The sequence below is a fragment of the Terrapene carolina genome, unplaced genomic scaffold, assembly GCF_002925995.2.
Source record: "Terrapene carolina triunguis isolate 2854851 unplaced genomic scaffold, T_m_triunguis-2.0 Scaffold136, whole genome shotgun sequence".
Taxonomy (NCBI): Eukaryota; Metazoa; Chordata; order Testudines; family Emydidae; genus Terrapene; species Terrapene triunguis.
Genome location: NW_020664487.1, coordinates 5,745,349 through 5,816,910, shown reverse-complemented (window position 1 = coordinate 5,816,910; position 71,562 = coordinate 5,745,349). Strand labels below are relative to the sequence as shown.

The following is a 71,562-nucleotide window of genomic DNA, read 5'->3' as shown; positions in this document are numbered from 1 at the left end:
GTTGGAGAGCCAGCACTCATCTTACCTACCGCAGGGACTTCTTCTAAGACCTCTTGCAGTCAGGTGCTAACTTCTCTGCTTCACCTTTCCTCTGTGTAAAATGATGAGAATAATACTGGCTTTTTACAGGTCCTACCTCACACGAGATTTTAGGTCCAGATTCTGAAACCGTTATGCATGGTGAATAGCACCTTATTCTGAGAATAGACCAAGATCTGTGGAACTGCCTGAAGAGTAGGGTACTAAATATGAGTTAGGAGACCAGAATCTGTCCCTTAATGTTTATAATCTACTTTGAAGATTAAATTTCCTTGTGATTTAAGCTTTCCGCCAACAAGCTGGTGGTCTTAGACTAAAAATACTCCTCCTTTCTCCTCACAGGTCTGGCCATGTGCTCTCGGGTTCTAGTCAACGTTATCAAAAACATCACCAAAGGAAATGTTACTTGCTGTGTGAGGTCATCCCAGCCAACCAGTAGTGAGGGGGTTGGGGGAGGCATTGTTGGACTTCTGTTTTTTGACAGGAAAGGCATTTTTGTTTACTGCTTGAATGTCTGAGGGACAGACCGATGTCAATAGTGAATAATTAAAACAAGTTCTGCAGTTTCCCAACAAGATGTTAATCTTCATGTTAAAGCCTAAGAATTATGCATGCAGTGTAGCTGAATGGACTCTATTGTGCTGAAGGGAGGTACACCTTTCCTATGTGCAGGCTGTAGGGCTGTGCCCATGGGAGTGGCATGCGAAGAAAGGAAGTAACCACCCCATTGAAGAAATGCCACCCTAGGTGAAACAATGTAATGTAGCAAAGGCAGTTCTCCAGAGACAACAGAGACCAAGGGTGCTGCACCTGTTTGAAATAATAGGGCAATGTGGCAAGAGGATGGTGCCCTGGCATGCACCAAACTGAGTATTTAGGCCAATAGTTTCAAAAGCAGCCACTGACTTTTGTGAGGTTGGCAGCTGTTTCTGCATCTCCCACTAGACATGCATTCGTGTTTCAGAAAGATGTCTCAAACTGAGCAGCCAGAACTGAGGAACAAAAAGCCAGTGGCCATTCTTGGCATGTTTTGTGTTAGTGCTTTCTAGTAAGACAGGTGTGACCAGGTGACGCCGCTACAGCCTTGCAAATGCTTTTTCTTAGGTCAGTGAGCAGTGTACTGTATACCTGGGTGCTCTGAGCATCCACATCCGCAATGGGGTGCTCTCTGTCCAGCTGTTGTTTCCACCAGAAATAACTGGATAGAAAGATCCACTGAACTTGCACGATCATCATGCGCTTTCTGGCTGCGAGTGCATGTCTCCTGCTTCATGCGCCCTCAGGAATGGCATGGTACTAACTGCTCTACTGTTCATGTTCCCCTGTCTGCAATACCACTGGGACCTGATTTCAAGCCTGGGGTTGCTTTAGTTCATGCACCTGTTAGAACCTGTGCTGTGTGCGTGGACCTGAGGGAATGTAACATGGCGCTCGCGATCCTGTAGACACTCCCATTTCCCTCCCACCATCTGGCTGTCCTGTGGAACTTGCCTTCTGTGCACGGCAGTTGTGCTAACCTGAACAGTACTGGCTGCGTAGACAGGGAGCACTCTGGATATGTCCCACCAGAGTTTACTAAGGTCGGGATTAGTTTCTGTGACCTGGGTGCACTTCCCCTCCACAGCCTGCTCTGCAGGAGCCAGGATGATAGGAGCCCTTTGTGGGCTGTGGCTGAACTTTCTCTCATTAGCAGCAGGCAACTTGTTGAAATTCTTCACTTGCAGGGGCATGTCCGTTGGCAGGAATCAAAGGTATCACCTGGAGGGCTGAGAACAACAGAGGTAGGTGGATAGAATTCCAGACCGAGCCACACCCTGTAAACAACCAGGAAGAAAGAGTCTTCCTGTAATTCTTGCACCCTTCTGACTCCTATCACTTACTGGTTTACCCTTCTTTCCAGAGAGTCCATGTCCCAAGACAGACAGTGATTCTGCGTGCTACCCTAAAATGAGGTTTCATAATTGCTTCTCTCTTTGCCTTAGCTATGTTTATATAACACGCTTAAACCAGAAGGATCCCAAAGCACTTTATAGCCATGAGGCCTAGTTTTGCCATCAGCAACACCCATGAAATCCCATGGCAGTTGTGTGAGTGAGACTGAGCACTGTGGGAAGAATTTATCCCTGTAGCATTTAGAGAGAGAGCATTTAATCTAATGCCACTGAAATGCATCCATCTCTGCAATGGAGCTGTCCACTCACTGCTATCCATAGCACGTGGCATTCACTAGATTGGCAACATTGCTCAGCAGGGTGTGAGGGGTTTATAACTTATCTAAATGACACGAACATCAGAAGAATGTAATTGCTCTTTAGAAACCTTTCCATCTGCATTGTAGTTTGGGTAAACATGAAAAATTCTGAAGATATGATGATGCAATGCAGTATGTATCTGAATGGGACAACAAAAGTAGCTAGCTTGTGATGTATTTAGTACTATGGTGTTTATTGTTTGTAAGGGGAGAGGGCTGAAATTCCCTATTAATGCCTTGTTATAAGGACAGCACCAAATCAGGGAAAGGGAATTTGAGAACAGACAGCTACAGGCTTCCCTTTACTAAGAGATGGTTCACAGGCTGGAGAATGAATACTCCTGAGCATTTCCCCCTGAAATACCCGAGGGTGGGTGAAAATGCTAAGAAAGGAGCGGTACTTACAGTTACAGCCAGACATGAGGCAGAGCCACTCCGAACCAGCCAACCTCTGATTTGCATTCTCCCCTTTGGATTTCCCTGTCTCTGTTCAAGTGCACCCAGTGGGTGGGATTTTCAAAAGTGCCTGAGTGAGTTAGGAGCACAGATCCCACTTGGACATGTTTGAAAATCCAACTCTAAATATCTGCCTAGCTATATAATTCAACATTAACAGTATCCATTTCCTTAACTCTGTCCATACAGTTTTGTCACAAACACAAGAGTGTTGTACTGCTTAATTAAATGGGGGTCCATATGCAAAGGATTATGTGTCAATTCTCCTCTTTCTGACTTCATTTTCACAGCAGCGTGACTCTACTGATATCAGCACAGTTACTTCTGAGAAGTACAGTACATATGTGCTGAATATAGTACAGAAATTCCAAGAGAAGATCTGTAGAACAACAGAACTGTGGACTAGGCAAGATGAATGTGACCTAGTCCAAGGAGACATACGTCCTATCTTTAGAGCCCTGCAAATCTGAGGATATCCGCTTTATATCCTTGGATAACCACAGCCGCAGATGCGGATATCCACAGACCACATTTGCAGATTGCGGATCAAATGCAGATACAAATTTTGTATCCGCTCAGAACTCTACCCATCTTTACAATTGGAATGTACTTGCCTCTTATGCTGCACCCAAACAGGAACAGTGTGAAAACCACAGAGCACAGCAATTTGCATTTGCTGCCACTCCTTCTCAGTCTAAAATTATTTAACGAAGAGCATCAGACTACAGGCGAGCCTTATCTTACGCTGGGGTTACGTTCCACTGCCAGCGCCTAAAGCGAAAATCGTGTATAGTCAAAATTCCATTGAGTGGAATGGCGGGCGGAATCGCCCGCACTACAGGTACAGTATTTAAATTGTTATTTTTCTCTCTTTTTGTGTGTGTGTGTGTGTTTGCTGACCGCGCAAAGCTGAATTCGCGCATGTTAAATGCGCGTAAGATGAGACTCGTCTGTATCTGCGAACAGTTACGGCACCCTCTGCTGCAGCTACAGAGTAGAGAACGGTGGTTACAATGACCACTGAAACCTTTGTGTATGGTAGACACTTAAGAAAGCCGGATTCTCCTTTCATTGAGCATGGTGTAAATCAAGAATAACGCCACTGAAGTAAATGGTCCAAGTTCTCCGCTGCATAGGCAGGCATGTCATTCTTACAATTTATTTGAGTACTTATATGGCCTAAATCATCTACTGTCTGAGCTCTTTCAATTTGTTCATGGATTTTTCTCCCTCATAAAACTCCTGTGTGGTAGGGAAGTGCTCACTCCTTTTAACAGATGGAGCACGGAGACACACTAGATTAAGTGACTTTGCCCAGAGTCACTCAGAAAAGTTTGTGGGTGAGTTGGGAATTGAACCTAGATCTCTGAAGTCTCAGTCACTTGACTCAGTCAGATCTTAGCCATTAGACCATCATTCCCCCCCCCCGCTTTCATCGGAGTTTCATCTATTTACACCGTCAGAATTTGGCCCAAATATGTTACAATGGTATAAAAATATCCAAAAAACAGAGTGAAGATAAAGAGTGCATTCTTTTTTTTAATCAAAATCTTCTCAATCAGTTAAATCTCTGCTTAAACTGGACTTGTCCCCCTTGAAACTTTGACACTTTATAGCACAGCGTCCCAGTGTATATTACAGTTGTACCCATTCAGTGCACTGGAGCACTCTGAAAGCCCTCATGGTGTGAAGAGCTGTATTTACCATCAGCGATATGAAATTCAATAAAAACAAGTGATATTTCCTTCACATAGGAAGGAAATATCAAATGCACCACTACAAAAGGGGGAATAACTGGTGGTAGTACTGCTAAAGAAGATGTGGAGGTTACAGTGGGTCACAAATTGAATATGAGCCAACAATGTGACCATTGTGGGGTGCATTACAGGAATGTCACATAAGACATGGGTAGTAATTGTCCTGTTCTACTCAGCACTGGTGAGGCCTCAGCTTTAGGAAAGATGTGGGTGAACTAGACAGAATTCAGAGGAGACGAATAAAAATGATAAAAGGTTTGAAAACCTGACCTATGAGGCAAGGTTTAAAAAAGAAAAACCTGGACATGTTTAGTCTTGAGAAAAGAGTGAGGGGGGACCTGATAAGTCTTCAAATATGTTCAGGGCTGCTATAAAGAGAACTGTGATCAATTGTTAACTGTAAGTAGGATAAGAAGTAATGGGCTTACTCTGCAGCAAGGGAGATTTAGAGTAGATATTAGGGAAAACTTTCTAACTGTAAGGGTCGTTAGTCTCCGGAGTAGGCCCCCACGAAGGTTCTGGAATCCCCATCATGGTAGGTTTTTAAAAACAGGTTGGATAAACAGCTGTCAGGGATGGTCTACATTTGCTTGGCCCTGCCTCAGCACAAGGGGCTGGACTGGCAGACTTCTCAAGGTCCCTTCCAGCCCTATATTTCTATGATTCTATGTACCAGCTGGATTCTATGTGCAAACAGAGACCAAGGAGCAGGCTTCTCAGCACAGGTCGATGTGCTAACACACTGAAAATAGCAGTGTGCCCTTGCAGTTCAGGCTCTCAAGCCCACTCACTCCCTAGGCTTGCCATCAGGGCCGGCTCTGACTTTTTTGCTGCCCCAACCAAAAAAAAAAAAATGGGGCGGCCAGAACGGCAAAGCAACAAAAAAAAACCTGCGGGGTGGCCGGAGCCAGGGTGCAGGGGGACTCCCTGCACTGCAGATGTGCCCCGGCTAATGGGGGGAGGGGGCGAGAGAGAGAAGGGGAGTGGCCAGGGCTTCAGCGGGGTGCTCGCCACGCAGCCCCGACCGCCGCGCCGCCCCAACCACCGCGCCGCCTGCCGGGAGGGCTCCGCGCCGCTCCGGTTGGCAGGCAGGGAAGGATGCGGGCTGCCCTGCCGGGCTTGCTACAGACCTGGCACCGGCTGGGGCAGACGGAGTGCGCAGCCCGCTCCCAGCAGGGCGCTCCCCTCCTCCGCGCCGCCGCCCCCTACAGGGCGGCCGGATCAGCAAACAACAACAACAACAAAAGCGGCCGTGCTGCCCTAGGATTGGGCGGAATGCCGCTCCGTAGAATCTGCCGCCCCAAGCATGAGCTTGCTCGCCTGCTGCCTGCAGCCGGCCCTGCCTGCCATCCTGAGCTCCAGCCCAAGCTGCAATGTCTACACAGGCTGGAAGGCTCATTCCCAGCTGCTGTGAAGACACCCACAAGAAGGGCCGTAGGGTGAGAGGTCATCAACTCATCCCACATCCTGCCATAAAGCAGTTTAACAACCAGAAGGACTTTGCTACATAACTGTGAGTCAGTGTGAATAGCCATGAAAGAGCAACATGCTTCTGACTGTTCCTGCCGCGCTGTAAGAAGAATGGAGCCTGGCTGCGGTGTCCCATTTCGTTACGGGGGTGGGAAAGCGTGCCTAGGTGATACTCCAAAAGGACAATTAAATTTTGTAAATACATTTGTTAAACCCGCTCCACAGCGCATACGCAACAGGAAGTGCGGCTGATTGGGCAGACTTGCAGGGCTGTCAGTACCTTTCGGGAGCAGGATCTGTGAAATTTCAGGAGCTGGTTCGGAGCAAGATGTGGGCTGTTTCCTTTGAGAGTCTGATTCTCTATGGTGCTGAACACCAACTGGTAGGTGTTAAGTACCCACTCCATTCCCATCGACTTCAGTAGGAGATAACAGCACTCACCAGCTCACAGGGTAGGGTTCTAGTTTGTATATCAGAGCTATTTTGCCGTTCAGCAGCTACCACCACTTGCTGCAGCAAATAGAGCTGTGCAAAATATTTGCCTCTCCCACACCCAGGAGAAAATCTCCTGATATGGGGTTTTATTCATTACCAACTCAACACTCACCCAGGTTCCCTTTTTTTCAAACTTATTTGTTAAGATGCACAAATCTGACACGTGAATCCAGGCCCAGTTTTGAGTGAACTTCAAATAGTTCATGTTTTTGCACTGGGACGCCGGGAAATTTGCAGTTCCTCATGGGCTTGATTCAAAATGAGGTGAAAGACTATGGTTACAACTGAAGTTTGCTTTATGATTTTCCTAGTGCAGAAAGAACCATTCAAATCCGGCTGTGAGGTAGCCAGGCTTTAAAAAGAAAAGAGATGGGATGAAGCCAAAGATATGGATCCAGTATTCCCTAGTGGGCTTGTAACAGGGTAGGCTGTCCCCTTCAGAAACAGTGGAAGCCTGGGACCAGCCCACCCTGTTCCAAGGCATGGCCCCTTTAAGAACAAGTAGTTCAGAGAAGGCTCACCAGAGCTGGGAATGGCAGCCAGGTGTCTAAATGGTGTGCTCAGCAGATGAGGGTTATAAAGGAGTACTCTTAGGGGGGAGGGGAGCCTAGAGTCAGGAAAGATTTTCAGGGAGGTGTCTTCTGTGGTGAACCAGGATGAACTGGGCTGGGGAAGCCTGCAGGGCTTCAGGCACAGCCCTAGGAAGGGGAGCTGTGGAGCCCTGCCCCAAAGACAGAAGGAGTTTGAGCCCAGGAGCCAGGACTAGGAAGAGACCTGGGGGGAAGTATTTCAAGAGAGTTCCAGGGGCTGCAGTGAGACTGGCATAGGGGGAACTGGGGACCCGAGAGAGAAGTGCAGTCTGAAGTCCTGAGAAAGGAGGGGTTTCAACCTGGAAGGACCACAGGAACTGTGTGGTGTGAGGCATTGAAAAATTAAACCATCTTTGAGCAAGATCATTGGAGACTCCAGAGCAGTGGTTCTCAACCTGCAGCCCAGTCAGCACACAACTGTGGCCCATATGACATCCTTAGGGCCATACAGGTAGTGTGTGTGTGTGTGTGTGTGTGTGTGTGTGTGTATATATATATATTGTGTAGATGTGACCCACATAACGAGCTGCATATGTAGCCCACAAGGGTAAATAGGTTGAGAACCACTGGTCCAGAGGCATGTGGAGGTGGGGTGAATACAGTGCCATGTTGTGGGGTGCTCTGGGACTGTACCTACAACAGGGCTCATCTCTTGCCAATGGAGAGGGCACTTGTGTGACTTCACAAGTATTCTTTCAATGTCCCCATCAGGATGACTCTGCTGGAAGTGGTCCGTGACAAGCCGTCTAAAGCATGAGCCTGATGGCATTTGAGAACAGCCGTGTCTCTGAGCTGACGATGATCTGTAACTGCAAAGGGACTGATTCTGTAAGTCTGCATGCAGGTCAGGGGTCTTGCATCCCAGGGATTTGGTTAGGGTCCATTTCCTATCTGAGCCTGAAGTTTGTTTACCCCTCTCCCCTTCTCTTCCCACAGCTCCCTGCAAGCAGGTTAATGATGGTGAAGGGGGGGAAAGCCCCTTTTTAATGGGAGAAGAAGGTGTTCTATCAAATGGAATTAATCCATGAGCTTGGTCACCTCTCCTGTGTCTGCTGTTAAACTGCTGCTGCCCTTAATGTTCGCCATAGAGAGTCTGATTGTGTCTGGGCCTTACACAGATGCACAGTGAGTATGGAAGGAGTCTCTCCACCTTTATAAAAGGACCTTGTGGTCTAGGGACACTCCCTTACTCTTCCTCATAATGTCCCAAAGAGGACTGGGAAGGAGGTGGGGCCATGCCCCAAAGAGGACAGGGAGGGATGGGAAGGAGGTGGGGCCATGATCCCGGGACACAAGTCAGAACAGATGGACACCAGTACATGGGCAAGTGAGAGGATGGTTACTGGATGTGCACACAGAGCGTGCACAGCAGTCAGGGCCACATTCTGCCTCCTTGTTCTCCCCCTGGGCCAGTGCAGCTCAGCACCTTCCTGTACCGAGGGCTGTGGCTACAGCGCAGACTCTACCCCATTGCTGCTGTCTATGAAAATGAGGCGCTGCAGAGCAACTGCAAAAATCCAGTTAAAGGTTGAGATTTATTTCATGGTCAAACCAGTTGTTTTTAATTCCTTGTCTTCTTGCTATTGTCAACAGAAGACCCTCATGGTGCCCCCAAGGGGAAAAAAATCATGGACTGATCCTCGGTTAATGTAAATTAACTTCAGAGGAGCTATACCACTTACCATCAGGTGAGGATCTGGTTCTATAACTTAGTGTCTTTCTTAGATTTGGATCTGGACCTGATCTGGATACTGCAGGTATCTGGGAGTCTCCAAATAGCTGTTTAATAAATGTAGTTCTTTGGGTATTTCCCTTCTCAGCAGAAATCTTGGAGGGAAAAATCTGTCTTAAGGTGATGCTATATGTACATAATGCAGCATATCTTTGAAAACAAGCTACACCAAATTCCAGGTTGCCTGCTTCATCTTCCTAAGGCACGTTCGCTCATTCGTTCTGGCTTCCCTGTCCAGTATTTGAGTGAGAATCTCTCTTGTTTCTTCCAATTCTCCCAAATTTCAGTCACAGCTCTAGGGATCTATTTGCCAGTGACACTGGGCCAGATCCTTAGCTGGTTAAATTGATGTAGCTCCACTGACGTAAGCTAAGCGAGGCATATTTAGACCAAATAAGGATTTGGTCCTTTATTTTTTTAAGTAATCGCTATGTAGCTTAGTGACTGTACATATATACGCCCTGCACCTTCCACAATAACTCCTGTCTTGTAGTAACAAAAGAATGATGCTGCATAACTAAGCTCCTTCTTTTTCTTTGATATAACTATAAAGCAGGCTTGGGGGGGGGGGCATGCAGATCCACGCATATTATCTTTCCTCATCTCTCCCCTTTTCCATCCACAACTTATGATCAAAGGTATGGAACGGCTTCCATACGTGGAGAGACTCAAAAGATTAGGGCTGTTCAGCTTAGAAAGGAGATAATTAAGGGGGCAGATATGATACAGAGTTCTATGAAGTCATGAATGGTGAGGAAAAAGTGAATAAAGAAATGTTGTTTACTCTTTCCCACAATACAAAAACCAGGGGGCTCCCACAATACAAACAATAGGAAGTACTTTTGCACGCAACACATAATTAACCCGTGGAACTCATTGCCATGGTATGTTGTGCTGACCAAAAGAATAACTGAGTTTAAAGAAAGAACTAGGTACGTTCATGGAGGACAGGTCCATCAATGGCAATCAGCCAAAATGGACAGGGATACAACCCCCTGCTTGGGGTGACCCTCTACCTCTGACTGCCAGAAGCGGGGAGGGGAAGAAAGGGGTGGATCTCTCCAAAAACTGCCCTGTTCTGTATGCTCCCCCTGAAGCTCTGGGACTGGCCGCCGTAGGAGGCAGGATAGTGGGCTCGATGGACCCCTAGTCTGACCCAGTATGGCTGTTTTTATGTTCCTATGTGTTCTAATTTAAAGCTGTTCCCTCCCCCCCCCCCCCCCGGATGTTGCCTATTTCTGATATTCAATGTTATTTCAGTGGCATTATTCATGTTTGGCTTTAAAGCAAGTGAGATCAGAACTAGGCCACAGCTAGGAGTGGAGGTTCCACAGTAGACACAAAGGATACAAACAAACCTGAGCCAAGATCAGGTCAATCAGGAAACAGAACGTTTGTTTCTTTCTAGTTAGAACAATTTTGCATGTACCTGAACCACCAAAATGGTTAAAACACAAGATTTTCCAGGTGACCTGTGTATATTAAGTGATTTGAGGATTTATTATTATTATTTATTTTATTTTATTTTATGGGCATTTGTGATGGGTCCAAAACCGTCTACCTCAGCTGGTGTATACTGATGTAACTCCATTGATGACAGTGAAACTATGCTGATTTAGGACCTGGCCCTAAATTTTAAATATTCTTTTTCCAGAATCAGCCCCCTGACCCCCCAAAAAAGGTCCAGGCAAAAACTGGACTGTAAAAATGATAAGTGTGGTTCAGGTTTTCAACTGGGTGACCCACTTAGAATCATTGGTTGCTTGTATCTTCACTTCAGTTCACAGGCATGAGTGTGAATCTTATCCCTTTCCTCAGCTCTGTCTTGCAGAGCATTGAAATGTTCATGAGTCCTAAGCTGTAGTGTAGACCTGCACCAAAACTCTGGATCTAAGCACACGTGACTTTTGAGTAGCTTGAAATCTAAACCCATATGTTTTTTGATACTGTCTATATCTTGACTTTAGTAAGGCTTTTGATACTGTCTTGCATGACCGCCTCATAAACAAACTAGGGAAATACAACCTAGATGGAGATACTACAAGGTGGGTGCATAACTGGTTGGAAAATCGTTCCCAGAGAGTAGTTATCAGTGGCTCACAGTCATGCTGGAAGGGTATAACGAGTGGGGTCCTGCAGGGTTCGGTTCTGGGTCCGGTTCTGTTCAATATCTTCGTCAATGACGTTTGCGGACGATATCCAGCTGGGAGGGGTTGCAAGTGCTTTGGACGATAGGATTAAAATTAAAAATGATCTGGACAAACTGGAGAAATGGTCTGAAGTAAATAGGATGAAATTCAATAAGGACTAATGCAAAGTACTCCACTTAGGAAGGAATAATCAGTTGCACGCATACAAAATGGGAAATGGCTGTCTAGGAAGGAGTACTGCGGAAAGGGATCTGAGGGTCATAGTGGATCACAAGCTAAATATGAGTCAAGAGTGTAACACTGTTGCAAAAAAAGCGAACATCGTTCTGGGATGTATTAGCAGGAGTATTGTAAGCAAGACATGAGAAGTAATTCTTCCACTCTACTCTGCACTGATTAGGCCTGAACTGGAGTACTGTGTCGGGTTCTGGGCACCACATTTCAGGAAAAATGTGGACAAATTGGAGAAAGTCCAGAGAAGAGCAACAAAAATGATTAAAGGTCTAGAAAACATGACCTATGAGGGAAGATTGAAAAAATTGGGTTTGTTTAGTCTGGAGAAGAGAAGATTGAGAGGGGACTTGATAACGGTTTTCAAGTACATAAAAGGTTGTTACAAGGAGGAGGGAGAAAAATTGTTCTTAACCTCTGAGGATAGGACAAGAAGCAATGGGCTTAAATTGCAGCAAGGGCAGTTCAGGTTGGACATGAGGAAAAACTTCCTAACTGTCAGGGTGGTTAAGCACTGGAATAAATTGCCTAGGGAGGTTGTGGAATCTCCATCATTGGGGATTTTTAAGAGCAGGTTGGACAAACACCTGTCAGGGATGGTCTAGATAATACTTAATCCTGCCTTGAGTGCAGGGGACTGGACTAGATAACCTCTCGAGGTCCCTTCTAGTTCTACAATACTGTGATTTTGTGCCTCAGACCCATCACTAGCCTTAAGATGAGATGCTTGTACTGTAAACTTAATGATATGCTCTGCTCCTAGTACCCAGCAAGATAATTGGAGTAATAGTTCAACACCATGCACACTGTCATCATGTACCTATGAACAGGATGAAAGCTAATATGCTTCTCTAGCCATTACAGAGCCTCTTTCAAGACATCTCAATATTATATATGCCTCTGCAATTGCAAAATACACATCTATGAAATACATGTTATCTGTGCATTTTGCAAATTCAGTGCATGGGGTGCTAATGTGAAACAATTACTGCTAGCACAAGCTATAGAATCAATCTATCGCATAAGCATAGTTTCCGAACCCAAATACACAATTCTGTGCAGCCAGCAGATCACCCAGTGTGCAGAGATGTACGTGAAAACTGAGTGACCCGAAGTTAAATATTTAGAGGATAAGCAATAATACTGTTTATATTTAGTGGCGAGTATCTGATTCTCCTCTTATCTACCCTGGTTTAAAGTGGGAGTAACTTGATGAAAGTCTCTGGCGGTACAACAAGTAAAATTGGTTTGAGAAGAAATTCAGGCCCAGTATTTTACACCTTCTTCTTTTTCATCACAACTTCTCTTTATGTGCCCCAATGACTTTCCTCCGTCTTACCTATCTACTAGCAGCCATCTAAGAGAAATGAATTTCCAAAATCTTGTGACATAGTGTCTGTACAGTATAGAGCAGCATTTCAACTGCAACTTATGCAAATAGCTGAATTAGGCAATTAGCTGGTATGCAATTAACAGTGACATATGCTGCCTATTTGGGACAGATCTTGACCAATGAGTCTTAAATAAATATTGCTTAACTGCATAATATCCTACTATAACTGCACAACATCCTTATGTATGTAGGTCTCATTGATCAAGATCTGTTCCCATTAGGGGGCATATATTGCACTCTGATAATTTACTTAGCCGCTAATTGCATACATCAGCTGTTGTACTGAACCCTTACAAAGACTGAGAGTAGACTGGAGTCTAGGGACCAGGAAACCAGTATGGAAAAGAATTACTTTCAGCAAACAGGTGGTGAATGTTTTTAGGACGCATCTGGCCAGTAAATAGCTATTTAGCATCAACAGTCTGCCTTCCACTATAAAATCAGCTATTAAAGTGTTAACAAGAATAGTCAACCCACTTCCCTTAGGTGTGTAACCCGGAGTAGGGAGTGCTCCTATCAGCTGCTGGGAGAAAGGAAAGTAAACATTCCCAACAGGCACCAAGGTACAGGGAGTGTCTCATGTTTCCAACACTTCCCTGCTTGTTGAGCAAAGTAACAATTAACAGCTCCCTGGACTCTTGCATAAAACTATTGGAGGCATCTGTCAGGTAGAGTGCAGTGCTGTCATGTGTTGTCAGGGGCTCAATAAAAAGGCATGTGAAACGCCTCTGTTACTTTTCAGCTGGTTTTGATCGCACATACAGGTAAGTGAATTTAGCTGGAGCTGCACCTCTGCTTTCTGTTTAATGTGCAGTGTCAGTAAGTGATTGGTATGGCGGCATTGTAGAGACCTCACGTCAAATTCCTTTCCGCTAGTTAGTGTACTAGAGCAAAGGAGACATGTTAGCGCTCCCCTTCGGAAATGATCTCTTATAAGATGACTCTCATACTTAAAGGTAGTCCCTGCAATTCAGGATGGGGGTAAGATAGGTAGAGGAAAGTGTTTTGTACCTGTCTTGTAGCTAAACAGAAGCCATAAGTCTCTGGTGAGGTCACTCTGCTGTTCTTCATTAATTCTATTACAACTATATTTTCAAAGGTCACTTTGACCTTACTTTTTCCTGGTAGCAGGAATTTCAGGTAGCAGGAATCCATAAAAAAATGCTACCTCTTCATAAATATCAGTCATCCATTATTAGAACAGACTAGCTCACGTAAGCCTTTTATTAAAGCCCCTTGTATAATGTTTACCGAGGCAAATAGGACAAGGCATGCTTATGGTTCTCTCCCTTTGTGTCTAACGTTAGAGCTACTGGGCCACATTCATCAGTAAACTCGAGGTGCTTTGCACTGCTGCAGTGATCCAAGCTACTGTAAAATCTGACTTATTCAGCCAGTTAAGCTGTGTTTATCATACTGGTGAGTCTGGCCCTGTGTTATGCATTGAAACAGTTTTATGTTGGGTTTTTTATCATCTTTCTGGTTGTCCAAACTTATGCAAAATTAACTTATTATATGAATAAATTATGTTTTCCATGAGAGCTATTGAGGCACTGGGAAGAAATAAGGTCCTTTAAAACAAAATCTGTGTTGGGTGCTCAGGACGCTACAGCTAACTTACAGCATCACAGAACAGTATAAAAGCAGATAAAATCCATTTTATGCTGATGAAAAGTGGATTGCTTTTTACATAACACGTTTACATCCACAAAAATTAAATAAAACCAAATCAACAAAAACAAATACCAGGATACAAACAAACAAGAAATAATCAAAGTACCAGACGTCACGGAACCTAAGAAAGAAAGGATTTAAGGTCACTCCTACACCCTTGTATTTATAATGTAAATACCTGCATCCTATGAGGTATATATTTTGTTGAATGGTCCTTCTAATATAGATAGCTAAACTGCACTAGAATCTGAGGCAAACAGATGTGTGACTTAAGGATATCTTGGTTTGGTGACAGTTCCAAAAAATTGTGGTGGGGGGGAGGGGAATAATTTTGGTTGACCTGGTTTTTTATTTATTTATTTATTTTATTTTTTGAGATTTTTGGTGAATCAGAAGATCAAATTCAGTTTGGTTTGAAAGAAAACATTTGAAAATGAAAGTTTCACTTCACTTTTGAAATTTCTTGGGTTTTCTGCTTTTAATAAAGTTGAAGGAAATATTGAAAGTCATTCTGAATTGAAAAATTAAAACATTTTTCATTTAAAAATGTCAGTGAAACATTTTGATTTTTATTGGAATTTTTTTGGCAAACAATTTGTAACTTTGACATGAATTTGACATATTTCAGTTGACTTGAATTTGCATTTTTTTTTTTTTTCCCCTTTCCCTCCCCCCCCCCCAAAAAAAAGTTTCCAGTTAGTGTAGGGAAGAGTATCTGATTCTACTCTGACCTACACTGGTATAAATTGGGAGTAACGGCATGTAAGTCAGTGGAAATATACCAAAGTATAATTGGTTTGAGAGAAGAGACTCAGGCCCAGTATTTAACCCATTCTTCTTCATTACAACCTCTTTATATGTCAGGAGATTAAGGTACAGCTAGATAGCAGGAGAAGCTGTAAAAAGATAATAGTCTGAGGTATGTCTTCGGCGGGCAGCGATTGATCCAGCTGGGGTCGATTTATTGCCTCTAGTCTAGACGCAATAAATCAACCCCGAGCGCTCTCCCGTCGACTCCTGTACTCCACCGCCATGAGAGGCACAGGCGGAGTCGACAGGGGAGCGGCAGCAGTCGTCTCACCACAGTGAAGACACCTCGGTAAGTCGATCTAAGTACATCGACTTCAGCTATGTTATTCATGTAGCTGAAGTTGCGTAACTTAGACTGATTTCCCCCCCCCCCCCCACCCACCCCAGTGTAGACCAGGCCTGAGTCTGGTAATATTAGGTAATGTAACAAGAGCGGGCAACTTAGTATTGTCCTTCCTGTAGAGAACAGTCTCATCTCACTGCTTCCCACTCAATCCTCTTAAGGGCAGTATTATGCGAATGGTGCAGGAAACTCCCGTTGCTCCCCTTGTGGGAAGGAGACAAACATGGAGAAGGGAGGTGATATGGAAAGCAGACAAACCAAGGTGCTGGAATATGGCAGGACAATGGCTGCTTTTGTAGAATTATGCAGTACTAAGGCTTATGCAAGGGTAAATACTGTCGTCATTTGTGCAACTGCATAATGCATATGTTTTGTGAGGTGCTGAATGCCCTCAACTCTCATTGATTTCAGTGCAATCTAAGAGTAAACAGCATAAGACAATATTGTGTTCCACCTATAGGCATAAAGAAGGAACTGAAAAAACGGTTAGCTAACATCCATATGCAAGTCACTCAAGAAGCTGCTGTGTTTGGTGGCTGTAGTGTTGGGTTTGAGTAACATTGGTCACAAGAATGTTATTTTTGTTTCAGCTGAGCTGGGCTACATGTGGGGAAGAGGGTAGGGTGTTTCCTAGATCAGTCACCCTAACTGAATTGGGAGAGGCTAGAGCCCTCCCTGGAGTAAGGCAACAAGGGAGGCTGTGATATGAGGTGGGCCGGTTTTGGCTGCCTAATATGTGACAGCACTTGTGTCCTGAGAGAGCTGAGCCAGACCAGATGAAAGCTGGGTCTGGCCTAGATAGATCCAGGCCAGACCTGCCTTAGGAATGTGCAGAGCCTAGAGATGAGGACCTGGGCAACTGAGTTGCTATGGAAACCAGTCAACAACCCAACTGTCCTGTCCTGTTGGAGGCAGAGAAGAGAACAGGAACCAGTATGAACTGTGTGGGTTTGAGACTTGAAGTCTTGCGGGTTCCAGGTCTGAGTGTAAATGTGTGTATCAAAAGGGGTACAAGGGCTGCCAGGTTTATTTCGCCATGTAGCTATAGCACAACAGATTGACTTCTAATGCTCTTCTGAAATAGGTGTTTAAGCAGCACTGGCAAGATCAGAGGGATAAAAGTAATGAAAATGTTGTAAAATTGTCTCACCACACCTTCCCCCCGCCCTTTGAAATTTTGACCGTTTCATCCATGTGGGGGAAATTTGTGAAAATGTCACTGGTTGGTTGGTTGTCATGTGTTTGGCCTTCATCAAAATTTGAAATTTGAATGGAAAGTTTTATCAACATTGAGACAAAATTCAGCTCTATTATGAGTCCCCCTGGGCATATCCATGGCAAATGTCTTCAAGGGAGGGCTTTTGCTGTGTGCAGTGGATGATTAGGCCATCAGTAAAAAAAACTTCCCCCCTACAAAAGATGCTCTTCACTATGTAGGAAGCCATCTGTAGCTCTTGGGATCCACTTCTTAACTGAATAAATAACCTGACTGCTAAAATATAACAAATAATCTGTTAACTCTGTAATCAACAAAGCAACTCTGGAGCAAATAATCTAGATTTAATAATTTTATCTGCAGTGCTGGGTGTTAAAAAGGCAATTTGTCGCTGGGCTCTTATTGGTCAGCTACATTCTGTTTGATATAAGGGACAAACCTAATTGTGTATTGCTGGCCAGCCAGAGACCAATGCAACCATAAAAATAAAATGTTCTCAAAGTATGAAAAAGGGTTATTTATGCATGGTTGACGCTTTATTTTTTCTTAACTGCTATCAGTGAATAATGGGGTAGGCATTTGAACTGACGCACAGGTTCAGTTTGGTATAAACTAGTATCTAGCTAGCAGTGTTAGTAAATCAGATTAAATCAAAGTAAATTACTTCAGAATACATTAAATGGTTCCTATCAAATACACTGAGGAAGAGAACACAATATAATGAAAGTTGTATGTAGGGATCTCCATTTTCAGTCATCCACCAGAACATTCTCTGTTGTGCAGTAATCACTGAACAGATTTCTTTTCTCAGAAGGTATATTTAATTGGACTCGGCATGATCCAATGGCCATTGAAGTCAATGAGACTCTTTCAATTGACTTCAGTGAGTTTTTGAGAAGTGACTTAACTCTGAGTTTGGCAGGGGGAAAAGTTTCTTGCACTCCTTTACCCATAAAGTTGTTTAATTATAGTTTGCTTCTGTTCTTATAGGTTAAGTGGCAGGATTTAAATCTATGGGGAAATAATGATGCATGCCAATGACTGGTTTTCTTAGAATTACCAACTGTTAGAATCCTTTCCCTACCTTCTTGGCCCAAAATGATAACAGTCAGTATGCAGAGCCATCCAGTCCTCTGGTGTCTCCTGCTTTTGTGACTGCAAATTTTCTTTCCAGGCTGCCTCAGATGCTCTTGTATGTCAAGGTGTAGTGGATGGATGGGATAAAGGTATTCTATAACTGGTATGTTAAGCGTCTTTGCTTGCTAATATTTGCTTAAATATATTTTATTTTTATTTTGGATATTTATATACTATAAATGTATACAGCTATAAAAGATCTCTCTTCGGAGGATCAAATCTTGTCTAAAGGAGAGAGATTAGAAGCTGGCATGCACCAGGGTCTTTCTAATTTTTAATTTCCCCACTTCTCATTTCTGGCCATTCTGAACTTCGCTTCTTCAAATGCTTTTATTGCATTCATTACTGCAGTTCTAAAGCTTGGTTCACCTAGACCCTCCTTCGACCTGGACTCTGTGGCCTCCAGCTCATACAAGGGCTGATCTAACAGTCATTGAAGTGAATGAAAAGTCTCTGGTTGGCTTTGGTGGGAATTGGATCAGGCCAATAAAGATCCTTTAGGTCCTTACTCATGGTCAGAATCCGCTCTGTAAATGCAGAATCACTCCACACATCTTTATGGAATTGGTCCAGGTTCACACTGGTATAAAGGAGAGCAGCTTTAGACATTCAGTTTTTACTCATTCCTCAAACAAATGCACACCAATTGGCTTCAATTGGCATTTGCCTGAGTACGGACTGAGTAAAAGCTGAGTAAGGATCTTTGAATTTAGCCCTTAGAGATTTGAGAGATTTACATTCTTAACTTTATTATCTCTTCTTGTCCATGCACCACAACACTGACAAATGATACTTCATTGAAAAAGCTTAATTTTGATTCTCTTCAATTACAACCTACTCAGCCTGCCTTTTATTTCTAATACCATGGAATGCATTGAGAGCAGCCAAAATTCCATAATCGTACTTCCCAGGAATTCACTGTTGGAATCTCATTGGTCTAGCTTACGCAGTGCCGAGACAGCTATAAGGAAAGCAATTGATAATGTTGCAATTCGTATCCTTGGTTTCTTTTTAATACCTCTGCTTTTTGACTTTGTATGCCACAGGACTCCACTGGATCAACTGGAATTTCTACATTTCCCATCCAATTCCACAGGAACCTGGTTCAGCTTTACTTGCTAGGACACTTTCATTTCGTGACCTGAGGCAACTTTGCATCAGTTGTCCATGAGCTAATCTATGCTGTGCCAAGGATTCTAGGCTCATCCCGGTATTGAGCCTCTCTCGTAAAATAATACTGAAGTATTTTAGAGTAGTTGCTGCAAATCGTTTGAATTAGTAACACCATTGTAAACTGTAGTATTTGGGAGTATTACTATACATAGTACATATAGTTCCTTTATATTATAGGAACTGTATGGACTATGTATAGTAATAGTCCTACATATAGTGGGAATGGCCTCCTTTATAGTGCTAGCACAGAATATATTGTGTTCCATCAAGGAAAAATGACATCATTTTAATGTCAAGTCATAAACTTTAGGAAAAACCAAGTATATAAAAACCAATACATTTTCCAAGTGTAGCACATTAAGTGAAACCACATTGCAAATAAAGAGATGTAATGAACAATGATTAATACTTCTGTTCCTTTTATGTAGTTCCATCTAATCCGAATAAATGAAGAAAGTGACTATGAAATCGCAACATCTACCATCTGCTATTTCCATCAGTGAGGACAAGTACATTACCAGGTAACTTTTCTGTAAGAATATTGAATGTTTTGGTAATGATCTGTTCCACTTATTCATTAAGATTAGATGCTGTAAAGGAGAAGTGTTGAGTCTATAATAATAATAATTAATAATACAGATGATGAGAGCCTGATCCTACTAGCACTCTGCATACACAACTCCCAAGGAAGTCAACAGGCATTCACACACACTGGTCTTACAGAACTGGGCTTTTCATCTTTTTGATTGACTTTTGTACGCAGACATAGAGGCCAACATTTTCGAACATGGGTGCATAAATTCAATTTCAGGGTTTGAGAAGTAGATGCTCAGCACCTCTGAAGTCCAGTTTAGGGGACTAAATATGGGGTTTGCGGCCTAACCCTTGCTCTTTTGAAAAATTGGACCAGACATCTCTTTCCAAATTGTCTACATATATTTGCATATGGGATCATCTACATGAGAGATGCACAGAGGCCTATCAGGTCATCTGCTCCATCTTCCTACGAATGTACATGTTTGTTCAGTCAAGTCTGAAAAGTCTCCAGGAATGGAGCTGACATTGTTTCCCTTGGCAGACTGCTCCACAGTCATAGGGTAGATCTTGCTGTCAGGAAGTTTTCCTGAGATTATACTAAACCCTGAGCTTTCTGATGCACAAGGCAACTGCAGAGATTGCACCGTCCTTTAGGACATAGAGCCTCCTCCCCAGGTAGTACCTGGCTTCATATGTGGGCCAGTGTGACAGAAATGGGGTCCATTGCCCCACCTCTTCCCTGCCTTGCTTTGAGCCCCTTTTGGATGATGCACATCCCAGGGGACCCACAGGGGGAGCAGTCCCTAAGCACGTTCAGGGGCTGTGACTGTCCTTTCCCGCACTCCTTATGCACAGGCCCATCACAAGCTGTCCCTTAGTGTTTATACTTTCAAATATCAGCCCAGACTCAAATCCCCTTACTCCGGTTCAGTAGCACCTTGCTCTGTGTGGGCCTGTTGATTTCAATAGCGTTACTCAAGGGAACTACTCGTAAACAGGGACATCAGAACCTTACCCACGGCACATAATTATTACCTGCCTATGTGCTCCCTGCTTAGTCATCAATCCCCTTATGATAATTCTGCTTTAGGACACCGTGCTGTAGGTCTCACCAGTAATTAACCAATTTAAATTTTGTGAGCACAGCACACAAACACATGCGCTCCAGATAAGGCACTAAGCCAGCCGAAGCCTTTTGCTTCTTGTAAATACACGTGTGCCTAATTAACTGGCTGAGAGACCTGGATCAAAGCAGAGGCTTTTCAATCTTTCTATTACCATGCAAGTGTCTCTGCTCTGAGGGAAATGAATGAGGCATTAGAATAGTGTTTGCTGACTAAAACCACTTCAGATCTAACTTTCATATTGTATCTTTCCATTGCCGTAATCTTGGATCTGCTGTTATTACACGTGCCTCTTTCAGTACTGTCCTGCACGGTGCTCCACAACACAAGCCCATTGTCTTCAATTTGCCCAAGGGTTGGATCAAGAGAGAGAACAAAAGGGTGTGTGAAATGAGCTGGCTGGCATGCACAGCACGTTCTCGTCTCTTGATAAACACCCCATTAAAGGTGCCCACAGAAAACACAGGCATAACAGAATCATGCTGGAAGGGACCTTGAGAGGTCATCTAGTCCAACCCACTGCACTGAGGCAGGACCAAGTAAACCTAGTCCACCCCGAGAGCTGTTTGTCTAACCTGCTATTAAAAGCCTCCAGTGATAGGGATTTGACAGCCTCCCTTGGAAGCCTATTCCAGTGCATAACTACCCTTCAAGTTAGGAAGTTTCTCCTAATATCTAACCTGAATCTCCCTTGCTGCCCAGTAAGCCCATTCTTGTCCTATCTTCAGTGGACATGGAAAACAATTGATCACCGTCCTCTTTGTAACAGCCCCTTAACATATTTGAAGATTATCAGGTCTCCCCTCAGTCTTTTTTTCTCAAGACTAAATATGCTCAGTTTTTTTAACCTTTCCTCATAGGTCAGGTTTTCTAAACATTTTGTAATTTTTGTTGCTCTCCTCTGGAATCTCTCCAATTTGTCCACATCTTTCCTAAAGTCTGGTGCCCAGAACTGGAGACCGCACTCCAGCTGAGTCCTTACCGATGCCGAGTAAAGTAGGACAATTACATCCTGCATTTTACATATGCCACATGCCTTAATACTAGCCTTGTTTGCAAGTGCATCACATTATTGGCTCATATTTAAAATGTGATCCACTATAATCAACGGATCCTTTTCAGTAATACTACCTCTATCCAGTCATTCCCCCATTTTATAGTTGTGCATTTGATTTTTCCTTTCTAAGTGTCATACTTTACACTTGTTTTTATTGGATTTCAGACCAGTTCTCCAATTTGTCCAAGGTTGGTTTGAATTCTAATCCTGCCCTCTTACCCCTTCCAAGTGGTCTCATTTTGCAAATTTGATCAGCATAATCTCCACTCCATCATCCAAATCATTAATGAAAATACTGAATAGTCGCCGACCCAGGAGAGAGACCTATGGGACCCCACTAGATAACCTCACCCTCTCCCCAGCCACATCAGTTTGACAGCCAGCCATTGATAACTACTCTTTGAGTAAGATCTTTCAACCAGTTGTACACCTACCTTACAGTAATTTAATTTAGACCACATTTCCCTAGTTGCTTATGAGAATGTTATGTGGGACTGTGTAAAAATCTAGATACATCACATCTATAGCTTCCCTCCTATCCACTAGGCCAGTAACCTCGTCAAAGAAGTGAATTAAGTTGGTTTGGCATAACTTGTTCTTGACAAATCCAGGTTGGCTATTGCTTGTAATCTTATCCTCTAGGTGCTTACAAATTGATTATTTGATCATTCGTTCCTGTATCTTTCCAGGTATGAAAGGCTGACTGGCCTATAGTTCTCTTGGTCCTCTTTGTTCCTCTTTTTAAAGATAGGTACTATGTTTGCCCTTCTCCAGTCCTCTGGGACCTCACACATCCTCCATGAGTTCTCAAAGATGATGCTAACTATTCGGAGATTGTTGCAGTTAGTTCCTTAAGTATCCTAGGGCGCATTTATTCAGGTCCTACTGACTTGAATATGTCCAACTTATCTAAATATTCTTTAATCTGCTCTTTCCCTATTTTGGCTTGCATTCCTTCCCCCTTGTTGTTAATATTATGTTAAGTATCTGGTCACAATTTACCTTTTTAGTGAAGACTGAAGAAAAATAGGCATTAAACACCTCACTCGTTGATGCCATCTATTATTAGCTCCTCTTCCCCTCCAAGGAAAGGATCTATGCTTTCCTTTATCTTTTTCTTGCTCCTAGTCTATTTATAGAGCCTTTGTTACTGCCTTTTTATGTCCCTTGCTAGGAGTAACTCATTTGGTGCCTATAGTCAACTTGAAAAATCTTAACCACTCTGTGTATACAAGTATCTAGTGAGTTGTATATATTTTAATAAGGAAAGAAAACTAACATCACTTAAATCAGGTCCATTTTGGTCTTCTAAACTGTTTTCCAAGGTCCCACAGTCTGCTAGAAAGCACAGCGAACAAGTAAATCTGATCTGCTACCAAAGTTCCCCTATGGGATTTTATTTCCAAATGGTTTGCATAGTTTTAGTCACGCTGTTTATTGCACTGATGCAGGGCAAATATTGAGGGTGTTAGTTTTTGTTTATGCCAACTCCCACAGACCGCTGTCAGCAGGCGTTTTGCCTGAGCAAGCGCTGACTAAAAGTTGAGTAAAGATTTTTCAGGATTAGTCTCTATTTTAACCTGATATAGAGCCAATCTCAAAAGTAACCCCCACAAGATCATGCAGTGCTCTCAGTCCATGGCTAAAGTTCTCATTGCTGTCTATAAGACTTGCAGCATGCATGGATCAAGGGCCATATATGGCCCTCAGCGTCAGACCAGAGCTGTTAAACTCTTTCTTCATCCCTTCTCCAGCAAGGAACTGGCACCTTCACAGAAAGGAACCCGGCGACCAACCTCCCAGCAGTTGAGTCACCACTGCCAGGTGGATGCATTATGCACAGATTAAAATGCCATCATTAAAAGCTTTCAATGCATGAAAAGATTTTTTTCATTCATGACTTTTTGAAGATTCTTGCATTCAGGATCAGCAGGAGCTCAAATGCTACATATTTCTGAAAAAAGTGCTGAATTTTACCCTCCAGTATTTCTGAGGCCCTGCACCTGCACGATCAAAGACATTCTTGACCCTAGTTGTCTTCAGTCATATGACAGGGAAATTTTTGCTTGCTTGTTTGTGTCCCGGTTCAGGGCAACATTGCCTATATTCCCCCTCTGTGGCTCTCAAAGGCACCCACTGTAGGCTCCCGGTTCCTCAGCCCTCACCTCATTTGGGTAAAGACCTGTGTGTGTCTCCCTCCTGATCAGAGGTTTTCAGGCTGCACAGTACCCTGCCTACACTGTGTTAACTCCTGCAAGCCAGACTAGGCAAACAGGCCAGAGTCTGTGCTTTGCTAACTTGCCGAAGGCTCTGAGCAGCTGTAATTGCCAGCAGCCACAAGTTACCCCTTTCTAAGCAAGCACATTTATTATTAAGGTGAAAGCATTGCAGAGAAGACATTTAAAAACAATAAAAGCACCTGCAGCTTACCAGAGATCACCCCCAATTCCAGCAAGGGCTCTGGTAGGAGTCAGTCCTTCAAACCCGAGAAGTTTTTTTTCTGTTATTACAATTTCACAACAGTCTAGCGCAGAACTGGTACCTCCTCCCTCCACCCCAAGGAATAGATAAGTCTTTCCTTTATACAGTTTGGGCCTGTGATCATCAGACTCTGGGAACAGTTAATCAGCAGACAATGGTCACTTCCTCAGGGTATAGCTTCAAAAAGCTGGGGGTCTGTATTGCCCTCCCCCTAGAAATTCCTCAGGCAAACCACTTGACAATGTTTTGTCCCAAAGTGCATTCTTGTGTGGCCTGTTGGTCAGTGTAGTCCCTTGAAATTCATAACACTTTCCAGGGTTCACATCCCATCTTCCCCCTTAGAGAGAGGTTACATACAATGCCGGCCCACAATAATACCTAAACCATTCATTTCATACAATGGACCCTAACTATACTTAAACTTAATTCGATAAGGTCACCCAGAGATATTGCAGGAAAATGCCATATCTGTCATGGTTGGTTTCATGTCTCTTTGTATTTTAAGCTTTCTATTTATTTTGTTCTGGGGTGACTCAAACATCTTGCGAGCGGATACTCCTTCACTATTCTTTCCTGGCTGATTGGACACAAAGGACGAATGACAAGCAAATCCACTTCAAATACAGGGAATCTTCTTACTATGATTAAAGGCAAGGACGAATGGCAGCTAACAGTTGCTTGGATTAGCCGAAACCCTAGGGCCCCAAAACTGCTCTCCAGTTGGTGGAGCTGCTGGAAAAATTATTTTGGGGGGGATCACTTTGGTTAACAGGGGTGTTGATCCATACAATAAGGTCCTAATCCAGAGTCCACTGAAGTCAATGGAAAGATTCCTATCGACTTTAGTGGGCCCTAATACTTCAATCTGCTACTGAATAAAGGGTGCACCACCAAAGAAGAGATTAGCTTCAGGAGTCATTTCAGTCCTATCCTTCTTAAGAAAGTACAATACAATGCTATTCTGTTTAGTATCTTTCAGAGAAACTGTATTACCTAATGCTTTGCATGTGCAGAGATGGGTAATACAATTAAATACTAACAGAGGAAGAAACTGAGACAAGGCAAGGAAGAAAAGTCCATTTAAAATGGGGTTTGAAAACAAACGGAAGAGCGGCGTAGGCTACAGAGACAGGAACATTGTTACATATGGCAGAAACCTCAAAGAAGCCTCTTACTTTAGTTGCCGCAAGACAGTGTGAAGGAACAGACAGAAGGGAAAGTACTCCTGTCTTTCAGAACCCCACCATCTATTCTTTAATACCTTTTAAAGTAAAAGGCTGCAAATCTTGTACATAGCTAGTCTACCCCGCCATATGTTCCTATCACTCTCACCCTCATCCTCTTTGTCCACCATCTTTGCTTTCAGTTATATCGACGTTTGTTGCCTCTCGTCTTCAGCTGTAAGCTCTTTGGGGCGAGGACTGTCTTTTTACTTCATGTCTGTACAGAGCCCAGCGCAATGGGTTCACAATCTGAGCTGAACGACTGGGAGAAAAATAATCATCGTATCTCTCTTACTTCCCGCCAAAATCTATGCTTCCCCGAACCAGGCGGCAGTGCCTAATGTGCTGATGGACTAGTGCTTTGATCCTGTTCCTGGGAGAGTACCCCTTTCCAGAGACAACAAAGCCCATTATGATGTCACAGTAGGCTGTCCATTAGAGCTGTTTGGAATATTTTTGAGTAAATGAAATTAAGTCAAAATATGCTGTTTTGGTTCTGGACTGGGACATGGCAGGCCCAGGTTCAAGTCCCTGGTAAGCCTGATTCAGAATGATCTGGGATGAGAAAATCTGCTGTGAATGAGGCAGAGGAGGAGCTTGGATCTGGATCTCCCACATCCCAGGCAAGTGTCCTACAAGGGGGTCGGGAAGAGTTTTTCTCTTTCTCTCCCCCTACCCCCTGAATTGAAAAGCTCAGGTTTTGGACACACACAACCTCCCCTCCCCCCGCCCTTCCTAAACTGAAAAGCTCAGGTTTCGATCTGAAAACGGACATTTCGACAGAATCCTGTTTTCATGAAAATGTTGGAAAAGCTTTATTTTCATGTCACTGCAAAACAAAAAACAAATGTCAAAACCTTGAAAGTTGCCCCAAAACAAGCTTATGATCCTCTGATCGGTTCTACTATCCATCAATATGTTGATCATTTGTATGTGGTTTCTGGTATTTGCAGGCACAAATCACATTGGAGGGACATCCAAGTAATAGTTGCTGGAGGAAAATGGGAAGCTGATTTGAGACACTGTTCAAAATCAGGCCCTTAGTCTTTCACATCAGGCTTCCTTATTCACTTATTTAGGAACATATGGTGTTCTCGATTAATACAGTTCACTCCCATTGCCAACACCAAGCGTTCTACTTGCTTGTGAAGGGTTGTACACTGCAAGGCCCTAACAATATATAAATATTGTACGTGATTCTTCTTTAGGTTCCTGGTCAACTAGGGACCAGTTGTTCTAATATTTACACAATGATCTGTTGCTCTGTATGATCCTGTGCTTGATTTAAATGTCACTTTTTTTCCTGATACTACTATAAATAGATTCTTGTAACTTTCCACTCCCTCTGTAAATCATTATTGGCAAAGGGATTAATTAAATAACTCTAAGAGTAGATGTGTACAGTGTGTTTTCAACAAATGGGTACATACCATTTGTTTACTTGGGTGAGTTTGCAGATGCTGTGTGTTTGCTTTGCTCACAAATAGGTTTTTATTAATATTTATTGTGCTTAACGGATTAGGCCCTCTGGCAGTGATCTGCATGGGTTTATGCCTCTGGTTTTGCTTTCACTTTCAGGTTTGATCAAACCCAGAACCTAAAAACAATCATCAGCTGAAACTACCAGTTTTCTCCCGATTTCATAAATTCTGCCGTTTGCTGAAAATCCTCCTCAAATTTCCTAGCAATGTTTAGTGAATCATTCAATGGAAGGTTTGAATTTCAAGTTTATAGTATAGCCTGAAACCTAGTGAGTTTCCCTGGGTTTAAGTTTTCACAGCAAACCTATTGCACAGCTCTAGTCTTAAAGAAATTATGGTAAACTTGTGTAAAAACTATCACCATTACACTCACCCTCCATCTCAAGGGCCTGGTATGTCAAAAGGGCGTGCGTGCCTGTGATACTTGTGATAAGACACCGTTTGTAAGATGTGCACTCAAGAAGAAAGGAACATTCACCAGAAAGGGTCTGCACATGTTATTGGAACCTTCCCCATTCTGGCCTGGAGTATTTTCCTTTTTTCTAGGTTGGGAGTGTGTTTAAACCCTGACACAATGGCATTTAAACACTTATTTCCTCCTCTGTCATTTTTCAATGCCAGCTACCTATAAATAACCTCAAGCAGCAGGACCAGGGACATTCAGTCTGTTTTCCCTCATATTTTCATTACTAGATTTCATTGCAGGGAATTCTGTGCTCATCACTGACTGGCATTCTATTTTAGGTCTGAGGTTTATTGTCTTTGTCCAGGAAATATTGGAAGGGCAGCTGTCTTCCTTCTCATTCTCTTGCCCACTCCCCTGAATGTGGAGTTGATACATCTTTCTGTAACTGCAAGCAAAAAAAAAGAGAGAGCTCGTGTAGTTATTTAATAGCTCATCAAATGAAGGCAGGATAAACATACAGTTACCAAACCCCCATTAATATTCCTCTCGCCAAAGAGAATTTCTTCAAAGTAAATTAAATGAACCATAGTATTTATTTAAGGCACAATTTTCCTGCTTGCTTTGCTACTCATTAATATAATCTGAGTACAAAGTGCAAATTACTCTCTAGCGCTATTATTGCTGGTACTGAGTCAGACTAAAATCTTGACTATCAAACTATCTGTCACGGGGCCTTCGGTTGCCCCTGTGCCCACAAATCAGCCTGAGACCTCTTCTGGGTGCAATCACCAGTGCCTTTTATTTACAGTGTCCGCTCCCACCACCCTCTATTTACAGACCGCTCCAACCTGGGGGGTGGGGGACTGCTAGCTTCTCCAGCCAGCAGGGATACACAGCCCTTGGCTCCTCCCTCCCCTTTCTCCCCCTCCCTTCACTGGCTTCCTGCCAGCCCTTTATAGCCCCCTGGTAGCTAATGAGGCCCACAAGTGCTTCCCTTCTATCAATTAGGCATGGCATACTCAGCCCCAATTAATTCTTCTTAACTGGAGCTGGGCTAACAGAGGGTTGGCTCAGGACCTCCTGGCCACCACCCTGTTACACGATCCTTTTAAAGAAATAGATAGAAAAATGCAGGCCAAGATTCCAGAGGGAAATATGCCTCCAACAGGATGTGTGGTAATCACTAACAAACTGCCACAAAGCTGTAATATGTAACTGATTAATATACCCTTCTCTCATTCTCTCATATCATACAGTGGCCTGTGTGTGTATAGCAGCCCTGTTCTCTGCTAGTATATGTTAAACTCTGCATATCTGCTCCTTCAGTATTGGAGCTAGCAGAGATGGCTGCCCCTACATGTGTTTTTAACTTTTAACTTAGAGTCATGAGTTCAAGTCCCTTTGCATATGGTAAAAGCACAAGCTACTGCATTCTCGACCTTTTTGTTTTTGAATATCATGAATGAGATCCCGCCCCCATTGAAGTCAATGTCAAAATTTGAGGATGATTTTCAGCAAACGGCAGAATTTATGAAATCAGGAGAAAGCTGGTAGTTTCAGAATGGAAGTGTCCTCTCAACTGTAATTAGTGTCACTACTGCAACACCAGCACATAAAATGCTCAAGGGGAAGATTGTCAAAGGCAGAAAGAACACTTAGGGTAAGGGTACATCTACATTTTGAGCTGGCAGGTATGATTCCCAGCTTGCATAGATGTACCTGCACTATCTCGGCTTGAGCTAGTGCCTAAAACCAGCAGTGTGTCAGTGGTGGCATGGATGGTGACTCACTCTAGCTGCCCAAATACGTATCCTGGGGGCCAGGCAGGATTGTACTTGGGGCAGCTGGTCCGACCGGCCACCAGCGCTGCCACAGATGCGCTGCTATTTTTAGGCACTAGCTCGAGCAGAGCTAGCCCGGGTATGTCTCCGCAAGCTGGGAATCACAACTCGTAGCTCAAATATAGATGTTTCCTTAAACACCCGACTTCCATCTCCCCTTCAAATGGTTTGAGAAACTATTTATATTGATTTATAAGCAATATTTTAACTAGGGCCTATTCCAGGCTCTAGACTAGACAGTCTTCAAAATGTCTTATTTTTTCATGAGCTAGCAAATTCCCCAATTTTAATGTTCCAATTACCAAGCAAGCACTTCTAATTGCAGCAAGCTCAGAGTTCTGCAGAAAAGTTTTGGAATCAGTTGTTCCCAGTCCTGTTACTGTACGGAAGAAGACGTTTTGTTATTGTACAGTATACTTATTTTATATTGTTACTGTAAAGTGTCCATTCCCCTTAAATTACTGTATTTGGGCCAACATTTCAAACTTGGCTGCTTTAAAATTGGCCGCCTAAACTAATAATTAGGCACCAGAATACATGGCTTGATTTTTTCAGAGGTGCCGATCGCCCCACAATTACCACTGGTGCCAGTGCGATTGTGGGAGCTGAGTACTCCTGAAATCTAAATAGGGATTTAGAAGTCTAACCATATTTGAAAATGTTGACCTTGACATCTGGATTTTATGGTACTAGAGAGATTTTTAATAGTCTCATTGTGATCACTTCTTCTAGGGATCAACTTAACTCTTTACTGAAGACGTATAACTATTTTTATGCTGACCAAGAGAATCTGCAACTCTCCTATAATCAGGTAAGAAATGTAAGCAAACAGAACTATTTGAAAAGTACAGCAGGATAACAGCAGGAGGGGGCATCAATGAGCTGTTGGTACACACTGCAGGTGAGCTGTGGAACATGCGGTTTCAAATACCTTAGGAGTGCACATTAATGTATAGGGTGGAGTGTGCTCCTTCAGTTATAACAGGAGTCTTTACAATATAAAAAAAACAAGCCAAATTCTACAGTCCCATTCTTCAAGAGTGGTGGAGAGCTGAAACCCTCAGATCTAGGTGAGGTGAGTCATGAAAAGGGGAGGAGTTATTGACTCAGCAGCATGATCTCCCTGCCACCTCACTCCTTTACATCACAGGGAGTCATACTCAGAGAGCTCCACGAGGATCCAGAATCATCAGCTGAGGGAGGTAGCGTTGTCCCAGGACACTCTGTACCTCCCCCAACCCAAGGGAGGAAATCGCATGGTCATTGGTGCTCAAGTTTGCTGTAACTTTTTCAGCATCCTCCTCAACACAGGGAAACCCCCAATAAGCACCTCTGGGGACAACAGCAATCGGGGTAGATCTTGGTAGCACAAGCCTGGCATGGGTCATGGGGCCAGGGGCCGGTGTGGAGGCAAGGGACCTCGGAGTGAATGGGTCTTGTTTCTGGTGTGTCCCCCAAGATCCCCTGGTGTCGAGGTCTGACGCATTCATCCTCTTCCACAGTGGAGAGCTTCTGCTCTTCTGCCTTCACGGGAACACACAGGGCCCTCAAGGAAATAACCCTGGGAAAATAATCTGCAAAGGGGGAGCATGGGCTTCTCAATCTGTACTCAGTCAAAACTCCACTAAGTCATTAAGAGTTTTGCCACAATAAGGACGCTACACAAGGACAACAGGATTTTGGCCTGATGCAAGGCCCACTAACCTCCACTGACATCAGTGGGTATTGGAGTGGGCCCTTTCCCCTTAATTTACAGTGTAGCCCTGCAGTGTAGTCAGCAATCCACTCCATGATTGCAAAATCCAGGCCAGGACTTAAGCAGACCCTTTTTGGTGACACTCCAGCACAGACTTGGTTCCTCAGTCTGTGAGCTAGAGTGCCAGGGTTGTCTGTGCCTGGGCTCTCCTACCCGAGCTAACTTGAATCTAGCTGGGGTGGGTAAGAGTAGCAGTGAAGACAGTCCAGTGGGCGTTTCAGAGCGGGCTAGTGAGTCAAGTACGTACCAATGGTCTGTGCTGGGCTTGTACTAGCCAGAGGCTACCCCTTGCTGATACTTTCAATAAAATGCCGGGACTAACCATCTGACAAGCAGGACTTGGCTCTTATCTCAACTGTTTCCTGCAGCTTCACATGGAACCTGATTCCCTAGGCCCATCATAACACTGCACTCTTTTTTTTTTTTTTTTTTTTTCCAGCCAGAAGGCAGCAAACCAGTTATCGAAGGTATCCTGGCTATTTTTTGGGGAGTACGTTGTCCCATCTGGTTAAAAATCCAAGATGAGAAGCAAATTCCCCCTTTTGTGACTCTGAGGTCGCCAGAGCGTGTGGGTTTGCTCCCTAGTAAAAGGTAATATATTAACTTCTGTAAGCCTCATGCAGGCTGATGTTTCCACAGTCCAACTGTGAAGATAAAACAAAGACGACACTTGCACACCAGATTCTATAAAGGCTCTACCTGGCTTTTGCATGGTGGAAACCCGTGTAAGGTTTCATTTGAGCTTGTTTGGCCTTGTGACAGCTTCTGCAATGCAGAAAGCAGACACTTTTTTGTAATGAATCCAGGCTTTAAAGTGAGATTTAAAAGTAGTTACAAAAATCAATGACAAAAAAGGCCCAATCTCCTATATGGGCTACTTGCATACCTGAGACGGGGAACTCCGCACGTGTGAACTGAATTCCCACTGCATTCTGCAGTTATGGTCGGGGAATGGCACATTTGCTTCCCTCCCCTCGCACCAGCAGATCCCCTGAGACAAGTGAAAGCTGTGTGCTTCCTCCTGAACCCTAAGCAGGAGCCCTGCTGGTAGGGAATCCTCCTCCATCCCCAACCCCTGAAAGGCCCCTTTGGGAAAAAGCCCACTGAATCAGCATTAATTTAACCCACTAATGTCCCACAGCTGTCAGGGTGATGAAATCACAGAGATCATCTGTCCCTGCCTCCAGGGCATAATTCTCAAATATAGCTGAGCAACCTGATTTTGGTAACTTTCCTGATGACACTGCTGACAATGCCATATGGCCCATCTCTGACTTCTAGCAGCAGATATCCCCAACAGCTGGAGATGGGGTACTAAAGAGGGAGGGTTCTGAGTTACTACAGGGAATTCTTTCCCAGGTGTCTGGCTGGTGGGTCTTGCCCACATGCTCAGGGTTCAACTGATTGCCATTTTTGGGGTCAGAAAGGAATTTTCCCCCAGGTCAGATTGGCAGAGACCCTGGGTTTTTTTGCCTTCCTCTGTAGCATGGGGCATGGGTCACTTGCAGGTTTAACCTAGTGCAAATAGTGGAGTCTCTGTAACTTGAAGTCTTTAAATCACGATTTGAGAACTTCAGTAACTCAGCCAGAGGTTAGGGGTCTATTACAGGAGTGGGGAGGTGAGGTTCTATGGTCTGCGATGTGCAGGAGGTCAGACTAGATGATCACGATGGGCCCTTCTGACCATAAAGTCTATGATCCTATATCCAGAACAGGACTTTGTGTTCGATTTTTAGATAAAACACCAGATACTCCTACTTTGCTCCATGTAGTACTTTAAAAGGGTAAGGCTGCATGTCTATCAGAGAGGTCATGGAAGTCACAGATTCCTTGGCTTTCCGTGACTTCTGCAGCGGCCAGTGCTGGCTCGGTAGCTGCCCTGGGCCAGCCGCAGCTGTTTGGGTGTGGGAGGGGGCTCGGGGCTGGGACAGGGGGGTGGGAGTGGGCAGCGCTTACCACCCACCGGCATGTCCCTGCAGCTCGTAGGCGGAGGGGCAAGAGGGCTCCGCGCGCTGCTCATGCACACAGGTGCCGCCCCTGAAGCTCCCATTGGCTGCGGTTCCCGGCCAATGCGAGCTGCGGAGCCAGCACTTGTGGCAGGAGCAGCGCGCACGGCCCCCCTGGCCGCCCCTCCCCTAGGAGCTGCAGGGACACACGGAGCTAGGTGAGGAGCCTGTGAGCCCCCCCCACCCCCCCCCCCGCCCCCCCCCCCCCCCCAAGCACAGGTCCCAGGCCGTGCACTGCTGCCTGCCATTCCCCAGCACCAGCAGGGGTCCCAGCCCAGCACCCCTGGACTGCTCCCCCAGAGCACCCCCGGCTGAAGTTTTAGTTAGGGGTATATAGTAAAAGTCATGGACAGGTCACGGACCATGAATTTTTGTTTACTGACCGTGACCTGTCCATGATTTTTACTAAAAATACCCGTGACTAAAACGTCGCCTTAAGTATGAGCCGTCCACTTGATGATATGATCGGATTATTCTTCAAATATAGTTTCTGACGCTTTTGCCATTATTTGTTGAATATATTTTCATGCAAGTTGTTTACTGCAGTATTTGATCAGTGCTGTAGTTGGTCAAAGACTATTTGTCAAAAAATTGAATGAATAAGGGAATTATTTATAGAGAGAAAGTTGGGTCTGTGGTTAAGGTACTTCATGGCATTTAGGAGAGCTTGGTTCCCACTGGACCACAGCTGGTCCCAGTTGGGCCACAGATTTCCTGTGTGACTTTGGACAAGTCTCTTGTAATTGTTTTATTTATATTATCACAGTGTCTAGTAGTCCTAGTCATGGATGCGCACCCCATTGTGCTAGGAGTACAGATCTCTCTGGTCATCAGTTCCCCATCTGTAAAATGGAGATAATGAGACCTCGTTGGCCGGTTTTATCTATATAGAGTATAAGCTCTTCAAAGCAGGAACTGTCTCGTACTGTGTTTCTGCACAGTGTCTAGATCATTGGGACTTTCATCTCAATTGGGACCCCTACATGTAACTATAAAACCAATAATAATAAAGTGTGAATAATTTGACACATTTTTTCCGTAGTTGACCTGTTCTGCTTAGGCTTATGAGCAACCTGTGGTGCCCTTGGTCCCACAATTCATGTTTAGTAAAACATGATATTGTGATGTGCTAGAGTTACCTACTTTATACCATCAAGTGAAAGACTCTAACATGATGTTTACAGTTCTGAACAGGAACAGCCATCTGTTATGTGATGCTTGGCTGGAGCCTAAACTGAATTCACCCCAATTAAAAAAGAATATCAACCTGTAAATACATGCTTGATCCCTGTTTCAGGGGGATGATGCGCTGGGGAGAAGTTCATAATCTCCATCACATTAGTGAAGAGATACCAGATTCTTCAGAAGAACCCCCAAATCATGAGGAAGGTCAGTGTTCTTTATATATTCATCAGAAAGTCCTCTTATGTGGCTGCGCCGGTACAATTGATGACCCAATTTAGCCCTGTCTGTGGAGAGGAGTATTAAGAGACCTCTTTCCCTGATTCCAGTTGGGATATTTAGACACTACTTGAATACACTATAATAAATAGTAGTGATGGCAATACATCTATCTGCTCATTATCTATATAGCAATCAGCCCATAATACTGAACTAGACTATCTCTAGGGAGATTATCCCCAAAGACTCAATGGAACGACATACTGTTACTTGCGGCCAGTTCAAACAGCCGATAACTCTGACTGCTTTATGAACACTACTTTATGAACACCTTTGTACCACCACCACCTATTGGCAAACAGCTATAGAATTGATGCTGCAAGCGGCACTGGGCTGTACTAAAAGGGAGGTGGAGTAGCTCTACACGGTGCTGATGATGTTTTATTTTGTCCAGGTTGCTTCTCTTATGAGAGCAGCACCCTGAAGCCAAGGAGGGTGCCGGAGCTCAACTCCCTGACCCCTCACAGAACCAGAACCTTGAGTGACGCTGCACAAGTGAGGAAAAGGGAAAATTCCCCCACAATAGCCAGAAAAGACGTGGAAACGCACCGGTTCTCCATTAATGGGCATTTCTACAACTACGAAGTGTGAACGCTCTCCTGTGTTAAGTTACTGTGAATGCGGCAGAGAACTGATGGGGTGAAATGCAACTATTTGTTTATGGCTTGATTCTGCCCTAACCATCATCAGGTGAGGTGTGGCATGAGAGCCCAGCGGCCCAAGCCTCCGGAGAGCTCCCGCACAGTGTGCACTGCCGTGTCTGCTGCACCATGCTTGAGGAGCGAGCAGTGTCCGACCTCCCCACACTATTTCTGGATAGCTCGACTGGTTGGTAAAGCGGGGGCATGGAGTCATCGCTCTGCCCTCACCCCATCCCTCCTTGCCCTTTTCCCAGCACCTAATATTGCTGGGGATGCTGTACTTACTGGTCTGTGTTTATGTCAGAGAAGACAGGCCACAGAAGTGTGCCTTGCACTTGGAAGAGAGGTTTGGGACGGTCCTTCATTCCTGTGGGATTTTGTTCAGCAGCCTTGGACCAGCCAAGCTCTGTCTCCTGCAGAGGCAAGCATTAGCCTTATGCAAATGGTTCCATTGTGCCTGAGGAGCAGACTGTCGCCTTCACCCGAGAGCTTTAATCGATCTTTTAGATATCCTGAGCCCAAACCATTGAGCGCCTCGAAGCAAAGGGCCAAGACTTTGAACCTGACTCAGTGGTCTCTGGGAAGCCAGCGTAGAGAGGAGGGGACTATGCATCTTTACTGAGATTCTGGACAGTACTTGTACAAGGTCACTCCTTGTATAGGTACCGCCCTGCCCTCTTAGGGTGCCCTGGATCCCTTATGCACATACACATGGGCTGACCAGAATCTTTCCCAGATGTTTGCTGACTGGAATAGCCCCCTGAGATACACCTCCCAGTTTTACAAGGTCAACAGCAGTCATGGGACTTATTCCAACATGCAGAACTTCAGCATTATCTCACTAATTGTAATTGTTGTATACTACCTTAAAATGTTTGGTTTTTTTAATGCTTTACTCTTGTTTGTTTTTCTACCTCATTAATTATTTTTGCCAGACATTAAGTTACGGTCTGTTATCGTAGGCTGTGACATGACAGGCACATTTGCTTCAATTTCCCCTTTCAGAGTCCCCAATAAATCCACTTCAGGCTCACTTGATTAAATAATCCCCCTGCTTGGGGCCAGTTTATTACCAAAACCCAGTTCATTGATTTCCCCCCAACAAAAATTCCAAGCGCAGCCCATTTCCCATATCCCCCATACCTGGTCCTTTCAACCCCGCTGTCCCACCAGTCTCTCTGCTGAAAGTCTTTCCATCGCCCAGTCGGGTGTCTTCCTCTTCCGCCACACCTAGGGTCCTCATCGGTCCTCTTCTGCCAGGATGGCTAGCCCAGCCCTTCCAGCTGGAGCGCAAGCCCGTTCTTTCCAGCAGGAACCCCCCAGCCCCTCTGCTGGGAGATCATCTTTACCAGGGGAGTGTCCCTCACTCCCCCAGGTCCTCTCACTGTTCCCCTGGGTCCAGCTCTCCAACATGGAGACATCAGTGAGTAATCCTCTCTGGTGCTCCCCTTGCCTTCAGTCCTCTCCATCCCTGGCTCTCGGGCTTGGGGAGGTCAGCCGGCAAACCCCTCTTGCTGCTTTCCTTGCCTTCAGGCATGTTTTCCCAGGAAACACCTTCTGGCTCTGGAAACTGTCAGCTTCCCCTTCTCCTGACCTCACTCGTGTCTCTCTCACTGGGTGTCTCCAACTCACCAGGTCTTGCTCTCATCCTGGTCTCTTTTGTCTAGGGTCAGCTGCCTTACAGTCCCAGGTGCTGCCCTGCCCTTTTAATTGGCTATATTGGGAGCCCCTGCTCTGGCACAAGGGCTCTGGACCTATTTCATTCCCAGGGACCAGGCACACTGTGGCAATCTTTACATACAACAAGGTTTTAACCATAATCTTTGGCCCTACTGAACTAAGCTACTTTCAGAATAGAATGAGCCAAATTCAGCACTCCTATCTGCTGGGAAAATGCAGACTAGCTCCATTAAAATCAGTGGAATTACCCCCAGAGTTAGTGATATAACTGAGATCAGAATTTTGGCCTATTGTTTTTAGTGCTAAGAAATAAAAACTATAATACAGGATTTTGCAGTAGAAATGCTGTCATAGGTATAACTATAGTAGCTCAGAATATCTTCATGATATTCTAATTAATTCTCTTTATATTCTTTCTTCCTTCATTTTTAAGAAGCTAGAAAAAAAACAAAAAACACAAGAACCACGCATTGGATAAGTCTGTTCACAGAAATATGTTTCGCTGAAAAAAATTGGGACTATTTACCATGCTTTTAAAATATGCATAAGTAGATTTCAAGGAGCAGACAATTTCAAGCAAAGAAGGAATAATAGACGCATGTTGCATGATGTACCGTATTGTCCCAGAATGATTTTACCCCAGTATGTTTTCACCAAATTGGTATTAATGTCACATTTTCTTGCTCTTGTTTTTTAGACATCAGTTTTCACTCCAGCCTTTGGATCAGAAACTAAAATAAGAATAAACAGTAACATGAAAACAGGAGAGGTGATAGAGCAACTGCTTCAGAAATTTAAGGTAATTCTCTTTGTGTGAGCACACACGCAAAAATTGAATTCTGGAAAAGATAACCAGAATATAGAAATGCCTTCGGTTGCCAACTGTATCTAAGGACAGAAACATTATGGAGACTTGCCACAAACAGAAAGTAGACCAAATGAAGTGTGCTATTGCTGCTTTGAAGGATGAAGGTAGGTTTTATTTTCCTAAGGCTTCATAGGTGTTTTGAGACTAGTGACAAGTGTTTGATGCTGTCGTTACTCTAGTTTCCAGAGCAGGAGAAACTAGAGAACGACTTCGTTATCACTACATTTACAGTAAGGAAAGCTGTACTATATCTTCTGCTTTTCCCAGACAAGAAAGCTAGAGCGTGTGACCATGTCTCCCTCTAGTGACAGGCCCTTGTAAATATGATTTGCTTATAACTAGTTCATCAGCCCACGCCAGTCAGGCTACAAAATACATTTTGAAAACTCTTTTTTTACTTAAATCTATATATGTTTATCAGCCAAGGACAAACGGTGATTTGATTTAAATGTCACAATTCACTCTCTCCAGTAGCGAAAGAGGCTCAAATCTTGGTATAGCTAATAGTGCCTCCTGAATCTGCCTTGTTACCATGGCAATTTACCACCCAGGAGTCACTTTATCAGGGTGTTGCTGTGGTAACCACTGTTTGGTGCAGTCATAGCGGGATTGTAGCGGTTAAGCCCAGGCTGCAGGGGGTTTGTAGAGGGCAGGGATGGGACCTGCACCCTGTGCCTTCTCGGCCTCAGCCCCCACGGGCAGGCCCCGTGCATGAGGAGCCAACGGTAGCAACTCCAGCTGCCTGGTCTGCTTGCTGCTGCGTCCATATAAACAAGGTAAGCTTTTGATAGCTATTGGGCAGGGTGGAAATAAATATTTTGTGATTTGTGCCTCACCTGCAAAAAAAAAAAAAAAAAAAAAAAAAATTACAGCAAAAGAAGTTTTCCTTCAGCTCAAGTGGCAAGACCCGTTTTAGTGAGGAAGGTCCCATGTTCAAACCTCACTGATAAAACATGGCATCGGGATGTATGCAGCCAAGGAACATTACAGGAGCAGAAAGGCTATTAAAAATAGACTAGAATAACCCTTCCTTTGGAAGTGACGAATTTGGCCGACTGTCTTCAGTCAAAACTCTCATACGTTCTCATAACGAACATGTGCCACTAGCCCATAGCTTCTCTTATACTTGAGTGTTACATCAAAAATTGCCAAAAGAACAGTTCTAAATTATTGAATATAATCATCTATCTGCAGTTCTTGCCATTTCAGAATCACTTTATACTGGATATAATTAATAATAACAATAATAGTGCCTAGCTTTTATATAGTGCTTTAGAGCTTTCTAATCTGTACAGCACCCTTAAGTGTGAAGTCAGTGAAATGCAGTGGAACATGTGAAATGAAATGCTAAAAGGAGAACGTGGACTCTTATGAGTAATACCCATAACTAATGTGACTACAGTTTCATAAGACCCCCAATAGAGAACAAATCATGAGTTAGATGTGAAAAGGACTAAGAATTTTGTAGTGTTATTTAGGCAAATGGGTGGTAGTAAATCCAAATTCTCTACTGCGGTGTCTTTACAGCTGGCAAATCTGATTGTCACAAAAAGATTTGTATGGAATGTTAGTGTTTCCAGGGAAACAAGGCAGTAGTGATCCATTACTTTTTTGTGAGATGATCCACTGTGGTGATCCATTACTCTTTTGGAAAGTACAATGGTAGTTTTATTAATTACATGGTAGGTGGGGGCAAAGGGAAGGAAAATGGTACCTTAGTGTGAGACCTTATTCAAAATCCAGAATCTTTAAGGATGCCACACCTACTAATTTTTCTATCCACTGTCAGTACTGAAAGCCCATTGTGACTTAAGACCACAAATTTCAGGTGCATCTCTGATATCCACTGACAGTTTAATGATGGGGAAATGTAGCATATGTGAAATCTGTCACTCAGTGCATTGAGTCAACTTTGGTTTTTCTTTGCCAGATTGAAAACAGTCCACAAGAATTTGCACTTTATATCATCCATGCATCAGGAGGTAAATAAGCCAAACAGTTTGTTTCTCTATTGCTCCACTTCTGATTATACTTCCAATGGGCTTTGGAGGCTGCTCATACCTTTAACAAAAGGGACAGGCATTGGAGTCTTACCTGTGCTCTGCCAATTGGGGATTAGGTTGGTTTAAAACCATTCATGAAGACCTGGTATAGTCTCTCAGTGGAAAACGGAACTTAATTTATTCATCATATACTTTGTGTATATATGATGTGTGTCAAGTTAACTTTGTTATTTTAGGAGAAGCAAAAATATGCTTAAGGACCTAACTTCAGATAAAATGCTGTGAAACCCCACTGAGCACTTTGGAGTACAGGGTACCAGTTAAGTTTGTTAGAGGAGGTTCCATTGGAAACCCATAGTATATTGCTCTCAAAGGGTGATAAAATACTTACATGAGGCGGCAACAGCCAAAATCCCTTTCAAATGGTGGCTATCTGTATAAAGGTCTGCAATTTTTATTCCTGTCATATTTTACATTGGCTTTCAGAATAAGGAAGCTAATCTTAACTCTCAGTTGTCCAGTTTATATTATTGTGCCTTCAGCAGAGAGTTTATCATATAGCTTAGCAAAAATACCCTGCTTCCTTTATTTCATGAGAAAATAGTACATTTCATATGTTAAAAGTAGCATACTCTGGACAGAGGGGAATGTATTGGTCATTCATGTCAAAATGTGAAAGATAAAGAATGGGTTGCAGAATTAGTCACTGGGATTTTATTAAAGAGAAACTAAGGCTAAAATTTCCAAACCAGTGGGCCTGAAATTAGGCTCCTAAATCCATATTTCATCACCTAAATAGAAACTCCTGGTTCCTTGTCTGCCAGTTTCTATTTAGATGCCTAAATAGAAGTTTAGGGCCCTAATTTAGGACCATATGCTCCCATCGATCTGCATGTGGCACTCCCATTTATGTTAAGGACAGTTGTGTGTGTTAAATAAGAGCAGTGTATGTCCAAAGTATGAAAGCAGTATGTCTAAGCAAAGAATTGGCCATATTATTTGGGTTAGGTATTAGTTACTGCTGCTGTATGTTGTGCCACAATATGGACATGCACATCAAGTCATTTGTTTTCATTCCCAGAAAAGAAAAGGCTCAAGAACACAGACACTCCACTGCTGGAGAGACTTTTACAGGGTCCCTCAGAAAAGATTGCCCAATTTTTTCTCATGGACAAGAATGCAGAAGAAGTTACCAGTGATGTATGTACATCCTCCTCGTTCTGCATATTTCCCAATACTCTTCCCATTTAACACACCTCAGTGATGTGCATTTCTTGTGGTCCCCACAATAGGTTGCTCAGTACCTTAAATTTCACGTTCCTCTTCTGGAATCTTTTCTGCACAAACTAGATGAAGAAGAAGAACGGGAGATTCAACAGACAATTGCAAAGTAAGTAGGAGCAAACTAGGTAGGTTTGCTTTATTTGTTTAGTCTGAGAAAATACACTTCATTCGAAGGTTTCAGAGTAGCAGCTGTTAGTCTGTATCTGCAAAAAGAACAGGAGTACTTGTGGCACCTTAGAGACTAACAAATTTATTAGAGCATAAGCTTTCGTGGGCTACAACCCACTTCTTCGGATGCATATTGGTAGGTTCTACGAACTAGCACCTATATGCAGCATGGTGCTATATTGTGGCTAGCTCTGCACAGGTGTACAAAACTAGAGAGAGGGCACAAGTAGCCTTTCTCATCCCTCGGGCACACCTGCCAAGTAGCAGCCACAGTCTCACTGATTACCATCCCAGTGTGCAAGACCTGTGGATGTCTTCCACTGACAGCTGCACTGGGCACACTGTCCAGCAGCGCGGGCACACTGCACCCTTTGAATGATGTTGCAGCTCCCATTTGGCATGCACAGCCTCAGTGCTCCCAGAGATATTCTTGCTAAGTCCGTCAGAATGCCTCCGGGGACTGCCGCTGGGCCAGAGCACACCTGCATCACACCCCCACCCAAACTCTCACCCTCACACGCACCCATGAGCTGTGGCTGTAAATGCCAGAACAAATGCTGTAGTGTTTGCATAGCACTTAGCAATGATTTGCTAGTAGAAGAAGGGAGGGTCAGTGGTGAGGGGGCTAGCTTGGCACTCAGGAGACCCAGGTTCAGTTCCCTACTCCACCCCCCTCAGTTCTCCAGTTGTAAAAGGAGGCTCGTAGTGCCGCCCTTATGAGGATAAATGTATTAAAGCAGAGATACTCAGACTGAGACTCGGGAGCCCCAAGTGGCTTTTAAATGTGTCTCCTCTGGCTCTTTGCAGGACATGATATTAAAACATTGTGATTTAGTTATTAACCAATCAGGATGCTTTTACTACGTTATTAACCAATTGTGGTTGATAAAATAATGATACTTGGTCAGTCATTTTGCTGTGAGAATAATGTATGTACATACATAAATTAAATATGTCCCCTGTTATACAGTTTAAAAATGAATAGTACTATAGTAAATGAAACAACGAATTCACACTACGGTGGCTGTTTTGGGGATTCGTGATCACTAATTTGGCTCCTGAACCACTGAGATCCGAACATCACTGTGTTAAAGATTGTGAAGTGTTCAGAGACTATAGTAACCCTAATCTGGATAGATCTATAACTCAACGCCCCTTCAAACTGCTCTTCAGTTAGCTGACGTGCACTTTCCTGACACCAGCCAAGGATGTACCACAGTCACCGGCCCTTTAAAAATGCAGATCAATAGCTAAGGCTAGGTCTGCACTGGCAATTGAACCACAAAACTTTTGTCTTTCAGAGGCATTAACTCCTCCTCCCCTCCCCGAAAGACACAAGTTTTGCCAACAACAAGTGCCAGTGTGAACAGTGCTTTGTCGGCATGAGCGGTCTCCTGCTGACAATGCAAACGCTGCTCATCGGGGGTGGAAGTTTTTTGTCCACAGGAGAGCCAACAAACAGCGGCTACATTGCACGACTCTTAGCGGCACAGCTGTGGCAACACAGTCATGTCACTAAAAGATATGTAGTGTAGACACGGCCTAAACATGTAGAGGACTTGTTACTGAAGTCAACAGAGATATGTCAATTTAAACCAGCTGATGATCTGGCCAAAACAAACAGGACAGGGAATCCAGAAAACTTCAGACGTTTTCTAACAACAAAATTGTCATTTTCCATCAGAATTTTTTTCTGATGAAAAATTTCTGACCCATTCAAATATTTTATTGAACATTTGAGCTGAATTTCTGAATAGTTCGATGTGTTTTGAAATTATTGCTCTCTCTCTCTCTCTCTCTCTCTCTCCCCCCCCAGATACGTTAGGGAGAAGGATATCATACGTCAGCACCTTGACAGTAAAACAGTAATAAAAACGGAGACTACTGTATAATGTCACAGCCTGCAGCTGATAAAACACTTCCTCTAAGCCAAAGGAGACTTAATTTTCTATCCCTTATATCCTTGGAAATATTGAGAATGTGCCATAACTGTGACATCTTTAGCACATGAGCCTGTCAAGTGGGGTGGGGTGTGTTGCTGGTGACTGTGCATCTGGGATTGAAAAGAAACTCCACTGCAATCTGAATGGGAATTAAGAAGAGCTGATAAAAACCGTATTGTTCTCTAGCATGGGTACTGCACATTGTGAACACTCATGTAACTTGAAACTTTAGAAAGGAGAAAAGCCAATTAAAAGGGCACAGCTTTGAAACCTGTCCACTTGCACCCACTAGCCAGAGCATTGTGAAGAGAGAGACATATCGTAATCCCCCAGATGGAGTAAGAATCGTACAGACAACTGAAAATAAAGTCATAGGCTGTCTTTGTTTTAGAGAAATTGTTTAGTCTGAGTCTGGGGGTGCTCGTTACTGGATCTAGAGCCAAATTTACAAAGGTATTTAGGCACGTAAGCAGGCGAGGTAGCTAAATCCCATTGAAAGTCGATGGATGTTAGGCACCGAAGTCCCTTCCCTTTGTAAATCAGACCTTTAGTGTTTTAGCTTGAATCAGAAGATCTGAAAAAGACTCTTCCCCTCATGCTTTGTATTTAATCAATTGATTAAAAATAAGAGGTTAATTTTTCACCTGAACCTCCTTTTTAAGTCACTGTATATTGAGCTCTCTAAACATGATTACAATTGATCAGTTTCTTCAAGACCCCACAGAGGTATTTTCTTTTGGATAAGAAATGGATTACTTTCCTATTTCCTTGTTCCTTCTTCTTGTTTGGAGGCTAAGGTGGGCTCCGTTCAGCAGGCAAAAATATGTGTAGGCAGTACGAACCCAGTGAGTACCGCTGGGGCAGACTAGCATAATTCACCCATGTCCCTGAGGATGCAGGGCTCAGGCATTGTGTGGCCACAGCGCAGAGTCTGTATCAGTCTCTTCCTTAATATCATTCACTTGGATCACACATCCCAAGCATTTTGCTAAGGCCAAACTTGCCAACCCTAAATAAAGCCCATCTAATTCATAGGAATAACTCCCTGTCCCCTGTTATCATGCTGTCTTTGCCTTTTGTCTTGTGGTTTCTATGTCCCATGCTGAGCTGTCATGTACTTATGCAAATTACACAAGACAAACATCGAGGGGTTGCTGTACCATAATGCACAATATGCTGCCGTAGAACATAGTAGAATAAATTACACAACTATAAATAACCACTTTACTCTTGCCTGAGACATGGTAACTTGGATGGTGCATCAAAAATGAAAAGCACTGGTGTTAATGGGAATTATTATTGATCAGCAACTAGTTCATTTTAATGTACAGCTTCTTGTAACCCTGCCTGGGCACTTTTTATTAAGGTGCTTATTTTTTAGCTAAAACCATTCCGCAGTCAAGAATACGTAGTATTAAATATCTCAAAGCTAGAACTGTCAGTTCCTTACGCCAATAAATGCAGCTGCAGTATTTGAAAAGTTTCATTGCCAAGCCTTAAAAAATGGGAAATATGAGCCACAAGGTTGAGGCTTGTAAAGGGTAGGCCACATTTCAATGAAGTCTGGACCAATTTATGGTTTTGGGTCAAAACCAAGTAAATTAAATGATTGTGTGGTTTCCACCCAAAACCAAGCACAAGTTACAGTTTTAGCTGAGCTTCACATTGAGTTTTCAGTTCACTTGAAGATGTAGTGTAATCTTTGGCACTGGTTAGATGGCACTACAGCACACTTAGGTATTGTTATATTAATGTAACTGGAGTACAAGGCTTCTGACCGATTAGAAATTATACAATTTATTTTATTGTTTTAATCTTCAAAAAGGTATTTTGTGTAACTCTGGTCTCTCTCAATGGTTTGTGATGTATCCAGTGCATATGTTTGAAAAAATTCTAATGAGTTTTATGTAGAATGGCCTATGGAATTCAGCCTAGTAACTGGTGAGTAGTTATTTATGAATACAGAGTATGAAAATGTTGACATATTAAAATATTAATAACTCAATGACCTTGCTGAGATGTAAGAGCTCATCAATCTACAGGCCATATGGAAAATGGCTGGGAAAAATTCAGGTCGGGTCCAGCAACACCTACATGCACACAGTTCTTAATTTAGCAAAGCACTTTAGCATTTGCTTAACTTTAAGTAAGTGCTTAAATCCATTGGCTTTAATTGTTTAACCAAATCAGGCCTAAGTAGAGGAGAGTTTTGCATTTACATAAAAGCTGCAAAATTGGTCCCACTGGAGTGTAAGTGGCTAGATTTAAGGTACTTTAAATCTAATAGGTCTATTTTCAAATAAAATAATCCCATTCCAGTGGATAAATTATGAGAGTAAAAATTTGTCCTTACAAAGGTTATCATGGAGGAAAACCGTCTCATATCCAATTATCCTTATTACATTTAAAGTAATGTCTCAATTAAGGGGAAAACTAGTCTGTCTACATGGACCATGGTCACCCTCTCATTGTGCATATTGTTCCAAGTGTCAAATTTATCTTCCATTTGGTGCTGCGAGATCACGAGCAGATACAACCTGGTAGCCCATGCTTTTGTTTTTGTCAGGGCTGATGTGGGAAAAAGGCTGTAGAAATACAGCCCCTCAGAATGACCCTATCAAGTTATACTCATGTATGTTGGGGCATATGTATCGTTTTCAGAAATCACAGTATTTAGCTTTAATGTGCTGTTCCTGCTTGGTAATGAGCCTTTAAAAAAATAGGAGTACTTGTGGCACCTTAGAGACTAACAAATTTATTTGAGAATAAGCTTTTGTGGGCTGCAGCCTGCTTCATCAGATGCATAGAATGGAACATCTAGTAAGAAGCTTATATATATATATATATATATATATACACACACACACACACACACACACACACACATACAGAGAACATGAAAAGTTGGGAGTAGCCATACCAACTCTAAAAGGCTAATTAATTAAGATGAGCTATTATCAGCAGGAGAAAAAGAAACTTTTGTAGTGATAATCAAGATGGCCCATTTCGGACAATTGACAAGAAGATGTGAGAATACTTAACATGGGGAAGTAGATTCAGTTTGTGTAATGACCCAGCCACTCCCAGTCTCTATTCAAGCCCAAGTTAATAGTATCTAGTTTGCAAATTAATTCCAGTTCAGCAGTTTCTCATTGTTACTTTTGTTTGTTTTATTTCTACTCTGTCAAACTCATCAATGCGTGAAATAGAAATGAAAAGTTAAAGAGGTAAGTGTTCTAAAAAACCAAGACTAAGATATACGGAGAAGACTTTAAAAATATAAGAAACCAGAAAAGAAAAAAATTGGCTATGATTCAGCAAAGAAATGAAACGCATGCTTTAATTTTTAAATGTAGGTGCCACTGACTTTGTTGAGATTTAAAGTCAAGTACATCCTTTAAGTGTGGTGTTATCTGATTGAATCCCTTCCCCTTTCCTTTGTCTGTATGTTGTATATGTAGGTTGTAAGTTATTCAGGGCAAAGACCTGTCTTCCCAGGTTTGTAGAGTGTCTAACACTTTTGGGCATTATAAAAATAACTGTGAAACCTGGCATGGGCCTGGATGGATTTTTCTGCAGTGTCTCCATCACCTGAACTGTTAAAGAAACAAAATTACCAGTTTGTAATGGTACCAGCCATTTGCAAACATGGCAATGATTTTGTAGAAAATTGTTTTAGAGCGATTGTCCAATGTGATGAATCAACTGGACAGGACAAGGGAAGAGTTTATTCAAAGCTTTATTCATTATTGAATGAGAGATGAAAGTAAGAGCAGAATTGCCTTTGTTTCTTTGAATCAGAGGACTATGACAGTGACAACTAATAAGAAAGCAAGCAAATACAGCAAACAGGGCAGAGATGAACTTTATCTCCATCTTCACAGATGAGCTAGGAAAAATGAGAAAAATGAGTTATTTACAGTGGTAAACAAGAAAGCGGCTTTTCTATTTTTGGTAGTGATAAATCACTTTAAATGAGCCACATTAAATCTGAACATCAAGGTATATCTGTTTGCAAACCTTTGTGAGGAAGGATTTTCTTTTAGAGATATTTGCCTTTTGGTAGTTGATGGCATCACATACCCTCAGTTCATTTATATGGATAAACAGGAATGCCAAAACAGCCCCGGTTGCAAGTTACAGCAACCTCAGGGAGGTTTCCAGGGAGCCACTCTGCTGCAGGAGTTTGCCAGAGTGCAGCACATTCCAACTCTGTGTCCAGCATATCCTTCATCTGCCTTTATGCCAGTCTTTGCTCTACATCTGTTCAGGATGCCCAACAAGACACTCTTTAGGCAGCTTTCTAGTTCCCCTTGTGCTGTTGTAGCATCGTGTGCAATAGCAAGTTAAAGTAGTGAATGTCTGTTCTGTACTTTCAACAAAGTGCTATTAAAATGCTAAGTTAATTGATGATGATGATGATTATGCAGTGACACAAGGGGGGTTTGTAAGGGGCTAAGGGGCTGGCCCTTACACACTATGAATCAATGGAATCTACAGTTACACTAGCTAAGCTAAAAATTATAAAGGCTTTCAATTCTTATGCTGCACAGAATAAACCTGGAACAAGAAGTCCCACCTCCATGATACAGGGGCCTTGTAGTTGCACCAGTTTAACTTAAATCATTTTTCTACTCAATTTAGTTAAAGTGGTGCAAAACACTGTGTGGACGCTCTTAATTTGGGTCTGTGTAGCTTACTTCAGCTTATTTTCCCTGCCCCTAATCATTTTGAGCTAAATTGATGTAAGCCAGGTGTCTATCCATTTAAAGAGTGTCCACATGGCCTTTAGTTCAACTGATGCAACGTTGGGTCGAGACTGGGCTTCGTGTTCCACAGCTGGCCAGGTGCATTATGGGGAGTTTCTTTGAGGCATCTACCATAGGTCACTGTAGGAGACTAGATAGTGGAGCCTCACTTGGTGTGAATTGTCACAGCTCCACTGACTTCAATAGAGCTAGGGCAGTGTACAGCAGCTGAGAATCTGCTCCTTAGTCTTTTCCACCATGGTAATTCAAAAGTTCCAAAGCACCCTTCATGGAAATTTGGACTAGACAGTCTCACTATTAAAATGCCGTCACTCCTTTATGTAGTTCAGAACCCATTTCCCCTGAGGTTACCTGCGATGGTTTATAGTGCCAATTGAGCCTGACTTTCTGCTATCAGTTTTGGACCCTAGGAGAAAAAAAAGACAAAGATTTATAGATGTGAGAATCCTGGAAGAGAATGTATATTTGGACAGACAATACAAGCATCCTAGCTTTAGGAGCATTTCCTGTCATTTAGAAACATGCAGTTGTACATGCTGTATCTACATAAAGTTGCAACGTATCTCTTCAAGAAATTTCACACAATTCCCATATTCACTTGGATCAACTCTGAAATACTTCAGTAGAACCCAAAAGGAAAAGAAAATCTCACTGTATTTAACCCAGTTAAGGCTGCTACTCTGGGACTGAGATTTTTATTGAAAGATGCTGCAGTTGTTAGAAAAGTATTTAAAGTACAGTTTCACTCTGAAAAGGGACTATAAACAGCGGTCCCTTCTACCTCTATAGAGCTGCCTGTTGTGTGGATTCAGAGTCTCAAATTCTTCCTTTTATTGACAGAAATGACTGTTTACTGCATTTTACCCCTTAGAGCCTTGTGGAGCAGCTACAGCTTCGGGGGAGAGAGTTGGATTCCATTCTGGCTCAAGCAGTGGAAAGGGGATTGGTAACTAAATTCCAACTAAGGAATAGCCAACAAAAGGGGAGAGTGCTAAGAAAAAGATGAACAGAAATAGGGTGGGCAGGAGAGAGAAGCAAAAGGAGGCGGTTGTGTGATTTAACAGTGAAATGAATCTAAACCAATATGGAAAAGAATGGGGAGACAGGGAGAGAAATGGAGCTAGGTGAAAGAAATTGAGAAATTCAGTCACTAAAAATCTAGGAAACAACTGCTTTCATCTAACGTTGAGACTATACCACTCCTCCCTTGCTAAGAGCTGGTCTTGAGGAGAGAAATTTAAATTAGAAATTACACCTCAGGAGAAACTGTTAGATTAGATTTGAGAACCTGTCCTCAGGCCTACATCAGTGAAGTGTCCTACAGGCCTTCAGCCCCTTGACGCTGTTAATACAGGGTGTGTTCTATAGGTGTAAACTTCTGAACATGAGCAAAAGGTTAATACTAGATGCATGTTAGGCAAACTTACATTCTTTGGTTCCATTTAGGTTTTTAAAGAAGGAACCATATTGCCTGCATCTAAATATATAAACTCCAGAATGCCATTCTGGCTAGTTGTAGTAGTTTTTTAAAATACAGATAGGTACACCTCCCAGGCCTGCCTTCCTTTTTGATTAAAGATGCATGGGGAAAAAGGGAGCTACCTCTTCTCCAAAGCATGCCTCATGGTCTTCTGCTTTGCAGCACTTTTCTCTCATGCCAAGAAAAGCTGTAATGATGGACTTCAGTTGTTCATCTGTAATGGTGGGCTTATATTTGACGAGCCTGATGAGCAGTCTGAAAGGAGAACAAACCACAGCAATGTCTACTTAGCTTAAAGATATATAGCACATGAATTGCCAAAGAGCTTCTATGCCCTCAAATCTACAAATCCTTATTTCAAAGTTACATTATCATCTCCTTTCCTTTGTGTAGTTTCACTGGGCCTGGTCACTGCACCATGGACGAACGGGCAGGTAGGTGGACATCTCTGCACCATTCCTCAGTACAGAGTAGTAACCTTTGCTTGTAAGGTTGATTGGCCCTTGTATGCAATTGTGCAAATGTTTTTGTAGCCACGCGTAACTTTGGCGACTCCAAGGAAGAGAAGGGCCCCTCCCCCCACCAGGACCTCAGAGCTCTGCCTGTTTGAACGTATGACATGAATAGTTGGGGGGGAGGGCAGACCAGCAGCTTGACTGACATGCTAGTCCACTAGCTACAGACACCAGATGGCGCCCATATGGGTGGCATGGTTCATATGCGTGCACTGTCCCCACACAAACACAGCTCTCGGGGAAGAAAGTTAGTTGCCAAGGTGTCCATTTCCAGCAACAGGAGGAGATGCAGCTCCTCAGTTGCTCTCTGTGGGAAGAAGAGAGAGCACACTAAGACCCCAGGTCTCATTAGTTCTAAGGTGTGTGTCAGAGCCAATGAGAAGAGAGAAATATTTGGGTTCTGCCACTTTTGGGGACCAGAGGATGGCCCAGTGGTGCTCAGTGGAAGTTGGGAGAGCCAGGTTTAGTTGCCTGTTCTGCTGCTGATTTCCTGTGTGACCTTGGGCAAGTCACTTAGCCTCCAAAATGCCATGTGTAGACAATGCCAGATGGTGAGTGGAAGCAAGCCTCTAGCCCAGATCGACAGGGTTAGCAGGGGTCACATTAGCGCTCTATAAATAGCTGTATAGAGAGTGCTTTGAAGTTGCAGCTTGGGCTCTGAAGACTAGGGAAGAGGTAGGCTTCAGAGCCCAAACTCCAGGCCAAGCCACAACTACCAAGCCTTGTCTATACAGCTATGTTTAGAGCAGTAGTGCAAGCCTGGCTGGGAGGCTTGTTCCAAAATGCTATGTAGACATACCCTCTGTGCCTCAGTCCCCCCGGAGTAAAATGGGAAGAATACTGCTCCACCTCACAGGGGTCTTGGGCTAAAGACCTCAAAGATTCTGAGGTGTTAAAATACTACAGTTACAGGATCACATAAGCACCATAAACAGCCCTATTTATAAAGTTGGTTGTCTTAATGTTAGTGTCCTAAATGCATATTTTGATAGCTAAATGCCCATTTTAAGAACTTATGCGCTGATTTAGGGGTCCAGATATGAGCATTTAGAGCTCTAACATTTCAAAACTTAGCTAATATTAGGTCGCTCCGTTTTTGAGTGCTCATCTTGAGACATCTTAAAGGGGCTTGATTTTCAGAACATGCTGAACCCCCTTCTTCTGAAAAAAAAATCAGACCTCTTTCCGGCCTCTCATGTTAGGCACCCAAAAATAAAATTATGGTCAGCTTTAAAATTTTATACCTCAGGGATAAAATTTTCAGTAGCACCTATGTGAGTTAGGAGCCTGAATCCCACTGATTTTACCCGTGGTGCTTAAATAGCAACGTAGACACCTACATTTGAAAATTAGTTGCTTACAATGAAAGGTGGACAGGGAAACGAAGACCAAACAAAAAAAATGAACAAAACTTCAGGAAGCAAGGGTGGGAATATGGAGAATTGGTGAGGAGAAAAAATAAGTAAATATTTCTGGAAGAACGAGTTTTTAACAAGGGATGTGAAGGAGGAAGAGGAAACAGTAGGTGCTAGAGAGAAAGCTGGGTAGACAAGAAGAGGGTGAAGAGTAGCTGGATGGTGATACAGAAGCTGGGACAAACAGAATAAACAGGCATATCTTACTCCTGCTTCTTTTTCTGTAGCTCTGTCTCTTGAGTTGAACACAAGTCTTCATGGAAGGTGAACAGATCAGGAGTCAATGGTATGGGCACATACTTCTCATCGATTCCCAACTTGCTAATGCACGGCCTTCTGAGAGCATAGGAGTTACTACAGCACTTACAGACATTCGGGTTTATAGAACTGTCATAGTGTCTTCTACATATTTGGCCAAGAATAAGGTCAACCTGTACGGAGAGAGAGAATTGTTTTTTACGTGGGTATTTAAAAAAAAATAACAGACACATGCTATCCTTGGTAATTTCATGAGGGTTTCAACCTTTATAAATAAAAACCTTTATAATTTAAAGCAAAATTCCTTAAAAGGAAGTACCAGCCCACGTTCCTACTGAAAGCTGAGTCCCATCACCACAAAATGGGGCCAGATTTTCAAACAGTGGCCTCCATGCGTATGCAATTTAATGCGCTGTTGTCTGTGCACACAAATTATGGAATTTACACTGTGACAGACCCAGAGCAGTGGGGTACAGGAGTCTGGTAGAGGGCAAATATACTGGTCACTGGATGAGTAGTTTTCTGTTCCCTGAGTGACCAGAGCAGGGGCTGCACTAGAGTAATCAGGAACCTGCTAGAACCAGTTAAGGTAGGCAGGCTAATTAGGACACCTGGAGCCAATTAAGAAGCAGCTGCTAGAATCAATTAAGGCAGGCTAATCAGGGCACCTGGGTTTTAAAAGGAGCTCAATTCAGTTTGTGGTGCGAGTGTGAGGAGCTGGGAGCAAGAGGTGCAAGGAGCTGGGAGTGAGCTGCTGGAGGACTGAGGAGCACAAGTGTTATCAGAGACCAGGAGGAAGGTCCTGTGGTGAGAATAAGGAAGGCGTTTGGAGGAGGCCATGGGGAAGTAGCCCAGGGAGTTGTAGCTGTCATGCAGCTGTTACAGGAGGCACTATAGCCAGCTGCAGTCCACAGGGCCCTGGGCTGGAACCCGGAGTAGAGGGCGGGCCCGGGTTCCCCCCAAACCTCCCAATTGACCAGGACCGTGGGTTCTTCCAGAGAGGAAGGTCTCTGGGTTGTTCCCCCAACCCACATGGTGAATCTCTGAGGCAAGAAAATCCACCAATAAGTGCAGGACCCACCAAGATAGAGGAGGAACTTTGTCACAACACGTGTACTTAATTTGTTTGCACCAACAGGTATTTGCAGGTGTATGTACATGTGATGCTGAAAAAAATGGCATATGCTAAAGTACACATGCAGGCCAGTTTGTGTCCCTTTTAATAATTTGGCCCATGAGATAGATGTATCAGTGATGGAAGAATGATATAAAGTTAATCATCCCAAGGGAGCAATGTCATAGCCAGGCCATATCTGCTCACAGCCTGGTTCTGCTCCCCAGATATGCAGGAGACACATGCTATTGCCTGCAATGGGAATGGGATCAGAATTCCAGTATATGTAACTAATGCCCTGATTCAGCAAAGGACATGCTTCACTGTAGCCTGACGGTTTTCTTGGCAAAACTATAAGCTGGATCCTCAGCTGGTGTGAATCAACATAAATCAATTGACTTCAATGGTGATATGCCTGTTTACACCACCTCATGATCTGTCCCTACACCTCAAGGCCAAGTCCGTGACCAGTTGTACGTTTTGCTCCCTCATGGGGGTTCTGAGTTAGAGCTTGTCTCTAGACCCTGTGGGCAGTTGGAGATTGGGAGTAGTGGGGAGACAGCAAGCTCTTCAGGAACAAGTGAGACTGAGATAAGGAAAGAAACATACTCACACTGCTCTCAGCACAAGGAAATATTTTGTCCTCACTTAGATGGCAGCACGTGGCGCCAACTGCTGCCATTTGCTTTGTGAAGTAGAGCAGCTCTTTGGATGACAGCTGAGGCATCTTCTTGGTGTAGCGGACAAGGAGCCTGAAACAACAACCTCTCAATTACAGGTGGTCCAGCAGGTTAGTAATTGATGAGCCAAATCCTCAGCTGGTGTAAATCAGCATACCTCTGATTGACTTGAATGGAACACCAACCATTCACGCTAGCTGAGGATCTAGTCCGATGTTTTAAAGCCAGTTGCTTTCCATTTACACGGGTGTAAGCAATAAGAATCAAGTCCTTTGTGTTTGCCTACAAATACCACCACTCTACCATTGCCTTCAATGGGAGCCGAGGGACCTCATCTGTTCGCAAGACTGAGCACTATGTGATTTCATGGGAGGCTGCAGTAGGGCAGGAGATGGGCTGGAAAAGAACTCACTTTCTTCATATACAACGTGATCATTAGCAACTATGGCAAGACAAATACTATGGAGTGAAAGATGAATAGATTGATGGTCAAGCCAGGTTTGCTGGGACATTTCTCCTGTTCCAAAGGCCTTTTTAAAAGCAAATGTATTGATTTGAGAGGGACCAGACTGAGAGGGCAGCATATCCTGTACATCTCTTCAGAGAAGAAGGGCCCAATTCAGCAAGGCACTTAAGATGCCTAATGCTAAGCACACGCATAATACGAGCGACTTCATTCAGAGTACTCCTGTGCTTAAAGTTAGTCCTGTGCTTAAGAACCTTGCTGAATTAGGGCCAAAGCCAGCAGCCTTGTGAGCTTGTCCACGCTCCCTATGCCTTAATGTTTGCCAACCCTGACATGGTGGGACTGTCACCTGGGATTAGGCGGTTGTTCAGTCTAGTCAAGCTTTGGTCCCTCTCCTGCACAGTTAGGTTTTTTGTTAATATACACGAGTGGGGCATATTACAGCACACACAGAGAGAACAGGAGCCTATGAGAAAGGGCAAAGCAACTCACTTTGAGCCATACTATGGCTTTTAAGTCAGAGCTCAGGGTTCAGAATTCAGCCAGAGAGTAACTGCACCTCTCAGTGATCAGCAAACCTGACCTATATCCCACACAGGAGACCAGGCAGTTTAACAAAGTATTTATTATCTTCACACTTCATGAGTTGAAATATGGACCTAATTCATGAGCTAGAACGTTACCTTGACAAAACCTAAAGTTGTTTACACCAGACTGTAGCTCTACTGATGTCAATGGATCCACACTGATTTACACCAGCTGAGGATATGGCCCCCCTGTTATTTAAAACTGGTAAACAAGGGTTGGATGCTCATTAGGAAACAAACAAAACCCCAAACATACATGTTTTGGAGGAGGTACTCTCCGTGTGCCTTGTAGAAGTCGCAGTTTGTCTTTAGCAATTCCTGGCTTTCCTGGACTTGTTTTTTGAGCATTTCTTCCTGAAAAACAGTGTAACTATGTTGTTAAAGCGGTTAGTGTGCAATGCAGAATACTACTGCATCACAATGCAGCATTGATTATCCACAACTTCCTGTTATCTGACATATCATTATATCTCTGCTGATTGCATTAAAGTTGCCCTCCACTGTCTGAAGCCTCAACTATCTGAACATAACTCGTGCATAGACCATTAGCCCCTACATCTCTTAAATAACGGAGTTGATAATTATTCAGGGCCACATCCCTTGGGTCGTGGGGGACCCTAACTGCCACAAACGGGAGCTCCAGGCTGTGCTGACCAATGTTGAGGACAATCAAGCAGGTGCATTAGGGATGCTGAGAAGCTCATTGGTGGGAGCCCACAAAGGCCCCAAAGGGCTCAGGGATTTCACAGACCTGAAATCTCCCTTTCTTGGCACCTCTCTCTCTCTACCCATGTGAAGATCACAGATAGGGCAGCACAGCAGTACTAGCTCCCTAGGAGCCATCTGCATGGAGGTGCAAGGAAGGGGCAGAGGGATCAGTGATGTGGGACTTAGAATGTGCCCCTTAAAAACAAGTGTTTGTATGTGGAGAGAGGGCTCTGGTGCTTTCCTCCCCTACTTCCTGTTTTCCAAGAGAGGGGCTTACTTGTCCCGAATGGGCAGGAGTCCCTCCCAGCTACCAGCTCCTGTTTGAACAGCTAGCTAACTCTAGGATCAGTGCCCTGGGAGAGCAGAGGAGAGCTTCCAGCTGCCACTGAATAAGCAGATGCTGTCCCCCGCATCTCCCGCACAGGGATGTTCATTCCCCAGCAAAACCCCACATGGTTCAAATAATGGAAGGGGGAGAAGACTCCATTTGCCTTCCTGCAGACTGGAGAGTATAAAGCCTTATTACAACTGCTCTCTCCTTCGAGGAAACCCTGGGGTGCAGTTCCAGACCAGGAGAGTGGAAATGCGTCCACCTCATGCCTCAATCAGCATCGGACGATGACAGTTTGTGAATGCCGCTCAGGCCTCCCGGTTATTACATGAAGTACAGTGGCACCTACCCCTTTGCCGTAGCACTCGGGAGGGTTACTGGTTTTGCAGCAATTTTCCAGTAATTCCTGGTAGCCTTTACTAACTCTTAAAAGCATGAGATGGGAGAACTCAGGATGTCGTCTTGAGTACTCATAGACAAATCTGCAACACATGAACGATGTCAGCATTAGAAATTTGGGTCCTTCAAAGATTCATAAATGTTAAGGCTAGATGGGCCCATTACTATAATCTAGCCTGATCCCCTGCAGAACACAAGCCATAGCATTCCACCTGGTGAGGCTAGCCCAGCAACTTGTAACTGAACTGTATAGAGTACATCTGTCTGACCAACTCCTGCTGTTTGGCTCATCCAAAGCGCTTATTATAATCAGCTCAGCTTGTTTAAAGCATAAAGATGATAAGCTTTGATGATAAGATGTTTTTCTTCTCAGGAACCTTTTAGCCTCTATGGTTGAAGGTTTTAGTTTATTTGAAGCTAGAGGCCATTAATGAAAAATTTGGCCCTATTTTAGCACAGGATTAATGTACAATTTGTATGTGGCCAGTGACCATACATGCAGATTTCATTTATTTGCAGGGTTTATGCTAAAGATTAGCTATTTATTTATTTATTTATTTTGGTATGCAGAGTTATTGGTCCTGATCCTACTAGTGCTGAGCACCTCCTGGTCATGAAGTTAATCTGGCTGTTACTAGAACTGGTTGGTAAATGGATTCTATTTCCCATGAAACATTTAGAAAATGAAGATTTTTTTCAACATTGGCTAATTTTTTTTAATGAATTGTTCAAAATTTCATCAAAAATTAAAATAACAAAAACATCTTGGATTTTGAAATCCCCAACAATCACTTTTCAGGGTGGGTTTTTTTTGTTTTGTTTTGTTTTTTGAGGGGGGGAGAGTATGAAAAACTGAAAAATGTTGTGGAAAATGCAAAAGTATTTTTCATCAAAAATCTTTTTGTAAAAAAAAATTCGTCCCGCTCTAACTATAAGACATTTTTAAAATGCATAGCTTAGCTTTATCCATTTACATCACATCCAGGGCCGGCACCAGCTAAGGAAGCAGGTGCTTGGGGCAGCCAATAGGAAGGGGTGGCACTCCATCCGCTATTGGGGCGGAACGTCCAGGTCTTCAGCGGGAATTCGGTGTCGGGTCCCTCAGTCCCTCTCTTCCTCTTTGAGCTGCCGCCGAAGAGGAAGAGAGGGAGTGAAGAATGGAGAGGCGCGATTGAGCTGCCGCCGAAGTGTTGTTTTTTTTCCCCGCCGCTTGGGGCGGCAGAAAACCTGGAGCTGGCCCTGATCACATCTAAATGCTAGCGAACTTCTTTCCAACAAGGAACCAAGTCCTTAGATATGGTGTCATTCAGGTGAGGTAATCGGCTGATACTAACCCAGAAGCTGGCCCAGAAGATGTTGACTTTCACGTTCATAAACGAAAGCATTGTATTTCAAACAGCTTCTGGGTGTACATCTGGGATGTGATCATGATTCCATTAAAGCCAATGGAAATTTTTGCTATTGATTGCAATGGGAGTAGAATCACAGCCAGAATCGGACTAAAGCAGACATATTTAGATAAAGATCTGGGTTTAGTTTAGACAAGTTTATGGCTGAACCAGGGCTAACATTGGAATCTGGGATTGGAATGGACAGCACTGGAAATTTAAGATTTTCACCCTGTTCTTGGTCATGATCGACCAACCCAAATAGCGGAAGTCAGAAGTTCCACATTTGCTCCCATCCCATTCTCAAATTCAGCAGCATTGAAGGTTCTGGGTTTTTTTTCCTTTCTCTACAAAAACAACTAGCAGTATTCAGGTAAACCTCAGTAAAACCAAATAGCTCTGTGTTTATACTTGTGCTAATGTTTTTAAATATTCCATTAAGCCCCCTTCAGAGCCAAAAATAACACAGTATTTCAGTTACTAGATGATGGAATTATAGAACTATGAGAAGAGCAGATCTTACATTGTTTTAGTCACGTAAAAGGCTTACAAATGCATTAATAAAAACCCATGATAAATGTAAAGGCAAATACAAATAAAGGCCAATATTTGAAATAAAAACCCCTTGAAAATTAGGCATACTGTTTGTTTGTTTGTTTGTTTGCAATAAACCTACTCAGTGACTAAACCAGACTTAATGGGTCAAGATATGGGCTTCTACACTGACTGCATTCCCACATACAGACTTAGCTCACAAGTTGGAGTTTTGCAAGCAAAGCTTTGGCTTCTAAATTGGAATGCTGGGCCTGCAACGCTTAAATTACAGAGATACACCAGAGTAGATTGAGAGCTGCATTACCGAGCCAGGAAGTTATCTTGTTCCTTGGCAAACTGCTCACACACATCTTTGTCTTCTATGAACTCTCTGACTGTGGGAGACAAGTCTGCAGGTTTGTCATCATTTTCCAACTTAACTATGCATTCGCTTCGTTCCACCTCTTGCTTTTCACAGCAGTCGCTGAGTTTAGTTGATATAGTATCTTTGTGGGCACAGACATAATTTGACAGCTCTATCTGTAAAGAAATTTAAAAAAGAATGGTACTTATATCTGGTTTTTCTCATTGTTTTGCAGTTGGAAACCCCTCCTTCAATTATGATTTTTTAATACAGTGGAGCTTAGAGAAGTCCCTAGCTGAGGTAAGGCCCCATTAATATCTACCTCCTAGCTGTTACATAGTGTTTTTCATCTGTACAGCTCAAGGTGTTTTTTGTGGAGGGCATGGGAGTTGTTTTACAAAGGTCAATATCAGTATCCTCATTTTACAGATGGGGAAACTGAAACACAGAGAGGTGAAGTGAATTGCCCAAGGGCAGACAGCGAGCCAGCAGCAGAAGTGGGACTAGAACCCTAGTCTTAGGCCACTGCTTTATTCACTAGGCAACACTGCCTCCCATTGTACTAAGCACTGTACATACCCATAGTAAGAGACAGTCTCAACCCTGAAACTCTTAAATCTAAATAGGCAAGACAGACAAAAAGTGGGAGAAAGAATTGCAACATGCAAATAGAAGATGCCTTGAAGTTATTTAGGTGCCTAACTTCCATGGGATTTAGACACCTAACTACCTTTTGAAGATGAGACAGAGAGATTAAGTGATTTGCCCAAGGTTACACAAGAAGTCTGTGGCAGAGCCAGGAACTGAACGCAGTTTTCCTGAATCCCAGTCTAGTGCCTTAGCCACAAACTCATCCTTGTGCCTTATGCTTTCTACCTATTTCACTGCAAACAGAGTCACATGGGATAATTTAGCAGGATGAACAATTCTCATCTATGTATCAATCTTTCAGGCTTTAAATGCCTAATTTGGAGAACAATGAACAGATGCATAAAAGGTCAGCAACTAGAAGGAAGAAAACCCACTATGAAACCTACTTTTTTTTTTTTTTTTAAACATAGAAGTGGTAAATAAGTTATTTTTTTACCCTCTCGTGTATACAATCCATCATGTGACCATGACAACACTCCATGTGCATGTGAGCAATATCCGTTGCAAGTTTGGTAGCAGTAGCAAAATCAATCTTTGGAAATTTTTGGCTGATTTGAACAAGTTTCCTAGAAAGAATAAATACAAGTATTGTTTAAAACTTAGAATGCAATAATATGATCTCTAGCAGTGGCCTGCCTCTGCTGCCACTGAAGTTAATGATAAAAACTGCAATTGAATTAAGTGGTAAGGAAATTTGGTCCCCAACTCCCACTGAACTTCAATAAGAGCTGGTTACTTAATTCCCTTAGGCCTCTTTGAAAATCTAAGACAATGGTGTTATTCATGAGTATAAAGCTGAAGTTACACATGGGTGAATCAGGCCTGTAACTGGTACAGAACTACCACAGAAACACTCCAGTGGCTATTTAGAACTAGTTGGGCTGCATTTTGAAGTCAGACCAGCAGCCACCAAAGGTCTGGGCTGGTGTAAAAGAGAGCAGAATTTGGCCATTATTTTAAAGCTGGCTTCCCCCTAAAAGTTAAGGTTTTAAGAAAATTATGCTAAACTTATATGTGGAGTTGCATGCCTAATTTGCATTCCCGATTACACATCCCGCAGGCCATCTGCATGTAAAAGTTGGGGTGGTTGCATGCAGAATCATGGTAACTGTGTTCAGGGGTGCACGTATTTTTGTGCAGACATTTAGCTGCACATAAAGTTTTCTGCGAATCTGACCTGTAAATTCTGTTATAAAATGGACTCAAATTAGAGTATACTTATTGCTCAGATGGCAAAGCAGTAACACTGAGTTCCTGCTCTTTACACATATCCGCATCCATCAATGTGCACAAAAATGATTTACTGTGATCTAAGTAATTTAAGTGGGGCCTGCAACCACTAAAGCTCTGTGGACTTTCATTTTATGGCAATCCCCTTCCTTTCTCTGTGGTAATCCCTAAAGTTGCCCATGGCTGCTGGTAAGAAAAGGGGATGGCAAGATATAGTACTATCTGAGAGGATAATGTTTTCCCCTGCTTGCAGATGGGAGTTAGGGGCTTTAAATAATTCTGCAAAAAAAACCCTTAGAGCTTAGGTTCATCCCTTCAACCATCCTCGTACACAGTGACAGGAAAGTCCACAAGGAGGGTAGGTGTGGTGATGCAAGGTGACTCCACTGATGGGCCTTGAGCCAGCCAACACAGTCACATCAGCACTGGCAGGGGAGAGGGGAAGATTAGTATTATATGAGCAGGATGCACCTGTGTATTACATCCCCTATGCAGCCTACAGATTTAGAGCTTCATTCCACTGGTGTGATGGGGTGTACCAGGCCCCCTGCTGGAGGCCTCGTGGTCCTACCACACCCTGCCCCAGAAAAGGAGCAATAAAGGTGGGTCCTCCAGGCCTGCCTAGAAAGGCTGCAGGGAAGCAGCCAATCAGAGCTTAGCAGGCTGAGAAAAAAGGAGCTGCAGGGGCGGAGCCACTCATTTCCCTGGTGGGGACCGGAGAAGCAAGGATGGGGCTTGTTGCTGGAGCTCAAGGAAGAATCAGAAGATGGGTTTGGTGATGTTGGCATTCCATGAGGAAGAATTTCAGCCCTGAGGTGAAGGTGAAGGGGCTATGTGGGAAGTGGCCCAGGGAATAGCAGCAGCAGCAGTAACTATTACAGGAAGCAGCACGTGGCTGCTATTTATAGGCTCCCTGGGTTGGGACCCAGAGTAGTGAGGGGGGCTGGGTCCCGTCCCCCCCCCACTGGCAGAGTGGCCTAAGTGCCAAGAAGGGGATAAGGCTTGTTTAGAGGCCCAAGTGAAGGGCAGGACTGAAAGAGTCTCCAGAGAGGAAGCCCTAGGGCACTGCTCTATATCAGGGCAGACGTGCCCTTAAAGTTAGCCCAGAAAGGGCAGAGGACTGAGCCCAGAGACCGGGTTAAAGACATTACCGATTGCCCAGAGATGGGGCTGAAGACCTTGGAGAGGCCCAACCATTTGTTGGCCTTCGTTACCTCAAAAGGGGTTTGTGAGTTCAATGCATATTAACTGTGTGACTTAGCCCGAAGGTTGAGCCACTGAAGACCTACCTGACGAGGGCAACAGCCCACAGGGGCACCGTGAAAAGAGAGGGTGAGTGCAGGTCCGCACCTGCTGAAAGGAGGCGCTCATGAGAGGCCCCTGTCATAGAAGGTAAGTTTAAAATTATAGAGCTGTGTGTCCTCCACTTCCTAGAAAGGACCGTAGTGTGTTGGGGGAGGGAGCCACTTCTGGGTTACGTTCATTCAAGCTCTGATGCTATTGTAAATGCACATCCTCTGAGTGCTTCTCGGTTCTGCCTCCATCACCAGGCTGCACAACACTACACGGTGTCTTGCAGGGGAATCCTCCCTGAAGCACATCCATCCTCACTGGCACAGGCAGAACCCCCTTGCACCAGCTCTAGCCAGGCAAAAAATACCCTGGTGCTTAACCATCCTTATTTCTGTCTCCTCCAGAGACCGCTTGAGAGTGGTTGCCAAGGAGAAGAGCTACAGTGTGGAGGCCTGGTATTTTTTTTAAAACATCTCAGGGCCCTGTCTTGTGTTCTTTGCACACCTCTTTCACAGTCCCTTCAGTTCAGTTTGTCTTCTAAAGACAAGCGGTAGGCTTCTGGGAGATATACCAGGGGGGGGGGGGGGGGGAAGGGCCTTTTTTCTAAGTAACCAAAATGTTGTACATTGAATAAACAAGCTACAGACTTACAGAGCCTTTAAGGCTCTTTCTCCAAACTTCTTCAGGATCTCACATGTTTGTTCCTGTACCAAGCCACTTTCTTTCACTGACTTCATCGCAGATGGTGCCTGTTATAAAGATGAGGTCAACCATTTAAAAAAAACACAACGTACTGGTCAAATGAATGAAGAAAACAGAATCAGAAATAGAGAATTTTAGCAGAAACACAAAAGGGTTTTTTCCTGCTTAGCTATAAAGTGTCCACCAAAGCAAAAGGAAGCCAGATCACATAGTTTTAATTCATGTGGCTGGATCACCAGGCTCTTATTTCGTTAGAGTTTTATGAAATTCTGCCCATTAGAAACCCTTTTATTAAACACTACTCTGTGTTTTTTAAACTGGGCGTGGATAATCTGCTCTGACGATCTACAGTACATATGCCTCCTTCTTAAGAGCTTCATTTTGCAAAGTGCTGAGAGCCTCTTAAAGTACTCAACTACACTATACTGCTGCTAAAGATGTTAGCGGAAGGTGAAGGTTCTCAGCACCACGCAGTATCAGGCCCCAAGCCAGTCTAATTCAGCTATTCTAATAATACAATTAGCATTCTCCCATCCTATTGCACCAATATCTGATAAAATAAGTACATCTACCTGAGATTCAATAGTGAGAAGGGTTACATCGGTACTACACAGACAGGCAGACATAAAGAGAGAAGATAAGATACTTTGTTCATTTAGAATAACAGGAAAGAGGAACTTTAATAATAGAATGTTGACTGAGATTTTCAAACACTCTGGGTGACGTAGATACAGATGTTCCATTAATGTTAGGGGAAGTTGTGTCTAAATCCCCTACACTGCTTTGAAAGTCTCAGCCACCAATCCTAAAACGGTGTCCTCTCTTTGAAAATAAACTTTTTGTTGTTACCTTGAAGGCAGTGGGAGCTGCCAGTGCTCACTACCTCTGAAAATCAGACCATTTTTCTTAAGAGTCAAAGGCCCCAATTCAGGAAAGCACATGCTTAAGTCCTGTCCTGAATGGAAGTGATTGCTGGAATCGGGGCCTAAATAAACGTTTAGGTGACTAAAATGGAAAAAGCTGACCTTCAGCTCTGCTTCAAGCATTTCTCTAGCTATAGGAGACCACTAATCAAAACCTGAAGTAAATGTACATATTAAAACAAAATACCTTTTCATTGAAGCATGCATCCTTGTCATCAGCTTTGCAGCAGACTTTCATCAACTCCTCATAATGACCAGCACCGCCAAGAATTGTTGGGGAATACAGTAAAGGATGCCTCCTGGCAAGCTCATAGACGTATCTAAAATGGAAAGGTGCCTTGAATTAACTTTGAGCGTAAGCTCCGAGGGCAGAGTCCAGATGGTTTGGATGGGCTGTAAAGTGTCATATGCACTTATGCTGCTCTATAATTAATATACAGCAAAGCCTGTTATACCAGCCACCGCAGTCAATGCTATTTTCCTGCCATTATAACTGGGAAGAGTATAATGCAATGGGATTTAACATGAAGGAATTCTGTTGCAAAGGGGTGCTAAGATTTTACTAGAATTTAAGGGCTCAATCCTGCAAGGTGCTGAGTGCTCTATGCCAGATCCAGCAACACATTTAAGCACATGCTTAACTTGAAGCACCTATGACTTCAAGGGAACTTCTCATATGCTTAAAGTTAAGCCCAAATGCGTTGCTTGATCAAACCAGTGTGGTTGGCGTCTTGCAGGACCGAGTGCCATGAAAGATGACCACAGTTGGCAGGCCCTAGAACAGGGTTCATAATAGAACAGTAATTCATGTTTGTTCTGGGGTATAATGGCCCTTTTGGAGCAAAGGGGGGGCAGAAGACCCCATTCTGGGGAGTTGAAAGGTACAAAGGTCTTGAATGGGATAATGGGGGCGGGGGGGGGGAGACGGGAGCTGAGATGCCAGTTAGTTACCTGCCAGCACCTGAGGGGAAAAAAGTGAGTGCCAGGCTTAAGTAATGATAAAGCCACCTGGGGAAAGAGCTGAATGGAGGTTCTTATAAGGGAAGGAAACTCAGGGGTGCAAAGGAACCTGCTGGGAAGATCCAAGCAGGAAGAGTGTGAGGAAAGCTCTTTAAGCAGGTTGGCTGGGGGAGACCCTGACTAAGCAGGGGAGAGAAGTAAGAGGAATTGGAGAGAGTGGGTAGGAAGGGGCCCAGAGAAGTTGCAGTACAGGTGAAGGAGCAGACTAGCTGTTCAGTACAGGGTCCCTGGACCAGAACCCAGAATAGATGGTGGGATTAGGTTCCCCTACTGGCCCCAGGAAAGGGGGCATACAAGCCCCTTGCAAGGGATTGAGTGGGGAGGCTGCAGGCTGAGCCATAAAGACATGCTGAGGACTAGCCTCAGATAAGGCAGAAAGATTTTTTTTTTCCCCCTGTTAAGATGTTTCTGGGACTGCTACTAGGGTTGCCAACCCTCCTGGCTTTGCTGGGAGTCTCCCAGAATCCGGCTCTATCTCCCGGAGGCTACTGAAGCCAAACCGGGAGATTTGAGGCAGGGGGTCTCCGCACACTGCCCCCGCCCCTAGCGCCAACTCCGCAGCTCCTATTGGCCGGGAACTATGGCCTATGGGATCTGTAGGGGCGGTGCATGCGGGCTGCAGGAGCGGCTATCAGAGCGATGTGCCAGTCACTTTCGAGAGCCACCCAAGGTAAGCACTGCCCGGCTGGAGCCTGCACCGCTCACCCCCTCCTGCACCCCAACCCCTTGCCCCAGCCTGGTGAAAGTGAGTGAGGGTGGGGGAGAGCGAGCAACGGAGGGAGGGGAGGTGGAGTGAGCAGGCGATGGGGCCTTGGGGCAGCGGGCGGGGCAAGGGTGTTTGGGTTTGTGCGATTAGACAGTTGGCAACCCTCACTTCTAGTTTGGACAAATCTGACTCCGGAAAGGTTGGACTTAAGATGGTGACTCAGCCAGAGGGCCAAGTTACTGGCAGAGAAATTGTGGCAGTGCAGGCAGCCCCAGAGAGAGAGGAGCTGTGGCATGTCCGCCCACAAGGAGGCGCCTATCAGTAAGTTTACAGAGCTGAGAACCACGGCATGTAACTCATTTGATTCTAATATAAAATTAGTTTACTTACAAGCCCAGAAGTGCTATTCGATTCTCTTGGTACTGTTTGCATCCCTGTTCAGCGTCTGGTTTTTGAAAAGGAGGAATGAATCCTGGTGTAGAATTTTTATGGGATAGAAAACATTCATTTCTTTCAGGGTCAGTTTTAGCACAGCAGGCAGCTAACCCATATTTCTCAGGAAGGCCTTGCTCATGGCAGATTTCATCCAGGAAAATGGCAGTCTGTGGAAAGAAGAAACATTTCTGTTTGTCTGTAGTTGCACTGTCTTTCCTCTTGCGGAAAGACCATTTAAGACCACAAACTATTGACAGAGCCATGACTCTCTCAAACTGATTTCCCCCCCCCCTTTTTTTTATTCCTTTCTACTTTGACTGCAATGGGAATTGGATTGGGCCCTAAACTTGGAGGCCAGGATTTATCAAAATTGGTGCCTAACTTTAGGCTCCTAAATCCATGTTTAGGCAACTAAACAAGTGGGATGATTTTCAAACATAATGAGCACCCAGCGGCTCCCACTGAGGTTCAGATAATCTTCAAATCTTTACCCAAACCAAGATGGTTTGTCCACCTCCATATTGTAATATCAAGTATGACAAGACACAAAGCCATGTGAGTTTGTGCATCTCTGATTAGAATTGAAACTGTGTAATGAAAAGCATCCTCCTCCCGAGTTACAAAATAAGTTCAAGCAGCAAAATTCAGATCCAGATCTCAAGCTCCCCACAGAGCTGGGTTGCTCGGCTCCAGGGTTTTGGTTCAACCCATTCTAACAAATAGGAGGCATGTGCACAAATCTAATCCAGATTTGGATACTGAAACAAAATTTCAAGGATATTTGGATGCAACATTTTTGTTCAGACCCCATCTCTGACAGAAAGTGAGACTGCTATGAGTTAATTGCTAAAAACAAATTAAGGCTCCTTCCTTGCTGCTAATGAGTGGCACTGGCTGCTACTGAATGTAGTTACATTGACCTTAGATGCCAAATTTCTGTCTAAGCAGACTTTTTTTTTTTTAAAGATACAGACCAGGATTTTTCAAAAGTGACTAATGATTTTGGAGGACTTCAGTTTTTCAGTGCCTTACTTGAGATGCCCTAAAGTGAGTCTTATTTTCAGAAAGTGCTGAGCACTCATCCTCTGAAAATCAAATTCCTTTGAGGCACCTCAAGTTGGACATCCAAAATTGAAGCCCCTGAAATCACTAGTCACTTTTGAAAATCTTGGTCATGATAGCAATACAATCATGTTGTCTTGGCCACAATAATAATACTATCTTTGCTTACCAGCGGCTTCAGACATGTTGGGTCTTCCTTGCTGGCGACACATTTTTGTGCAAGGTCTGTGACATCTTTTACCATTTTAGCTGCTTCTTCATAAGTGATTTCCTGCACATTCTGAGCAAATATGGCAAGGGCACTGCAACAAGATAATACTGTTACATAGATACCTAGCTACCAAAAAGCAAAATGGATTTCTTTAAGCTGTGTGGGTGCTACATCTGATCCAGAGGTCAAAGACTTCCTCATAGGAGCTGGTTGTATTGGCAGGGCTGGAGGACAGGTCTAACATAGAACCTGAGATGCAACCAAAGACAATTTTTCCTGACCTACTGAACCATGGTGGTAAAGTCAGTGTGGAATCAGACTTATAGTCATGTTTTTGCATTGTGTAGTGATAAAATATGATGAAGATCCATCTCAGACCTACAGGAGAATGGCCAAAGAAGCTCAATGCTGAACCATTTGCTCAATGCTGAACTGAAGGCAGTTTAAATGAATTTGCCTTTCTGTAGCCATGGTGGAGCTAATGCATTGCAATAGAGATTTCCATTCCCCCATGCGTCCATTATCATGGCAAATCAGTTTCTTAAGTTCATATTAGTTGTATATCATAATTAGTATTTCTCCCTCTGATCATTAGGGTTATTTGTATGATACCTTGTTGCTACTTTTTGTCTGGTTCCCACTCTCTCCCACCCCCATTCTGAAATGTAAATCCTCTGATACAAGAATATAAAATTAGAAGTTAGGAGGCAATCAAATTCCACCAAGACTCTTGCAGTTACAGAAAACTGATAGTGTGAAAGACCCTCACATCAGCCTTACCAATGAGCCACACTCATTGTTCCCAGGCAAGGCAAGAAACCCTGAGAGCTCTACCAATATATCATGGAGGGATGGGTATGCTTTCTTGACCCCAGATTTGGCTGTCCGCTTAACTCTGAGTAAGAACCATCATAGTTAAGCATCTTAACCCTACTTAACTATGATGACAGCTGATGAACTCTCAAATATGGATCCTGTTTTATGAAAATGCCCTTAAGTTATAAAAATTTCAAAGAGAAGAATTTTGAAAGGTGGTTTTTGGGGGTTTTTTTGGTTGGTTGGGTTTTTTTGGGTCCATAAAGCATCAGCTGCATTTCATAAGGGATCTGTAGCTGTAAATAATATCTGCATTGCTTGGAACAAACAAGAGCTTGTCAGAGCTTGAACTTCCCCTGTCCCTATGTTGTGTAGGCAGCAGAGATCTGCATTGCAGAGTGCGGTCTCCAGCTGGCAGTTCTCTTTCCTCCAGGTATTATTGCAGAAAGGCTGAAAAAGTCAATGGACTACAGTAAGGGCAGGGAAGAAATATTGGCAGGATTTGCACAGTTGGCATGGATGTCTGGGACATCTTTGGAAACAATGTAATGTGCCTTCCCAAAACCTTATTCTTGTTGAACGTGACCAAATCTAACTTCCCCGTAGTTTTGATCTTGGCTTGTCTCTAGCTGCCGTGTTTCCTACTAGCCAGAAATAGTCTTTTCTTTTAAAACTCTAGTTACTTCAAACAGCAATGATCAAAGGATCTCCTGGAGGTGAGTTTAGGAATTGGTGGGGATAATGGGTAGCTAATACTTGGGACTAGATAGTGCTGTTCAGCTCAGCCCTGAGCTGCACCGTCCCAGGAGGCACTGTAATTCATCAACAGCCCTCTGAGTCATAATTTCTCCCATGCTGCTCCTTCTCCAGAGGGACAGCAATCGGCTACTGGTGGATAGCCTCTCCCTGTGCCCACTCACTGAAGCACGCCAGCACTTCATTTGGGGGAAGGATGGAACTAAGGTTCTGCCCATTCTCTGCTTCTCCCCAACCCCACTCCCTTCGTGCTGGCTCTAACTGAGGACTGACAGGTGCCCAGGGCCCATTGGCACCTGCATATCCTCAGACAAGCTCAGAGCAGTCTGCATAGAGCTGTAAGGGCCTGTTCTTATTGCCCCGCTTCCTCATAGGTGGGGGCAAAGGCCAAGTCATCTAATTTGTCTCACTGTATTTGATGTTTGCTCTGACTTATTTTGTTGCTCCGAAGATCGACTTTTATTCTGCCAATATTTTTAAATGTATTTTTTTCAGTATCTGGCTCATTAGTAGTCTTTCATTTCTGAACTGGATAAAAATACACCGTAAGGATCATTGGCTGCACACTGTCAGCTGGATTTTTATCAGTCACACTTACACGCCTTTAAAATCCTCCTCGTGTAGCTCAGTAAAACAATGGCCAAGGCTGTGTTTTTCATCTGAAAAAGAAGATAATTTGGTCTTTGAATCACCAAATGTTTGATACATATGTATTTTATGAAGCATTTTCTTGATCTGTAAAGGATAGTTGAATAGTTAGGGTGCTACCCGGACCTAGAGTCACATGTCCGCTCTGCGTCCAATTTCCCATGTGACCTTGGACAGGTCTGTTAGTTTCCCTCTGCTTCTGTTCCCCATCTGGGTAATGGATGGGGACAACAGTGCTTCCCCACCTTACATGGTGGTTATGATGAGAATAAATATGCTAACAATTAAGTGCTCTGATACTTTGGTAATGGTGGGCCAAGTACTTAGTACCTCAGTATCTTAAAACCTTGCTTAGTTATTTAAAGGGATCTTTGATCACTGGCCAGTTTGAGTTAAAATGGGGGATTATGTATTTAAAGTTAATGAGCTAAAATCAGCACTGCATGAGTGGCTAAAACTCCTTTGAAGTTAATAGAGTTCACCCTCATACAAAAATCTAACTATTTGCCCATGGGCATTTGTGGAAACCAGACTTTCAAACAGGAATCTCAAGAATGCCTCATTTTTCTAGGAATCTAAGATTCTTAGTAGGCACTTTTTTTTTTTTTTTTAAGGACCTGCTTCTGCATTCTATAAAGTAAGTAGCTCCCAAGATGAAAGTACAATCAACATGAGTATGATGAAGCTCTGTGTGTTTAAAACCATCCTGCATATTGTACACCTCTAAGTAAATATTATACTGTTCCATATATTACATGAATACTCAAAGCATTAATAAGCCACAAACCGGAGAATGATCACGTGAAATTGGAAAAAGGTGGCACAGAAAACAGCTTCTAGATTTTAAATATTAAGGTCTAGATTCTGCCAGCGTTACTCACTAAAACTAATTGCACTGCTCACAGAATAAGGTACTAATCAATTTAAGTAAGGGTGGCGGAATTGGGCCCTAAATATTCACCCAGTTTGTTCTTCAAAACATATTTTAAAAAACACTAGATAGCACTATTAGTACTAAGACTCTTACTGACAGGGGTATCAAACTGAGCATTACGTATAAAGTCCAAATCCTGTTTACGTTACTCATGCAAATCTCCCACTAGTTCCCAATGACTTGCATGAAAAAGGTGAGCATGATTTGGCTTGAAAAGAGACCGTGTACTTGCAGAGTCTGACTTAGAACCTTAAATGTTTTCTAAACCATGTTCACAAATCCAGTTGGTAATCATGGTCATTGTATTTGAAATGTAGTAGCCTATTTTGAGAAGTCAGATCCACTGTGTGCTTTTGATCTTGTTCCTGTGAAGTCAGAGCCATTATATAATTGTGATGTACTATTCAGATGTATCAATTATAACTGTTAACTTTTTATATTACTCTTTTGTTTTAGAATGGGCAATGACCATATGAGATCCCCAAATGACCACAACAAGTTGTGTGTGGACGTTATACGAAAGCTTATAGTTAATGTACAAGAAATATTCTTACCTACATCCCGATATCTTCTGGGCAGGGTTTTTGATTCGGTAAAGCTTACCAAGAAAATAAAAGAAATGAATGTTCCCCACTTCATGGTGTCAGATTTGGGGGGGCCTGGAATGTATGTGAAAGGTAGAAAGACAGCAGAAAGGTGTTTCTTTTATACTCTTCTCAAGTAATGTCTGGTTAATGAAAAAACCCTTTTGCTGTCGTATCTGACGTTAAAACTTTTGGAATATTCCTGCTAATAATTAAATAGATAATTTTATTTGCTCGTTATGTTTGTTAACTGGGCATCTTGTCACAAAAAGGCCTTGTAGATTCATTAGTCTTTCAGAATTTAGACAAATAGCCTTTTGTAAATTACCTTATCTCACTACAAACAAGATGTTTAAACAAACTCTTTTTTCATTACTGTGCTCTTTATCCTGTAGCCGATATTCAGACTCTTCCACCCCCACCAGCATATGTTCAAAGGTGAACTGTTCTGCTAGCAGTGCATAGGTGGTGCCCTGTCAAGTGAAAGACCCCGAGTTCAGAAGTAGACTTGTGACTCTTGCTTTCTAGATTGCTGAGCCAGCTCTTACCCCAGCTACAGTGCCACAGTGGTGGAAAAATTGGAATAAGGTACCATGTAAGATACTCGATCTGCAAAATTATCCATTCACACGAGAACATCTCCAAAAACTTGAAAAAAAGTCTCTAACCTTCTCCCAGAACTTGAAACAAACCTGATCTGAAGGCTGCAGAATGGAGGGGAAATGCAAAAAAAAAAAAAAAAAAATCCTTTTATTTTAGTGACTTTTGTTTCATTTGTTCATGCTACAGTGATCACCATTAATAAATAAAATATTAGGAGACACATAATGTAGTTTTAAAATTGTAACAAGAAACGAAATAGGAAGGGCTGGAGTAGGAGCTATGCATTACGCTCTAAAAAGCAAAGCTGTTAAGAGGCAGAGATAGCGTAGCTTTTAGGATTGTTTTCAATTCTTCTAATGAAACTTCTCGTTCCATGCTAGGAGAAATCAGACATGATATCAGAAGCTGACTGATACTGAACCAATATTAAAAAAAAAAGGGGGGGGGGGAGCATACCAAAATCCAGCCCTCCCCAAACCTTTCCACCTGAGAAGCCCACAGAATGGCTAAAGAGGATGGGGAACTTCAAACAGATGCTGAAGCGCAATGAATCTTCACGCACAGAGGTGAAGTAACAGCTCATTAACTTAAGCTGACAATACTTATAAACCATTGTTCTTTACTCAGGAAGGAGGCTAACTTAAAATGATTGAGCATTTTATTACACTCATGTTTGGAATGAACAAATGGGTGTACTTTTTACCAAAAGAGATCCACAGAAAACCTGGAAGCCATTGTAAGGGCCCCTATCTGACCAACCAGAGCACTGTGGCTTTTGGCATCTGTAAAGAAGAATACATAGGAGACCACATGGCAGTGGGGATTTCAAACAAAGATTTTAAACTTTCAGAAATGTTACATTAATGGCTGATGTAACTCTACAAGAGGGGGTACGAACTGATGCATCAGCCTCAGCTACTCAAAATGGAAGTCACGCAGTAAGAAACAGTGGAAGCATAGTGCAAGAAGTAGCAAATAGAAAAATTCCATGGCAAAAAGGGAAACGGTTTAAAATATACATCTTAAGGGCAGTGAGCCCGCTGTGGACACACATGACAGGTGAGACACAGGCCAGGTGAGGATTACCCAACCAGTGGAAGCAC

The 71,562-nt window shown here is 43.3% G+C and overlaps 2 protein-coding genes across 2 annotated transcripts; one reads left to right on the top strand and one right to left on the bottom strand.

Annotated features, from left to right (window-relative positions):
* The first annotated feature begins 13,207 nt into the window (after positions 1 to 13,207).
* On the top strand, positions 13,208 to 42,826 carry RASSF6 (Ras association domain family member 6). The gene is made up of 11 exons (XM_029911941.1): positions 13,208 to 13,232; positions 19,346 to 19,438; positions 29,800 to 29,878; positions 31,263 to 31,414; positions 34,127 to 34,218; positions 34,685 to 34,875; positions 37,309 to 37,410; positions 39,410 to 39,461; positions 40,564 to 40,682; positions 40,775 to 40,872; positions 42,751 to 42,826. The coding sequence occupies exons 2-11, from the start codon at positions 19,365 to 19,367 to the stop codon at positions 42,824 to 42,826; spliced, it is 1,035 nt and encodes a 344-aa protein (XP_029767801.1). The 5' UTR covers positions 13,208 to 13,232; positions 19,346 to 19,364.
* A 3,774-nt stretch (positions 42,827 to 46,600) lies between these two features.
* On the bottom strand, positions 46,601 to 69,959 carry LOC112104478 (alpha-fetoprotein-like). The gene is made up of 15 exons (XM_024196795.3): positions 69,827 to 69,959; positions 68,289 to 68,349; positions 66,077 to 66,209; positions 64,801 to 65,012; positions 62,872 to 63,004; positions 61,711 to 61,808; positions 58,973 to 59,102; positions 57,847 to 58,061; positions 55,550 to 55,682; positions 54,418 to 54,515; positions 53,042 to 53,180; positions 51,264 to 51,487; positions 49,249 to 49,381; positions 47,998 to 48,052; positions 46,601 to 46,766 (listed from the first exon to the last, which is right to left on the bottom strand). The coding sequence occupies exons 1-14, from the start codon at positions 69,909 to 69,911 to the stop codon at positions 48,008 to 48,010; spliced, it is 1,839 nt and encodes a 612-aa protein (XP_024052563.2). The 5' UTR covers positions 69,912 to 69,959; the 3' UTR covers positions 46,601 to 46,766; positions 47,998 to 48,007.
* Between the last annotated feature and the right edge of the window lie 1,603 nt (positions 69,960 to 71,562).

What these genes read in the sequence shown, in the direction of transcription:
- LOC112104478 (XM_024196795.3), bottom strand. Translation starts at nt 69,911, where the DNA reads ATGAAGTGGGGAACATTCATTTCTTTTATTTTCTTGGTAAGCTTTACC. An exon ending in GAGGAGGATTTTAAAGGCGT is followed by an intron (nt 66,210 to 68,288) that starts GTAAGTGTGACT and finishes ATCTTGTTGCAG; the next exon opens with TGCCCTTGCCATATTTGCTC. An exon ending in AGGCATGCTTTGGAGAAGAG is followed by an intron (nt 48,053 to 49,248) that starts GTAGCTCCCTTT and finishes TTTTTCTCCTAG; the next exon opens with GGTCCAAAACTGATAGCAGA.
- RASSF6 (XM_029911941.1), top strand. Translation starts at nt 19,365, where the DNA reads ATGAAGAAAGTGACTATGAAATCGCAACATCTACCATCTGCTATTTCC. An exon ending in ACCCCCAAATCATGAGGAAG is followed by an intron (nt 34,219 to 34,684) that starts GTCAGTGTTCTT and finishes TATTTTGTCCAG; the next exon opens with GTTGCTTCTCTTATGAGAGC. An exon ending in GGCATTTCTACAACTACGAA is followed by an intron (nt 34,876 to 37,308) that starts GTGTGAACGCTC and finishes CTTGTTTTTTAG; the next exon opens with ACATCAGTTTTCACTCCAGC.